The sequence below is a fragment of the Capra hircus genome, chromosome 21 (assembly GCF_001704415.2).
Source record: "Capra hircus breed San Clemente chromosome 21, ASM170441v1, whole genome shotgun sequence".
NCBI lineage: Eukaryota > Metazoa > Chordata > Mammalia > Artiodactyla > Bovidae > Capra > Capra hircus.
The window spans coordinates 4,257,193-4,329,281 of record NC_030828.1 but is presented as its reverse complement, the minus strand read 5'-3'; the positions used below and the strand labels follow the sequence as shown (position 1 = coordinate 4,329,281).

General features: G+C 39.4%; 1 protein-coding gene across 1 annotated transcript; it reads right to left on the bottom strand.

Moving 5' to 3' along the window:
• LOC102178769 (ribonuclease P protein subunit p20) lies at window positions 31,073-66,205 on the bottom strand. The gene is given in 6 exon segments (XM_018065848.1): window positions 31,073-31,121; window positions 31,123-31,399; window positions 31,402-31,486; window positions 45,040-45,119; window positions 50,146-50,283; window positions 66,130-66,205. Coding segments are annotated over 6 exon segments (705 nt in total).

The following is a 72,089-nucleotide window of genomic DNA, read 5'->3' as shown; positions in this document are numbered from 1 at the left end:
TGTATTGGTGTTTTTCTTTCTGACTTCACTCCGTATAATAGGCTCCAGTTTCATCTGCCTCGTTAGAACTGACTCAGATGCATTCTTTTCCATTGTGTATATGTACCACAAATTTCTTATCCATTTGTCTGCTGATGGACATCTAGGTTGCTTCCATGTCCTAGCTATTGTAAACAGTGCTGTGATGAACATTGGGGTACACATATCTCTTTCAATTCTGGTTTCCTTGGTGTGTATTCATAGCAGTGGGATTGCTGGGTCATATGACAGTTCTATTTGCAGTTTTTGAAGGAATCTCCACACTGTTTTCCATAGTGGCTGTACTAAGTTGCATTCCTACCAACAGTGTAAGAGGGTTCCCTTTTGTCCACACCCTCTCCAGCCTTTACTATTTGTAGATGTTTTGATAGCAGCCATCTGACTGGCATGAAATGGTACTTCATTGTGATTTTGACTTGCATTTCTCTGATAATGAGTGATGTTGAGCATCTTTTCATGTGTTTGTTAGCCATCTGTATGTCTTCTTTGGAGAAATGTCTGTTTAGTTCTTTGGCCCATTTTTTGATTGGGTCGTTTATCTTTCTGGTATTGAGCTGCGTGAGCTGCTTGTATTTTTTGAGATTAATTAATTAATTAAAACTAAGAATTAATCTGCTATTAGTTGCTTCATTTGCTATTATTTTCTCCCATTCTGAAGGCTGTCTTTTCACGTTACTTATAGTTTCCTTCATCGTGCAAAAGCTTTTAAGTTTAATTAGGCCACATTTGTTTATTTTTGCTTTTATTTCCATTACTCTGGGAGATGGGTCATAGAGGATATTGCTGTGATTTTTGTCAGAGAGTGTTCTGCATATGTTTTCCTCTAAGAGTTTTATAGTTTCTGATCTTACATTTAGATCTTTAATCCATTTTAAGTTTATTTTTGGGTATGGTGTTAGAAAATGTTCTAGTGTCATTCTTTTACACACGGTTGACCATTTCCCCCAGTACCACTTGTTGAGGAGATTGTTTTCTCCATTGTATATTTTTCCCTCCTTTGTCAAAGATAAGGTGTCCATAGGAATGTGAGTGTTATATCTGAACTTTCTATTTTGTTCCATTGATCTATATTTCTGTAGTATAGTCTGCAGTCAGGCAGATTGATTCCTCCAGTTCCATTCTTCTCTCTCAAGATTTCTTTGGCTATTTGAGGTTTTTTGTGCTTGCATACAAATTGTGAAATTATTTGTTCCAGTTCTGTGAAAAATACCATTGGTAGCTTGATAGGGATTGCACTGAATCTATAGATTGCTTTGGGTAGTATACTCATTTTCACTGTATTGAATTTTCCAATCCATGAACATGGCATATTTCTCCATCTGTTTGTGTCATCTTTGATTTCTTTCATCACTATTTTATAGTTTTCTATATATAGGTCATTTGTTTCTTTAGGTAAATTTATTCTTAAGTACTTTATTCTTTTTGTTGCAGTGGTGAATGGGATTGTTTCCTTAATTTTTCTTTCTGTTTTGTCATTGTTAGTGTGTAGGAATGCAAGAGATTTCTGTGTATTAATTCTATATCCTGCAACTTTACTATATTCATTGATAAACTGTAGTGATTTTCTGGTGGTGTCTCTAAGGTTTTCTGTGTAGAGGATCATGTCTTCTGCAAACAGTGAGAGTTTTACTTTTTCTTTACCAATCTGCATTCCTTTTGTTTCTTTTCCTTCTCTGATTGCTGTGACTAAAATGTCCAAAACTATGTTGAATAGTGGTGAGAGTGGGTACCCTTGTCTTATTCTGACTTTAGAGGAAAATGCTATCAATTTTTCACCATTGAGGATAATGTTTGCTGTGGGTTTATCATATATGGCTTTTATTATGCTGAGGTATGTTCTTTCAAAACCTGCTTTCTGGAGAGTTTTAATCATAAATGGGTATTGAATTTTGTCAAAGGCTTTCTCTGCATCTATTTACATAATCATATAGTTTTTATCTTTCAATTTGTTAATGTGGTATATCACATTGATTGATTCGTGAATACTGAAGAATCCTTGCATCCCTGGAGTAAAGCCCACTTGATCATGATGTACAATCTTTTTACTATGTTGTTGGGTTGTTTGCTAGAATTTTGTTGAAGATTTTTGAATCTATGTCCATATTGTGATATTGGCCTGTAGTTTTGTTTTTATGTGTGTGTGGCATCTTTGATTCTGTAATAGTGGCCTCATAGAATGAGTTTGGGAGTTTGCCTTTCTCTGCAATTTTCTGGAAGAGTTTGAGTAGGATGGGTGTTAGCTCTTCTCTAAATTTTTGGTAGAATTCACCTGTGAATCCATCTGGTCCTGGGCTTTTGTTTGTTGGAAGACTTTTTTATTACAGTTTCAATTTCTGTGCTTGTGATGGGTCTGTTAAGATTTTTTATATTTCTTCCTGGTCCAGATTTGGAAAGTTATACTTTTCTAAGAATTCATCTATTTCTTCCAAGTTATCCATTTTATTAGCATATAGTTGGTGATAGTAGTCTCTATGATCCTTTGTGTTTCTGTGTTCCCTGTTGTGATTTCTCCATTTCTAATTTTGTTGACTTGATTCTTCTGCCTTTTTTTCTTGATGAGTCTGGCTAGTGGTTTGTCTATTTTATTTATCTTCTCAAAGAACCAACTTTTAGTTTTGTTGACTTATGCTATAGTCTCCTTTGTTTGTCATGTATTTCTTCTCAGATTTTTATGATTTCTTTCCTTCTACTAACTTTGGGGCTCTTCACTTCTTCTTTTTCTAGTTGCTTTATGTGTAGAGTTAGGTTATTTATTCGATGTTTCTCTTGTTTCTTGAGGTAGGCTTGTATTGCTATGAACCTTCCCCTTAGCACTGCTTTTACTGAGTCCAATAGGTTTTGGGTTGTTGTGTTTTCATTTTCATTTGTTTCTATGCATATTTTGCTTTCCTTTTTGATTTTTTCCATGATCCGTTGGTTATTCAGAATTGTGTTATTTAGCTTCCATATGTTTGTATTTTTAATAGTTTTTCCCCCCCCCCCCCCCGTAGTTGACAGCTAATCATACCGCATTGTGATCAGAAAAGATGCTTGAAATGATTTCAATTTTTTTTTTTAAATTTACCAAGGCTAGATTTATGGCCTAGGATGTGATCTATCCTGAAGAAGGTTCCGTGTGCACTTGAGAAAAAAGTGAAATTCATTGTTTTGGGGTGAAATGTCCTATAGATATCAATTAGGTCCAACTGGTCTATTGTATCATTTAAAGCTTGGGTTTCCTTGCTAATTATCTGTTTGGTTGATATACATAGACGTGAGTGGGATATTAAAGTCTCCCACTATTATTGTGTTACTGTTAATTTCCCCTTTCATGCTTGTTAGCATTTGCCTTATGTATTGAGGTGCTTCTATGTTGGGTGCATATATATTATTAATTGTTGTACCTTCTTGGATTGATCCTTTGATCATTATATAGTGTCTTTCTTTGTCTCTTTTCATGGTCTTTATTTCAAAGTTTATTTTATCTGATGTGAGTATTTCTACTCCTGCTTTCTTTTGGCCTCCATTTGCATGAAATATCTTTTTCCAGTCCTTCACTTTCAGCCTGTATGTGTCCTTTGGTTTGAGGTGGGTCTGTTGTAGACAGCATATATAGGGGTCTTGCTTTTGTATCCATTCAGCCTTTCTTTGTCTTTTGGTTGGGGCATTCAACCCATTTACCTTTAAGTTAATTATTGATAAGTGTGATCCCATTGCCATTTACTTTGTTGTTTGGAATTTGATTTTTTTTAAATAATTTATTTATTTTAATTTGAGGTTAAATTACTTTACAATGTTGTGGTGGTTTTTGCCATGCATTGACATGAATCAGCCATGGGTGTACATGTGTCCCCCATCCTGAACCCCCTCCCCATCCCATCCCTCAGGGTTGTCCCAGTGCACTGGCTTTGAGTACCCTTTTTCATGCATTGAACTTGGACTGGTGATCTATTTCACATAAGGTAATATACATGTTTCAATGCTATAAACCTTTTTTATGTTTCCTATCTAGAGTTGATCCTTTTGCATTTGTTGAAGAGTTGGTTTGGTGGTGCTGAATTCTCTCAGCTTTTGCTTGTCTATAAAGCTTTTGATTTCTCCCTCATATCTGAATGAGATCCTTGCTGGGTACAGTAATCTTGGTTGTGGGTTTTTCTCTTTCGTCACTTTAAGTATGTCCTACCATTCTCTTCTGGCCTGAAGAGTTTCTATTGAAAGATCAGCTGTTATCCTTATGGGGATCCCCTTGTGTGTTATTTATTGCTTTTCCCTAGCTGCTTTTAATATTTGCTCTTTGTGTTTGATCTTTGATAGTTTGATTAATATGTGCCTTGGGGTGTTTGGCCTTTGGTTTATCCTGTTTGGGACTCTCTGGATTTCTTGGACTTGGGTGGCTATTTCCTTCTCCATTTTAGGGAAGCTTTCAACTATTATCTCCTCAAGTATTTTCTCATGCCCTTTCTTTTTGTCTTCTTCTGGGACACCTATGACTTGAATGTTGGGGCATTTAACATTGTCCTAGAGGTCTCTGAGGTAGTCCTCATTTCTTTTAATTCTTTTTTATTTTTTCCTCTTTGCTTCATTTATTTCCAACATTCTTTCTTCCACCTCCCTTATCGTCTCTTCTGCCTCTTATTCTACTCTTGGTTCCCTCCAGAGTGCTTTTGATCTCAGTTACTGCATTATTCACTATTGATTGATTCTTTTTTATTTCTTCTAGGTCCTTGTTAAACATTTCTTGCATATTCTCAATCCTTCTCTCTAGTCTATTTATCTGCAAATGCATTTTGTTTTCAATTTTTGGATCATCATTACTATCATTATTCTGAATTCTTTTTTAGGAAGACTCCCTATCTCCTCCTCTTTAGTTTGGTTTGGTGGATATTTATCATATTCCTTTACCTGCTGAATATTTCCCTGACTTTTCATTTTGTTTATATTGCTGTGTTTAAGGTGCCCTTTCTGTAGGCTGGAAGTTTGTGTTTTCTCTTTATTATGGAGCCTGCTCCCTGTGGGTGGGATTGGACTAGTGGCTTGTCAAGGTTTCCTGGTTGGGGGTGATTGTGCCTGTGTTCTTGTGGTTGGAGCTGGATCTTTCTCTCTGGTGTGTCCAGTAGTGAGTTTTGGGGTGTCTATGGGTTTGCCATGGCTTTCAGCAGCCTTTCACTTAGTGCTAAGAGTTGTGTTTCTGCTTTTCTGGAGAACTAGTGTGGTATGTCTTGACTGGCATTTGTTGGCTCTTGGGTGGAGCTTGGTTTCAGTGTAGATATGGAGACTTTGGGGTGAGCTCGTGTCTATTAATGTTCCCTGGAGTCAGGAGTTCTCTGGTGTTCTCAAGTTTCAGAGTTAAGTCTCCTGCCTCTGGCTTTCAGTCCTTCTCTTACCGTATCCTCAAGACTTCTCCATCCATACAGCACAGATGATAAAACATCTAGGTTAACGGTGAGACAGTTCTCCACGGCGAGGGACACCCAGAGAGATTCACAGAGTTACATAGAAAAGAGAAGAGGGAGGACGGAGATAGAGGTGACCAGAAGGAGAAGAGGGGGAGTCAAAAGGGGAGAGACCAGTCTAAACAGTAATCAATTCCCTAAGTGCTCCCCAATGCCTGGAACAGCCAGAGAGAGGAGGAGAAGAGGGGAGTCAAAAGGGGAGAGAGCAATCAAGCCAGTAATCACATCCCTAAGTGAAAAGGATACTGAAGATTAGATTCTTGAAGGTACAGAATTGATAACAAATACCAAAAACAGAGATTAAAAATCTAGAATAGAAGTTAGACTATAAAAAATCCAAAACAAAATCAGTCACAAAAATTAAAAAATATATATATATGAAATTTGCTTTAAAAATAGGGTCTTTTTTGCAAGGTAATAGTAGGGTATAAAAATGAAAATTAAAGCAGTAATAATGTAAAAGTTAAAAGAATTAAAAAGTGATAACAGTAATATATATATTCATATATATATATATATATATATATATATATATGAATTTCTCTGGAGCTGTTGTGGGCAGTGTGGGATCAGTTCAATTTCAGATAGTTCCTTATTCCAGCTTGTACTTGTTCTCAAGGTCTATAGGCCCCCTCCAATGCTTAGTCAATATTAACTGCTGGGTTTTTATCTGTTGTACCTGTCACTTTCAGAGCAGTTCCCTCTTCTTTATTTTGGCTTCCTCTTTTTGCAAGTCTAATTTCCTCCCTGACATGGGAGGACAAAGGTGGTCACTAATTTAGGCTCACTTGTTCAGTTGTGCTATGTAGAGGGAGGGACACTGCAAACAAATAAAAGTTAACTAGCATTTGAAACATGGAAATATACTATAGCATTCCTTGCCAGAGCTCTAAATTTCAATAATAACATCATTATTTTTATAGAATATCACACTGCAAACAAATATCACTTTGGCACTGGGGAGTGCTCAAAGTGTATGGACCACACTGGGTTTTCCACAGCCCAAGGTGGCATGTGCTTCCTGGGTCCACACTGTTCAGGCTCCAGGGTGCTCTGCAAGGGCACTATCCCATGTGGGCCCTAGGTTTCATGCACTTCCCAGGTCTAGGCCGCTCAGGTTTTTGGGTGCTCCACACAGGTACAGACCCAGCTGGGCATGTGTTTTGTGCCCTTACCAGGCCCGAGCAGCCCAGGCAACCAGGTGCTTGGCAAGTGCATTGTCCCAGGTGGGCCATGCATCTTATTCATCTCCCTGGTCCTGGCTGCTCAGTTTCCCAGGTGTTCAACAAGAGCACAGTCTTAGGTGTGCCATGGGTCTCCTATGGGGAGCTGATCTCAGGCTGCGACCCTACTGGCAGTGTCAACTGTCCAGGATCCCAGAAAGATGTGATTAGCAACTCAGAGCCTGTTCACAGTTTGGTGGAAGATGCCATCTCTGGGGCTGAGACTGCAGCAGCCTCACTTCATGGGAAATAGATGGGGAAACAGTGGAAACAGTGTCAACTTGAATTTTTTGGGCTCCAAAATCACTGCAGATGGTGACTGCAGCCATGAAATTAAAAGACGCTTACTCCTTGGAAGAGAAGTTATGACTAACCTAGATAGCATATTCAAAAGCAGAGACATTACTTTGCCAACAAAGGTCCGTCTAGTTAAGGTGATGGTTTTTCCAGTGGTCATGTATGGATGTGAGAGTTGGACTGTGAAGAAAGCTGAGCACAGAAGAATTGATGCTTTTGAACTGTGGTGTTGGAGAAGACTCTTGAGAGTCCCTTGGACTGCAAGGAGATCCAACCAGTCCATTCTGAAGGAGATCAGCCCTGGCATTTCTTTGGAAGGAATGATGCTAAAGCTGAAACTCCAGTACTTTGGCCACCTCATGCGAAGAGCTGACTCATTGGAAAAGACTTTGATGCTGGGAGGGATTGGGGGCAGGAGAAGAAGGGGATGACAGAGAATGTGATGGCTGGATGGCATCACTGACTTGATGGACATGAGTCTGTGTGAACTCCAGAGTTGGTGATGGACAGGGAGGCCTGGCATGCTGGAATTCATGGGGTCGCAAAGAGTCGGACATGATTGAGCAACTGAACTGACTGACCGACTGACTTGCCTTCCAGCTCTGGCTGTCACATGCCTGCCTGTCTGCCTCCAGCAGGGAGGGGTCTGTATGCAGCTGGCTCTCCTTTGGTATTCCTCAATCCTTTGTTCTGTGAGTGCACCAGGCTGAATGTTAGAGCCTTTCATGGGAAAGTCCTTTGATTTTTTTCATCCCGTTCCTCTCTCTTTGGAGATCCCAAGGTTTGGGTTACTGTCTCATGTTAGCTCCCTCAGATTGTTCTCAGGGCATTCAAGCCTGGGCCTTACCCTAAGGTCTGATGATGCAGCCTGTGCCTGCCCAGCCCCCACTTGCTGGTAGCAGTTGTGAGCTTCTGGGCTAACTCTCTGCTGGCAGTTGTGATTAGGCATGTATTCGGTTTTTGTTTTTTTTTTTTCCCCTCCCAGTTATGTTGCCCTCTGAGATTCCAAAACTCCCCACAGATCCACCTGTGAGAGGGGTTCCTATTGTGTGGAAACTTCTCCTCCTTCACGACTCCCTCCCCAGAACAGGTCTCCATCCCTAAATCTTTTGTCTCTCTCCTTGTCTTTGGCATTTTGTTCTACTTCCTTTTGAAGAGAAAGGGCTGCCTTTCTGGGTACCTGGTGTATTTTGCCAGCATTCAGAAGTTGTTCTGTGGAAGTTGTTCAACATTCAAATGATTTTTGAGGAATTCTGCCATCTTGGAACTGCACTCGAGCATAACTATTTTAAAAGGTAGATGATATAGTAGTATCAAAGAAGCATATATAACAATAAAAGTTAACTAGCATTTGAAACATGGAAATATACTATAGCATTCCTTGCCAGAGCTCTAAATTTCAATAATAACATAATTATTCTTATAGAATATAATATAGTTTAAAATGATCATACGCTCTTATGCCAGTGTACAAATTTAAGATTTTTCTTCTGATCAAATGATTAAAAGAAATAATGTAACTCCATAGTGGAAAAATAAAGAATATATAATATCATCTGTGCAAGGGAATATACCAAGAAAATGAAACATAACTTAACACTCAATTAGATAAAGTAAAATGTTCTGAAAACTAAAAGTTAGCCACAAAAGTAAATGGAAGAGCCACTGGTCTCACAGTGGGAGGGTCTAAAGTCAGCTGCAGTACATATTGTATATGTTGCTGTGGTTCTTCTGATTGTGTCCATTGTTGGATAATAGAGGTAGTGGCACACGCCCTACCTTCCTTAAAGTGCAAGACGAGGAACAGATGAAAAACTATACTTAACGTAGGATATGTAAAAGTACCACTGTCACCATATACTAAATACTAGAATTTGTTGAGGTCTCATGGAAAGACAGATCTCATGAAAGACAGCAAAACTCTTGACTTTGAAAGAGTTGCTAGTTAAATCTGATATATAATAAAAGAAAGTCAGATGTGATTTGTATCATATGGTTTCAATTTTCTTAGCAGATGAGCAGTTCATTCAACCAAGCAGTGGCTTTTCCACATTTCATCTCTGAATTAGAGGAGGGTGACTTATAATCAGTTTGAAGACTTTTCATTCAATCTTGTAGACAGTGACACTGTCACTATTTTTACAGTTCTGATTCTAAAAGTCAGATGGATTTATTAGTCACATTTCACTTGGACAAATATGACAAAAAGTCAAGAAGAACTCACTTTAAGAGTTTCCTCTTTTGGGGCTATTTTAAATATATACATTTTTGCTTTCAAGATATAAATCTCACAAATTTTACTCTATAGAAGCACATCTCATTGAATAAAATTCTAACAGCCAACTTAATGGATCATTTATTAAATAAAAGCCAATATGTAAATTTCACAGTTCTCCCTCACAAGGAGCATATAAAGGCAATAATAATAGATATTGTATATATATATATATATACACACACATATATATATTTCATTAGCAATTATGTGCTTTATGTGTTCATTCACTTAAATTCACAACAGCCATATAAAGGAAAAGGTAATGTCCTTGATGGGTGGATTACAGAAATTGATCAAGGACAGATAGCAGGTGAGTGGTGCCAAAGCAGTAAGACCTAGATGGTGTGACTCTAGCGCTCTTAATCTCTACTCACTCTTCACCATGAGCACTACCAGAGAAAACACTTTTTAAATCACTTGGAACATGAATAACTTATGAACACAGACCATATACAAAACTTCATATACAGAATACTTTGCTTGCAGTTTAGAGAATTACTTATAGAACTTGCTAAACTTAAAGCTTAAACAAACTTTAAAAGTGTTAGATATTCACATCAAGCTGTGTGGCTTTTGCCATAGTCATGGAAAAACAGCTCTTTCCCATGGTCACTTCAATTATAACAAATTTATTCTCTGAGGGGTTGTTTGGGGCTTTGTAATAAAATAGGTACTGGCTCAAAGTATGGTGGGTCTAAAGTGGGATATGCTGTGTCACTAACACACCTGCTTTCAAAGACTTAGTATAATATGAATAAAAAATGTAAAATATCTGATTAATAATTTTTATGTTCATTGGGTGTTGAAATACTACTTTTTATATGTAAGTGAATTCAGTATCTCATTGAAATTAATTTTATCTCTTTAAAAAATACAAAGAAAATAAAAGAGGCACCAAGTAAAAGCTTCTAGTTAGGTTAATTATGGATCTAGGCTACCAATGATCTCTTCAAGTCAGGAGACTTTTGCTAGAACTGCCTATACTACAGGACCACTTCTAAGTATGCTCTAAGCATACCCTAAGCTTGTCCTAAGTATGTCCATTTCAGAGCATATTTCATGTACTTAGCTCAGTTTCACAAAGCTTGCAATAGATGTCTTCATTCTTAGGATAAAAAAATGCTGTGTGCCTTACCCAAGTAATTTTAGACAAGTGGACCAAGGTTCAAATGGACCGCATGGGTAGCCTTGGTATGGCAAAGAAATAGACTAGCATGCAAATTTTTTAGAGGTTTTATACAAGAGACAGAAGAAACTTGTTACAGTGATCAGAAAATTATCTCTTTTTCTCTTTTCTCAATTTTCTCCATTGTCTTTTGGTTTCTATGATTTCTGGTGAGAGGTCAGATGTCTGTGTTAATTTTGTTTCTATGAAAGCAATGTGTCTTTTTTTCTCAAGATGTTAAAAGACATACTTTCTGCCTTCAGTCTTTAGAAGTTCAAAGGTTTTCTTTGGAGTTCACAAGTATTCTTAAGTGTGTGATTTCATGTTTTCAGTTATCTAGTGTAATTTTAAGACATTATTTATTCAGATATTGCATCTCTATGGTCTGCATTTTGGGGATTTCAATTTCAATTTCAATTTTTTCTTTATCAATTACATTTATATTAGAAATGTATTAGGGGCTTCCATGGTGGCTCAGACGGTAAAGCGTCTGCCTGCAATGTGGAAAACCTGGGTTCGATTCCTGGGTTGGGAAGATCCCCTGGAGAAGGAAATAGCAATCCACTCCAGCACTATAGAGTCCATGGAATTCTCCAGGTCAGAATACTGGAGTGGGTAGCCTTTCTCTTCTCCAGGGGATCTTCTCAACCCAAGGATGGAACCCAGGTCTCCCATATTGCAGGTGTATTCTTTACCAACTGAGTCACAAGGGAAGTCCATAGATGGCCTTACATTTAGGTCTTTAATCTGTTTTGACTATTTTTGTGTATGGTGTTAGAAAGTGTTCTAATTCCATTCTTTTATATGCAGCAGTCTACTTATTGAGGAGACTGGCTTTTCATCATATAATTTTCTGTTTGAGTAATCTGTCCATTGATTAAGTGAAATGTTAGTGTCCCCCACTCTTATTGTGTTGCTGTCAATTTCCCCTTTTGTGGCTGTTAGCATTTGTTTTAATTACTGAGGTGCTCCTTTGTTGCTTGCATAATATTTACAATTGTTATGTCTTTTTCTTGGATTGATCTCTTGATCATTATATGGTGCCCATCCTTGTCTCTCTTAATATTCTTTATTTTAAATTCTATTTGATCTAATAAGGTATTGCTACCTCAGTTTTCTTTTGATTTCAATTTGCATGGGATATGGTCTTCTATCCCTTCACTTTCAGTTTCCATGTCTCCCTACAACAGACTGGTTCCAAATAGGAAAAGGAGTACGTCAAGGCTGTATGTTGTCATCCTGCTTGTATAACTTATATGCAGAGTATATCATGAGAAACGCTGGACTGGAAGAAACACAAGCTGGAATCAAGATTGCCAGGAGAAATATCAATAACCTCAGATATGCAGATGACACCACCCTTATAGCAGAAAGTGAAGAGGAACTAAAAAGCCTCTTGATGAAAGTGAAAGTGGAGAGTGACAAAGTTGGCTTAAATCTCAACATTAAGAAAACAAAGATCATGGCATCCGGTCCCATCATTTCATGGGAAATAGATGGGGAAACAGTGGAAACAGTGTCAGACTTTATTTTTTTGGGCTCCAAAATCACTGCAGATGGTGACTGCAGCCATGAAATTAAAAGACGCTTACTCCTTGGAAGAAAAGTTATGACCAACCTAGATAGCATATTCAAAAGCAGAGACATTTCTTTGCCAACAAAGATCCGTCTAGTCAAGGCTATGGTTTTTCCAGTGGTCATGTATGGATGTGAGAGTTGGACTGTGAAGAAAACTGAGCACCGAAGAATTGATGGTTTTGAACTGTGGTGTTGGAGAAGACCCTTGAGAGTCCCTTGGATTGCAAGGAGATCCAACCAATCCATTCTGAAGGAGATTAACCCTGGGATTTCTTTGGAAGGAATGATGCTAAAGCTGAAACTCCAGCACTTTGGCCACCTCATGCGAAGAGTTGACTCCTTGGAAAAGACTCTGATGCTGGGAGAGATTGGCGGCAGGAAGAGAAGGGGATGACCGAGGATGAGATGGCTGGATGGCATCACTGACTTGATGGATGTGAGTCTGAGTGAACTCTGGGAGTTGGTGACGGACAGGGAGGCTTGGCATGCTGCGATCCATGGAGTCGCAAAGAGTCGGACACCACTGAGTGACTGAACTGAACTGAGGTCTGAAGTGGGTCTATTAGAGACCACATTTAGCCAGTCTTGGACTTTTGGTTGGAGCATATCCATTTACATTTAAGATGATTATAAATATGTATGTTCCTATTATCATTTTCTTAATTGTTTTTGGTTTGTTTTTGTTAGTCTTCTTATTCTCTTGTTTTATCTGCCTAGAGGATTTCCTTTAGGATTTGTTGTATAGCTGGTTTAGTGGTGCTCAATTCCCATAAACTCTCTTGAAACATCTTTAAAGCTCTTGATTTCTCTGTTGAATCTGAAAGGGATCCTTTTTTTGGTAATCTTGGTTGTAGGTTTTTTCCTCTTTCATTACTTTGAATATTTACCATTTTTTTTCTGACATGCAGAGTTTCTGCTAAAAGATCAGCTGTCAGCATCATGCAGATCCTCTTGTATGTTATCTGTTGCTTTTCCCTTGCTGCTTTTAATATTTTTTTTCTTTGTGTTTAATATTTCTCTTGAGTTTCTCCTGTACGAGATTCTGTATTTCCTGAATTTGGTTATTTTCTTTCCCATGTTAGAAAGTCTTTCAACTATAATCTCTTTGAATATTTTCCTCAGACTCTTCTCATTTTCTTCTTCTGGGATCCCTGTAATTCAAATGTTGATGCATTTGATATTGCCCTAGAGGTCTCTGAGACTGGCCCCAATTATTTTCGTTCATTTTTCTCTATTCTGCCCCTTAGCAGTTATTTCCACCATTCTGTCTTCTAGCTCAGTTAACTGTTCTTCTGCCCCAGTGAATTATTCTATTGATTCTTCCTAGAGTAGTTTCAATTTCAGTTATTGTGTGAATCATCATTGTTTGCTTATTCTATAATTCTTCTAGATAATTATTAAATGTTTCTTGCATTTTTTCCATTCTATTTTCAAGATCATGGATAATTTTTATTATCATTACTCTGAATTCATTTTCAGGTATATTGCCTATTTACCCTTTATTTATTTGGTCTTGTAGGTTTTTGTCCTGCTTCTTCATCATAATGGGGGCTTCCCTGGTGGCTCAGATGGTAAAGAATCTGCCTGCAACGCTGGAGACACTTTTTCAGTCCCTGGGTTGAGAAGTTCCCGTGCAGAAGGGAAAGGCAACCTATTCCAGTATTCTTGCCTGAATAATTCCATGGACACAGAAGCCTGGAAGGCTATAGTCCATGGGATTGCAAAGAGTTGGATGTGAATGAGCAACTAACACTTCGTGTCATCCTAATGATATTTCTCTTTTTATTTTGTCTAGCCTTCTGTGTTTGAGGTCTCTCTTTTTCTCAGGCTGCAGAGTTGTTTATCTTGTTTCTAGCCTCTGCCCTCAGTGAGTGAGGTTGGCCTAGTTTCTTGTGAAAGTTTCACGGGGGGAGGAATTGTTCCTGTGTTCTGGTGGGTGGACCTGAATTTTTTCCCCACTGATGGGCAGGGACATGTCAGAGGTGTACTTTGGGGTTTGTATTGGTGTAGTATGACTTTATTAGGCCTGTTTGCTAATGGTAGAGATTGTGTACCTGTCTTGCTTGTGGTTTGGCATAGGAGTCTGGCACTGTGTGCTCCAGGCAGTTGGGCGGAGTCAAGACATTGATTTTGATGGTGTAATATTCCCAGGGGCCAAGATTTATCTGACTGTCCACTGTCCTGGACTTGTTCTCACCCTAGAGTCTCAGGCCTGACCTTTGGTCTGGGAACCAAGACACCACAAATCATTCATCACAGCAATAAAAAGGAATTGTTTTAAAAAAGGAAAACAAAACAACAACAAAAGAAAAAAAGACTTAAAAAGACAAATGATAAAAGTAAAATCAAACAAAGAGAAATAAGAACAAAGGAATACACACACATAAGAAGTCAAAACAGAAGCAAAGAAAGCAAAGTACAAGACAGCAACCAACCAAACAAAAGACATTAAAAAAAGAAATCCACAAATTAAAAACAAAAAAAGAATAATTAAACAGGAAAAAAAAAAAAACCTGAAGCAGAGCGCCAACTGAAAAACAAAGCAAAGAAAATGAAAACATGAAAATGGTAAGAAAAAAAAAAGAACAGAGAATCAAAGTTAAAATTATATTTAAAAGATCTATATACATTTTAGTCATAGTCAACAGAAGAATCCAAAATGTAGTTCTTGGGTGCAATCTCAAAAATGACAGAATGATCTCTGTTTGTTTCCAAGGCAAACAACTCAGTATTACAGTAATCCAAGTCTATGCCCCAATCAGTAATGCTGAAGAAGCTGAAGTTGAATCGTTCTATGAAGACCTACAAGACCTTCTAGAACTAACACCCAAAAAAGATGTCCTTTTCATCATAGGGGACTGGAATGCAAAAGTAGGAAGTCAAGAGATATCTGGAATAACAGGCAAAATTGGCCTTGGAATATAAAGTGAAGCAGGGCAGAGTTTTGCCAAGAGAATGCACTGGTGATAGCGAACACCCTATTCCAATGACACAAGAGAAGACTCTACATCTGGACATTACCAGATGTTCAATACCAAAATCAGATTGATCACACTCTTTGCAGTCAAAGATGGAGAAGCTCTGACACTCAGTTCAGTTCAGCTCAGTTCAGTCACTCAGTCATGTCCAACACTTTGTGACCCCATGGACTGCAGCATGCCAGGCCTCCCTGTCCATCACCAACGTCCAGAGTTTACCCAAACTCATGTCCATCGAGTCGGTGATGTCATCCAACCATCTCATCCTCTGTCGTTCCCTTTTCCTCCTGCCTTTAATCTTTCCCAGCATCAGGGTCTTTTCCAATGAGTCAGTTCTTTGCACCACGTGGCCAAAGTACTGGAGTTTCAGCTTTGACATCAGTTCTTCCAGTGAACACTCCTTTACGATGGACTGATTGGATCTCCTTGCAGTCAAAGGGACTTTCAAAAGTCTGACAGTGGGCAAAAACAAGAACAGAAACTGACTGTGGCTCAGATCATGAACTTCTCATGAACTTCTTGTTGCCAAATTCAGACTTAAATTGAAGAAAGTAGGGAAAACCACCAGAACATTTAGGTATGACCTAAATCAAATCCCTTATGATTATACAGTGGAAGTGACAGATTCAAGGGATTCGATGTGATAGACAGAGTGCCTGAAGAACTATGGACAGAGGTGAGGAACATTGTATAGGAGGCAATGGTCAAGACCATCCCCAAGAAAAAGAAATGCAAAAGTGCAAAATGGTTGCTTGAGGAGGCCTTACAAACAGCTGAGAAAAGAAGAGAAGTGAAAGGCAAAGGAGAAAAGGGAAGATATACTCATTTGAATGCTGAGTTTCAAAGAATAGCAAGGAGAGATAAGGAAGCCTTCCTCGGTGATGAATGCAAAGAAATAGAGGAAAGCAATAGAATGGAAAAAACTAGAGATTGCTTCAAGAAAATTAGACACACCAAGGGAACATTTCATGCAAAGATGGGCACAATAAAGGACAGAAATGGTATGGAACTAACAGAAGCAGAAGATATTAAGAAGAGGTGGCAAACCAAGAGTGCCAGGCTGGGATGGTGCAGGAGAGGTCGAAAGGAGCTACCCCATGTTTGAAGTTGGGGCGGTGGCTGGGAGGAGCTACCCTACATCCGAGGCCAGGGGCAGCAGCCGAAAGGAGCAACCCCATGTCCAAGGAGCAGTGGCTGTGCTGTCACAGGAGGGCCAAGAGGTGCTACTCCACGTTCAAGGTCAGGAGGGGCAGCGGTGAGGAGCTATCCCTCGTTCAAGGTAAGGAGCAGTGGCTGCGCTTTGCTGGAGCAGCCATGAAGAGATACCCCACGTCCAAGGTAAGAAAAACCCAAGTAAGATGGTAGGTGTAGAGAGAGGGTATCAGAGGGCAGACACACTGAAACCATAATCACACAAAACTAGTCAGTCTAATCACACAGACCACAGCCTTGTCTAACTCAATGAAACTAAGCCATGCCATGTGGGGTCACCCAAGATGGACAGGTCATGGTGGAGAGGTCTGACAGAATGTGGTCCACTGGAGAAGGGAATGGCAAGCCACTTTATTGTTCTTGCCTTGAGAACCCCATGAACAGTATGGAAAGGCAAAATGATAGGATACTGAAAGAGGAACTCCCCAGGTCAGTAGGTGCCCAATATGTTACTGGAGATCAGTGGAGAAATAACTCCAGAAAGAATGAAAGGATGGAGCCAAAGCAAAACCAATACCAAGTTGTGGATGTGACTGGTGATAGAAGCAAGGTCCGATGCTGTAAAGAGCAATATTTCATAGGAACCTGGAATGTCAGGTCCATGAATCAAGGCAAATTGGAAGTGGTCAAACAGGAGATGGCAAGAGTGAACATCGACATTCTAGGAATCAGCAAACCAAAATGGACTGGAATGGGTGAATTTAACTCAGATGACCATTATATCTACTACTGCGGGCAGGAATCCCTTAGAAGAAATGGAGTGGCCATCATGGTCAACAAGAGTCCGAAATGCAGTACTTGGATGCAATCTCAAAAATGACAGAATGATCTCTGTTCATTTCCAAGGCAAACCATTCAATATCACAGTAATCCAAGCCTATGCCCCAACCAGTAACACTGAAGAAGCTGAAGTTGAACGGTTCTATGAAGACTTACAAGACCTTTTAGAACTAACACCCAAAAATACACAGAAGTGCTATATTAAAAAAAAAAAAAAAAAGGTTTTCATGACCCAGATAACCACTCTGGTGTGATCACTCACCTAGAGCCAGACATCCTGGAATGTGAAATCAAGTGGGCCTTAGGAAGCATTATGATGAACAAAGCTAGTGGTGGTGATGGAATTCCAGTGGAGCTATTTCACATCCTAAACGATGATTCTATTAAAGTGTTGCACTCACTATGCTGGCAAATTTGGAAAACTCAGTGTCCACAGGACTGTAAAAGGCATACAGTCCACAGGACTGTAAAAAGAAAAGCAGTGTCCTCAGGACTGTAAAAGATCAGTTTTCATTCCGATCTCAAAGAAAGGCAATGGTAAGAAATGTTCAAACTACTGCACAATTGCATTCATCTCACATGCTAGCAAAGTAATGCTCAAAATTCTCCAAGCCAGGGTTCAACAGTATGTGCTCTGTGAACATGCAAATGTCCAAGCTGGATTTAGAAAATATAGAGGAACCAAAGGTCAAATTGCCAACATCTGTTGATCATCGAAAAAAGCAAGAGAGTTCCAGAAAGACACCTATTTCTGTTTTGTTGACTATGCCAAAGCCTTTGAGTATATGGGTCACAACAAATTGTGGAAAATTCTTCAAGAGATGAGAACACCAGATCACCTTCCCTGCCTCCTTAGATGTCTGTATCTTAGTCAAGAAGCAACAGTTAGAACTGGACATGAAAGAACAGACTGGTTCCAAATTGGGAAGGTAGTACATCAAGGTTGTGTATTGTCACCCTGCTTATTTAATCTATATGCAGAGTACATCCTGTGAAATTCTGGGCTAGATGAAGGGCAAGCTGGAGTCAAGATTGCCAGAAGAAATACCAATAACCTCAGATATGCAGATGACACCACCCTTATAGCAGAAAGTGGTGAAGAACTAAAGAGCCTTTTACTGAAAGTGAAAGAAGAGAGTGAAAAAGTTGGGTTAAAACTCAACATTCAGAAAAGTAGACCATGGCATCCGGTCCCATCACTTCATGGAAAACAGATGGGGGAACAATGGAAATAGTGACAGACTTTATTTTGGGGGCTCCAAAATCACTGCAGATGGTGACTGTAGCCATGAAATTAAAAGACTCTTCCTCCTTGGAAGAAAAGCTATGACCAACCCAGAGAGTATATTAAAAAGCCAAGACATTACTTTACCAACAATTGTCCTTCTAGTCAAAGACACAGTTTTTCCAGTAGTCAATTATGGATGTGAGAGTTGAATTATAAAGAAAGTTGAGCACCGAAAAATTGATGCTTTTGAACTGTAATGGTGCTGGAGAATACTTCTGAGAGTCCCTTGGACTGCAAGGAGATCAAACCAGTCAATCTGAAAGGAAATCAGTCCTGAATATTCATTGGAAGGACTGATGCTGAAGCTGAAACTCCAATAATTTGGCCACCTGATGCAAAGAACTGACTCATTGGAAAAGACTCTGATGCTGGGAAAGACTGAAGGCAGGAGGAAAAGGGGACGACAGAGAATGAGATGGTTGGATGGCATGACTGACTCTATGAACATGAGACTGAGCAAGCTCCAGAAGTTGGTGATGAATAGGGATGCCTGACGTGCTGCAGTACATAGGGTCGCAAAGAGTCAGACACGACTGTGAGACTGAACTGAACTGATATATATTTTAAAAGCAAAGAAAAAAGTGAAAAAGGAATGAAAGAAAACAAAAAACAAAAAAAATGCCCAGAACAACAGAAAACCCATTAAAAGCAGAAGTATATGAAAAATAGGACCTGTGACTAAAAGTATCCCAAAAGATTAAATAATAATAACAAAACAACAACCATAACAACAGAGAATAAAGAAATAAGAAAACCAAAAAAGAAAACAGAACCAAAAGCATAATGAGTCAAAGCATAAGAAGAATAATAAATGTTTTCCCAGGGTCTCAGGTCTCAGTGTCCTTGTTCCCACCATAAGCCACAGTCTACCTATGCCTGCTTGGAGGCCGTTCAGTGCTGGGTGGGGGCTGGGTTCTGGACCTGTTGTAGGCTCTGTGAGGGCATCTGGTCCTCCTTCCTCATTTGCTTACCCTCAATGTCCATAGGTATCAGAAGTAGAGAGTTTTATTTTGTGGGGACACTCATTGTATTTTTTGTGTGTTGTGGAACCTTGGGCAGTTTTTATTTTCTGTCAATGTATCTAGGTTACAAAGCACTAACAGGTAAAGTCATAATCATAGCCAGGCTACAGCTGGTTAAAGTGTGCATTTGTGTATCTAACAATGTGTGCACATTAAAATTATAAAAAGCCAGTTACTTACATTTACAGTTATTACCTGTTTCACATGAAAACCAGTTCACCTCTGCATGTGGGCTACTCACAAGAGTCTGCTCCTGAGGCTGCCCTGGAGGACTTGGATCTGCTCCAGTGGGGACAGGGTGTAGAGATGGCATAACTGCTTAAATCTGGGGAACATCTATGGGGCCAGGTGAGCAGGGACGTCAATGGCCATGGGTGCAAGAGATATTGCCCTACTGGGATCCTTTTCTTGTTTCCAGTGACAGGCACTCAATGTGCAGTGCTGACCAGTCCTTCCAATGGCAGCTGATGGCATGTCAGGAGAGAGAGGCTACAGGGTGGTTCCACTCCCTGCATGTGACTCAACAGTAGTGCCCTGGTTCCATGGCAGTCTAGTTTTCCTCCAAAGGCATTCCATCTTGCATATTTCCTCCCTCCTCTTCCCTAAGGCTGTCTTCCCACAGCTGGTAGCAGTGCTCATTTGGGGATTGTTTTCCAGTTCATAGACTTCATCTCCCAGGCCCATGCACAACAATGAGCATGCATCCCAGTCCAGGGTACGTTGGGCATGTACATGGATTGTGTGATTCTCACTTTATCCAGACTCACAGATCAGCTGCTTCATTATCTTTTGACAGCCTCAAGTGCTTCCCTTCCTCACCCTAGGGTGCAGATCAGGTGCTGCTTTCTCTCCTTCCTACTCAGTTACATGTGGATCTATATGGTCCTTTCTGGTGACCAGGTCTCCTGGTAGTGTTCAGCAGTGTTCTGTGAGTACTGTTGCAAGTAGAGATGCATTTCTGATGCAGCCATGGAGCCACATTCACCGACTCCTAAACCTTATTGGAACTCCCCTATCTTTTGTATTTGTAATTTAAATTCCTGAAGATGGTATGGTGGGGGTGGTAATGTAGTTGCTAAGTTGTGTCTGACTCTTGCGACCCCATGGCCAGGGTTCTCTGTCCTTGGGATTCTCCAGGTGAGAATACTGGAGTGGGTTGCCATTACCTTCTCCAGGGTATCTTCCCAATCAAGGAATTGAACCTGGGTCTTCTGCGTTAGCCGTCATGGTCAACAAAAGAGTCCAAAATGCAGTACTTGGATGCAATTTCAAAAACGACAGAATGATCTCTGTTCGTCTCCAAGACAAACCATTCAGTATCACAGTTATCCAAGTCTATGCCCCAACCAGTAACACTGAAGAAGCTGAAGTTGAATGGTTTTATGAAGACCTACAAGACCTTTTAGAACTAACACCCAAATAGATGTCCTTTACATTATAGGGGACTGGAATGCAAAAGTAGGAAGTCAAGAAACACCTGGAGTAACAGACAAATTTGGCCTTGGAATGCGGAATGAAGCAGGGCAAAGACTAATAGTGTTTTGCCAAGAAAATGCATTGGTCATAGCAAACACCCTCTTCTGACAACACAAGAGAAGACTCTACACATGGACATCACCAGATGGTCAACACCGAAATCAGATTGATTATATTCTTTGCAGCCAAAGATGGAGAAGCTCCACAGTCAACAAAAACAAGACCGGGAGCTGACTGTGGCTCAGATCATGAACTCCTTATTACCAATTTCAGACTCAAATTGAAGAAAGTAGGGAAAACCGCTAGACCATTCAGCTATGACCTAAATCAAATCCCTTATGATTATACAGTGGAAGTGAGAAATAGATTTAAGGGCCTAGATCTGATAGATAGAGTGCCTAACTAACTATGGACTGAGGTTCGTGACATTGTACAGGAGACAGGGATCAAGACCATCCCCATGGAAAAGAAATGCAAAAGAGCAAAATGGCTGTCTGGGGAGGCCTTAAGAATAGTGTGAAAAGAAGAGAGGTGAAAAGCAAAGGAGAAAAGGAAAGACAGAAGCATCTGAATGCAGAGTTCCAAAGAATAGCAAGAAGAGATAAGAAAGCCTTCTTCAACGATCAATGCAAAAAAATAGAGGAAAAGAATAGAATGGGAAAGACTAGAGATCTCTTCAAGAAAATTAGAGATAACAAGGGAACATTTCATGCAAAGATGGGCTCGATATAGGATAGTAATGGTATGGACCTAAGAGAAGCAGAAGATATTAAGAAGAGGCGGCAAGAATACACAGAAGAACTGTACAAAAAATATCTTCACGACCAAGATAATCACAATGGTGTGATCACTCATCTAGAGCCAGACATCATGGAATGTGAAGTCAAGTGGGCCTTAGAAAGCATCACTACGAGAAAAGCTAGAGGAGGTGATGGCATTCCAGTTGAGCTATTTCAAATCCTGAAAGATGCTGCTGTCAAAGTGCTATTCTCAATGTGCCAGCAAATTTGGAAACCTCAGCAGTGGTCACAGGACTGGAAAAGGTCAGTTTCCATTCCAATCCCAAAGAAAGGCAATGCCAAAGAATGCTCAAACTAACACACAGTTGCACTCATCTTACACACTAGTAAAGTAATGCTCAAAATTCTCCAAGCCAGGCTTCGGCAATACATGAACCATGAACTCCCTGATGTTCAAGCTGGTTTTAAAAAGGCAGAGGAACAAGAGATCAAATTGCCAACATCCACTGGATCATGGAAAAAGCAGGAGAGTTCCAGAAAAACATCTCTTTCTGCTTTATTGACTATGCCAAAGCCTTTGACTCTGTGGATCACAAGAAACTGTGGAAAATTCTGAAAGAGATGGGAATACCAGACCACCTGACCTGCCTCTTGAGAAATCTGTATGCAGGTCAGGAAGCAACAGTTAGAACTAGACATGGAACACAGACTGGTTTCAAACAGGAAAAGGAGTACGTCAAGGCTGTATATTGTCACCCTGCTTATTTAACTTCTATGTAGAGTACATCATGAGAAATGCTGGACTGGAAGAAGTTGGAATCAAGATTGCCAGGCGAAATATCAATAACCTCAGATATGCAGATGACACCCTTATGACAGAAAGTGAAGAGGAGCTAATAAGCCTATTGATGAAAGTGAAAGAGGAGAGCGAAAAAGTTGGCTTAAAGCTCAACATTCAGAAAACGAAGATCATGGCATCCAGTCCCATCACTTCATGGGAAGTAGATGGGGAAACAGTGGAAACAGTGTCAGACTTCATTTTTTCGGGGCTCCAAAATCACTGCAGATGGTGACTGCAGCCATGAGATTAAAAGACGCTTACTCCTTGTAAGAAAAGTTATGACCAACCTTGATAGCATATTCAAAAGCAGAGACATTACTTTGCCAGCAAAGGTCCTTCTAGTCAAGGCTATGGTTTTTCCAGTAGTCATGTATGGATGTGAGAGTTGGACTGTTAAGAAGGCTGAGTGCGGAGGAATTGATGTGTTTGAACTGTGGTGTTGGAGAAGACTCTTGCGAGTCCCTTGGACTGCAAGGAGATCCAATCAGTCCATTCTGAAGATCAGTCCTGGGATTTCTTTGGAAGGAATGATGCTAAAGCTGAAACTCCAGTACTTTGGCCACCTCATGAGAAGAGTCAACTGATCCGCTCTGATGCTGGGAGGGATTGGGCGCAGGAGGAGAAGGGGACAACGGAGGATGAGATGGCTGGATGGCATCAAGGACTCGATGGACGTGAGTCTGAATGAACTCCGGGAGTTGGTGATGTACAGGGAGGCCTGGCATGCTGCGGTTCATGGGGTCGCAAAGAGTAGGGCAGGACTGAGCGTCTGAATGGTACTCAATACATATATACGGAACCTAGAAGAATGGTACTGAAGTACTTATTGACAGGGCAGCAACGGAGAAACAGACACAGAGAATAGACTTATGGACAAGGGAAAGGGAGGGGAGATGGTGAGCTTGTGGAAAGAGTAACGTGGAAATTTGTGTTACCATATGTAAAATAGATAGCCGACAGGAATATTCTATATGGCTCAGGAAACTCAAACAGGGTCTCTGTATCAACCTAAAAGGTGGGATGGGGAGGGAGATGGGAAAGAGTTTCAAACAGGAGGGGATATATGTATACCTATGGCTGATTCATGTTGAGGTTTGACTAAAAAGAGCAAAATCTGTAAAGCAATGATCCTTCAATAAAAAATAAACGCAAAACAAAGATAATAAATATGAGGTGTTTCAAGCAAAAAATTTTGTTTTGATGTTAAAAAAATCCTTTGGAATGTTTTTTTCAAGTTGTTTTCTGGTAACATTATCTATATTTTCATTTATTATTTTTCTCTTCTCTTAAAAATATTAGTTATTTCCATACTAAAGTCTTTGATGGTTAACTCCAGTGTCTTAATGACCTGTGGAACTGTGTCTATACCCTATTATTTTTCCTATGGGTTTTGCTTATTTGACAATGGCACATACTTTGTAATGAAAATAGTGTTTTTTAAAAATCATATTTCAAAGATAATTCATTCTTTTTCGTTTTGATCAGCAAGTTTGGGGTTAATCACTTCAATATGATCATGGATTAGTGTAACTCAAGGCTGAGTTGTAATTTGACAAGCTTGTTTCTTGGCTATTTCACATTTGTTCTAGAGATAACTCTTTAGGAATTCTGAGACCTTGGGGTGTTCACTATTCCCTTCTTCTGGTATCTCTCAATGATAATTTTTTTTTCCCCAAACTGAAGGATGTTAATGCTCTATTCTGCTCCTCAGATACTTTTTCCCTTGCTTTCTTAAACCCTTTTTCAGTATAAAGATTAAAAAATTTAATGTAGTGTAGAGTTGATTTCTCTTTACTTCCTCTGACCATCAGTTCAGTTCAGTTGCTCAGTTGTATCTGACTCTTTGTGACCCAAAGGACTGGAGCACACCAGTATTCCCTGGTTATCACAAAATCCTGGAGCTTATTCAAACTCATGTCCATAGAGTCAGTGAGGCCATCCAACCATTTCATCCTCTGTCGTCCCCGTCTCCTCCTGCTTTCAATCTATCCCAGCATCAGGGTCTTTTCTAATGAGTCAGTTCTTCACATCATGTGGCCAAAGTATTGGAACTTCAGCTTCAGAATCAGTCCTTCCAATGAATATTCAGGACTGATTTCCTTTAGGATTGACTGGTTTGATCTCCTTGCAGTCCAAGGAACTCTCAACTGTCTTCTCCAGCACCACCATAGTTCAAAAGCATAAATTCTTTGGTGTTCAGCTTTCTTTATAGTCCAACTCTCACATCCATACATGACTACTGGAAAAACCATAGCTTTGACTAGATGGACCTTTGTTGGCAAAGTAATGTCTTGGCTTTTTGATATGCTGTCTATGTTGGTCATAGCTTTTCTTCCAAGTAGCAAGCGTCTTTAAATTTCATGGCTGCAGTCACCATCTTTAGTGATTTTGGAGCCCCCCAAATAAAGTCTGTCACTTCTTCCCCATTGATTTGTATGAAGTAATGGGACCAGATGCCATGATCTTTGTTTTCTAAATGTTGAGTTTTAACCCAACTTTTTCACTGTCTTCCTTCACTTTCATCAAGCTATTCTCTAGTTCTTCACTTTCTGCCATAAGGGTGGTGTCACCTTCATACCTGAGGTTATTGATATTTCTTCTAGAAATTTTGATTCCAGCTAGTGCTTCATCCAGCCTGGCATTTTGCAGTATTCTGCATATAAATTAAATAAGCAGAGTAACAATATACAGCCTTGCTGTACTCCTTTCCCAATTTGCAACCAGTCTGTTTTTCCATATCTGGTTCTAACTGTTTCTTCTTGACCTGCATACAGATTTCCCAGAATGCAGGTAAGGTGGTCTGGTATTCCCATCTCTTGAAGAATTTTCCATAGTTTGTTGTGATCCACACAGTGAAAGGCTTTGGCATAGTCAATAAAGCAGAAATAGATGTTTTTCTGGAAACTCTCTTGCTTTTTCGATGATCCAACGGATGTTGGTAATTTGATCTCTGGTTCCTCTGCCTTATCTAAATCCAGCTTAAACATCCGGAAGTTCTCAGGTCATGTACTGTTGAAACCTGGCTTGGAGAATTTTGGGCACTGCTTTCCTAACATATGAGATGAGTGCAGTTGTAAGGTAGTTTGAACATTCTTTGCCATTGCCTTTCTGTTGGGTTGGAATGAAAACTGAACATTTGCAGTCCTGTGGCCACTGCTGAGTTTTCTGAATTTGCTGGCATAGTGAGTGCAGCACTTTCACAGCAACATATTTTAGAATTTGAAATAGCTCAACTGGAATTCCATCACCTCCACTAATTTTTTTTTCATAGTGATGCTTCCTAAGGCCCACTTGACTTCGCATTCCAGGATGTCTGGCTCTAGGTTGGTGATCACACCATTGTGGTTATCTGGGTCATGAAGATCTTTTTTGTATAGTTCTTCTGTGTATTCGTGCCACCTCTTCTTAATATCTTCTGCTTCTGTAGGTCCATATCATTTCTGTCCTTTATTTTGCCCATCTTTGCATGAAATGTTCCCTTGGTATCTCTAATTTTCTTTATGATATCTCTAATTTTCCCACTCTATTGTTTTCCTATTTCTTTGCATTCATCGCTAAGGAAGGCTTCCTTATCTCTCCTTGATATTCTTTGAAACTCTGCATTCAGATGGGTATATTTTTCCTTTTCTTCTTTGCCTTTCACTTCTCTCCTTTTCTTGGCTATTTGTAAGTCCTCCTCAGACAACCATTTTGCCCTTTTGCATTTCTTTTTCTTGAAAAAGAAATGGGATGATCTTGATCACTGCCTCCTGTATACTGTCACTCACCTCTGTCCATAGTTCTTCAGGCACTCTGTCTATCATATCTAGTTCCTTCAATTTATTTGTCACTTTCACTGGATAATCATAAGGGATTTGATTTAGTTCGTACCTGAATGGTCCATTCTGAAGGAGATCAACCCTGGGATTTCTTTGGAAGCAATGATGCTAAAGCTGAAGCTCCAGTACTTTGGCCATCTCATGTGAAGAGTTGACTCATTGGAAAAGACTGTGATGCTGGGAGGGATTGTGGGCAGGAGGAAAAGGGGATGACAGAGGAATAGATGGCTGGATGACACCACGGACTCGATGGACGTGAGTCTGAGTGAACTCCGGGAGATGGTGAGGGACAGGAAGGCCTAGCGGGCTGCGATTCATGGGGTTACAAAGAGTCGGACACGACTGAGCGACTGAACTGAAATGAACTGAATGGTCTAGTGGTTTTCCCTACTTTCTTCAATTTAAGTCTGAATTTGGCAATAAAGAGTTCATGATCTGAGCCATAGTTAGCTCCTGGTCTTGTTTTTGCTGACTATATAGTGCTTCTTCATCTTTGGCTGCAAATGATATAATCAATCTGATTTTGATATTGACCATCTGGTGATGTCTATGTGTAGAGTCTTCTCTTGTGTTGTTGGAAGTGAGTGTTTACTATGACCAGTGCATTCTCTTGGCAAAACTCTGTTAGCCTTTGCCTTGCTTCATTTTGTACTCCAAGAACAAATTTGCCTGTTACTCCAGGTATCTCTTGACTTCCTACATTTGCATTCCAGTCTCCTATAATGAAAAGGTCATCTTTTTTGGGTGTTAGTTGTAGAAGATATGGTAGGTATTCATAGGTCAGTTTAGTCACTCAGTCGTGTCCAACTCATGGCAACCCCATGAGTCACAGAACGCCCGGCCTCCCTGTCCATCACCAACTCCTGGAGTTCACTCAGACTCATGTCCATCGAGTCAGTATTGCCATCCAGCTATCTCATCCTCTGTCATCCCATTCTCCTCCTGCTCCCAATCCCTCCCAGCATAAAAGTCTTTTCCAATGAGTCAACTCTTCCCATGAGGTGGCCAAAGTACTGGAGTTTCAGCTTTAGCATCATTTCTTCCAAAGAAATCCCAGAACTGATCTTCTTTGGAATGGATTGGTTGGAGCTCCTTGCAGTCCAAGGGACTCTCAAGAGTCTTCTCCAACACCACAGCTCAAATGCATCAATTCTTTGGTGCTCAGCCTTCTTCACAGTCCAACTCTCACATCCATACATGACTACTGGAAAAACTATAGCCTTGACTAGACGGATCTTAGTTGGCAAAGTAATGTCTCTGCTTTTGAATATACTATATAGGTTGGTCATAACTTTTCTTCCAAGGAGTAAGCGTCTTTTAACTTCATGGCTGCAGTCACCATCTGCAGTGATTTTGGAGCCCCCAGAAATAAAGTCTGACACTGTTTCCACTGTTTCCCCATCTACTTCCCATGAAGTGATGGGACCGGATGCCATGTTCTTCTTTTTCTTAATGTTGAGCTTTAAGCCAACTTTTTCACTCTCCTCTTTCACTTTCATCAAGGGGCTTTTTAGTTCCTCTTCACTTTCTGCCATAAGGGTGGTGTCATCTGCATATCTGAGGTTACTGAGATTTCTCCGGGCAATCTTGATTCCAGCTTGTGTTTCTTCCATGCCAGCGTTTCTCATGATGTACTCTGCATAGAAGTTAAATAAGCAGGGTGACAATATACAGCCTTGACGGACTCCTTTTCCTATTTGGAACCAGTCTGTTGTTCCATGTCTAGTTCTAACTGTTGCTTCCTGACCTGCATACAGATTTCTCAAGAGGCAGGTCAGGTGGTCTGGTATTCCCATCTCTTTCAGAATTTTCCAGTTTATTGTGATCCACACAGTCAAAGGCTTTGGCATAGTCAATAAAGCAGAAAGAGATGTTTTTGTGGAACTCTCTTGCTTTTTCCATGATCCAGCAGATGTTGATCTCTGGTTCCCTTGCCTTTTCTAAAACCAGCTTGAACATCAAGAAGTTCATGGTTCACGTATTGCCGAAGCCTGGCTTGGAGAATTTTGAGCATTACTTTACTAGTGTGTGAGATGAGTGCAACTGTGCAGTAGCTTGAGCATTCTTTGGCATTGCCTTTCTTTGGGATTGGAATGCAAACTGACCTTTTCCAGTCCTGTGGCCACTGTTGAGTTCTCCAAATTTGCTGGCATATTGAGTGCAGCACTTTCACAGCATCATCTTTCAGGATTTGAAATAGTTCAACTGGAATGCCATCACCTCCTCTAGCTTTTTTCGTAGTGATGCTTTCTAAGGCCCACTGGACTTCACATTCCATGATGTCTGGCTCTAGATGAGTGATCACACCATTGTGATTATCTTGGTCGTGAAGATATTTTTTATACAGTTCTTCTGTGTATTCTTGCCGCCTCTTCTTAATATCTTCTGCTTCTCTTAGGTCCATACCATTCCTGTCCTTTATCGAGCCTATCTTTGCATGAAATGTTCCCTTGTTATCTCTAATTTTCTCGAAGAGATCTCTAGTCTTTCCCATTCTGTTCTTTTCCTCTAGTTTTTTGCATTGATCGTTGAAGAAGGCTTTCTTTTCTCTTCTTGCTACTCTTTGGAATTCTGCATTCAGATGCTTATATCTCTCCTTTTCTCCTTTGCTTTTCGCTTCTCTTCTTTTCACAGCTATTTGTAAGGCCTCCCCAGACAGCCATTTTGCTTTTTTGCATTTCTTTTCCATGGGGATGGTCTTGATCCCTGTCTCCTGTACAATGTCACGAACCTCATTCCATAGTTCATCAGGCACTCTATCTATCAGATCTAGACCCTTAAATCTATTTCTCACTTCCACTGTATAATCATAAGGGATTTGATTTAGGTCATACCTGAATGGTCTAGCAGTTTTCCCTACTTTCTTCACTTAAAGTCAGAACCATTCAACTTCAGCTTCTTCACCTTTACTGATTGGGCCATAGACTTGGATTACTGTGTTACTGAATGGTTTGCCTAAGAAATGAACAGAGATCATTTGCTCCCAAGTACTGCATTTCAGCCTCTTTTGTTGACTATGATGGCTACTCCATTTCTTCTAAGGAATTCTTGCTGACAGTAGTAGATATAATGGTCATCTGAATTAAATTCACGCATCCCAGTCCTCTTTAGTTCAGTGATCACTAAAATGTTGATATTCACTCTTGCCATTTCCTGTTTGACCTCTTTGAGACATTACTTTGCCAACAAAGGTCCGTCTAGTCAAGGTGATGGTTTTTCCAGTGGTCATGTATGGATGCGCGTGTTGGACTGTGAAGAAAGCTGAATGCCAAAGAATTGATTCTTTTGAACTGTGGTGTTGGAGAAGACTCCTGAGAGTCCCTTGGACTGCAAGGAGATCCAACCAGTCCATTCAAAAGGAGATCAGCCCTGGGTGTTCTTTGGAAGGAATGATGCTAAAGCTGAAACTCCAGTACTTTGGCCACCTCATGTGAAGAGTTGAGTCACTGGAAAAGACTCTGATGCTGGGAAGGATTGTGGGCAGGAGGAAAAGGGGATGACAGAGGAATAGATGGCTGGATGGCATCACTGACTCTATGGATGTGAGTCTGAGTGGACTCCGGGAGTTGGTGATGGACAGGGAGGCCTGGCATGCTGTGATTCATGGGGTCGCAAAGAGTCAGACACGACTGAGCGACTGAACTGAACTGAACTGAACTGAATACACTTTGATTCACAGACTTAACATTCCAGGTTCCTATGCAGTATTGTCTTTACCGTATCGGACTTTACTTCCATCCTGTCACATCCTAAACTGGGCATTGTTTTTGCTTTGGTCCCATCTCTTCATTCTTTCTGCAATCATTTCTCCACTGTTCTCTGGTAGCATTTTTGGCACTTACCGACCTGGGGAGTTCATCTGTCAGTGTCATATCTTTTTGCTTTTTCATACTATTCATGTGGTTTTCAAGGCAAGAATGCTGAAGTGGCTTGCCTTTCCCTTCTCCAGTGGACCACATTTTGTCAGCCTTACATATTTCAATAATTTCTTTTTAAAAAACAGTCTTACTTTTTTGAAAGAATGGTGAAAATAAATTGTAATTATATGTTTAATCTCCCTGTAATTAGCAAAATAACTGATGTATCACTTCCCAAAGTTACTTTGCTATTTCTATGGAATATTAAATGTCAAAGATTAGAAACCACCGCATTAATTTACCACTTTCCTTGGCACCAGCTGCTGCCAATGGACGAGAAAAGTGAAGTTTAGAGACATTCATCAACTTGTGCAAGGTCGCAAAAATACCAAGTGCACAGATGGGAATCAAACCTAAGTCTGTTTCAAACCCATGCTCTCTCCCTCATAAGTGTACAAATACATTATAATTACAATAGTGAATTAAAACCCTGGTTCCCAACTGCAATTTAGTTTCCCTGATGTAGGCTCTCCCACTCCCATTCACTCACAGCACTTGTCATAGTACATCACTTCATATTTTTTGGGGTGATATTCTGTTTAATGTCTAACATCCCTCCTCCTCCCGCACTAGACCAAAAGGACCATGTCCACTATAGGCAGGGATTCTATCTGTTTTTCTACCTCTGTACATTCAACACCCAGCACAGTTAACATACCACAATAGAGACTATGGGTTCTGACAGCAGACAGAAACAAGTGTGTTCCTGGTTCTTTTTTTTTTTTTTTTTTTTTTTTTGCAGTGAGGTGGCCAGGCATCAACACAACTTGAAAGTTTTTGTTGTATAGGACAATGGTTACAGACCCCAGAGATTCAGGAAGACCCACTGGTTGGACCCAACAAAAGACACTATTTCAGAGTTCTCTGGGCTGTGAGGGGACAGGCTTTTTCTGGTAGAATGTCCGTGGCAGTAATCAGTACAAGAAGAGCCACATATGAACCTAGTTTTTGGTGGGTGGGTGGTTAAGGAGGGCCAGCCTCATTTCAATTACTTGAGTGTGACCCTGAAGACACGGATGTGGATTACTGAGTTTGTGGATCTGGGTCAGTGGCTCTGCTGTATCTCTCCCTGGTTCCCACTCACCCACAAGCTCCATGGTGGAGGTACTGGCTACCATGTACAAAGACTTGAAGCTGCCAGCCTGCAGCTGTAGGGCAATGTGGATGGCACAGTTGATAGGTAGGCCCAAGTGGTGGATGTAGATCTCAGTGCAGGCATTCTGATCCTTTGCCCCTCGACCCAGCAGTTTCTGGCAGCAGGCCAGCTGGACCACAAAGCCGGTCTTCTTGTAGATATAAATGTCTCTGGGCCTCCAGGTCTGCCATGGGGAAGCCACTTCTGCAGGGTGTATTCCACTGGGTCGGGCTCAGCCTCGACCACACCAACTGATTCAGTTTTTGGCTATGCTGTGTGCCTCTCTCCAGTCCACAGGGCCCTCCACGTGCTCCTGGCCCCCTCCCCTGCCAGGCCACTCAAGCAACCAACTATAATACAAGACACTGCCCACAACACCCAGTCTGTAAGAAATGAAGACAAGGAACAGGGTCTACCGCAGGAATGACAGAATGCTAGCAATCCTAGCTTTTAAGAACAAGTTATTTTTCTCAGGTTCAATTTCCTTATCTAAAAAGATAGTATTACCTAACCCACTGGACTAAATTTATGGGGAAAATGATTTAATACAAATAAATTCCATAGCATGATGCCTTACAGTTAGCCAAAATTTAAACATGACTTATAAACAAAATGCTAGCTCATTATTATTCTTATAATCTTAACATTGAATAAATAGTTGTTGAATGGATGAATCTAAGCTCATTCAATTCAAAGTATGTGTGTGTGCTCAGTCACTCAGTCATGTCCAACTCTTCGCAACCCTATAGGCTGTAGCCCAGCAGTCTCCTCTGTCCGTGGAATTTTCCAGGCAAGAATACTGGCGTGTGTTGCTATTTTCTCCTCCAGGGGATCTTCCCGACTCAGGGACTGAAGCCACATCTCTGTGGTCTCCTGCTCTGGCAGGTGGAGTGTTTTACCACTGAATCACTTGAACATTGTCAGGTTCTTCTTTAATTTCATCCAGAAGGGCTTGCTGTGGTGCCACTGCTTTATCACATCGCCATCCAAAGTTTCTTTCATCTTAATTTTCTATGTAAAGGGATTCCTCAGTCTAACTGTCTGACCATAGGGCCTCTAATTACTGAATCTTATTGATACTCCAACACACGGTGCTAGTAGTTCATAGCACTTCCCATCCCCTTCTCCAGGCTCTACCTATATTGTTTGATTCATATTCTATTTCTAGATGCTCAGAAAATATTCCAAAATATAAAACAATAATAGAATGTGGGTTCACCTCTCTGTGTGATGTCCACTTCTCCAGGATTTTGTCCCCTGAAGTTATGGTTCTTTCAACACCTGTCTCAAAACAGATTTTAATATTACCCTATCCATTTTTTCGTTTTAACTCAGGGAAAGATTTGGTGTGCTGCAAGCTGCTCAATAACCATTGGAAGCAGAACTTCACTTTTTAAATTTACCATTAAAAAAGATAAACTTTCAATTTAGAACAGTATTAGATTTATAGAAAAACTGTGAAGATATTTCATAAGTTCCTATATTCCCTAAATCTAGTATCCCTTAGAAACATATTACATTAATATGGTCCATTTGTTACAGAATACTGAAATAAAGACCATATTTTATTCACATTTCCACAGTTTTTTCATAATATTCTTTCCTGTTTCAGGATTCCAATCAGGATACTACATTGAGATGGCTGGATGGCATCACCAACTCGATGCACATGAGTTTGGGTGAACTCTGGGAGTTGGTGATGAACAGGGAGGCCTCAGTTCAGTTCAGTTCAGTCACTCAGTCGTGTTCGACTTTTTGAGACTCCATGAATCACAGCATGCCAGGCCTCCCTGTCCATCAACAACTCCCGGAGTTCACTCAGACTCCCGTCCATCAAGTCAGTGATGCCATCCAGCCATCTATTCCTCTGTCGTCCCATTTTGCTCCTGCCCCCAATCCCTCCCAGCATCAATCTTTTCCAATGAGTCAACTCTTCGCATGAGGTGGCCAAAGTACTGGAGTTTCAGCCTTAGCACCATTCCTTCCAAAGAAATCCCAGAACTGATCTCCTTCAGAATGGACTGGTTGGATCTCTTTGCAGTCCAAGGGACTCTCAAGAGTCTTCTCCAACACCACAGTTCAAAAGAATCAATTCTTCGGTGCTCAGATTTCTTCACAGTCCAACTCTCACATCCATACATGACCAATGGAAAAAACCTAGCCTTGACTAGATGTATCTTAGTCGGCAAAGTAATGTCTCTGCTTTTGAATATACTATCTAGGTTGGTCATAACTTTTCTTCCAAAGAGTAAGTGCCATTTAATTTCATGGCTGCAATCACCACCTGCAGTGATTTTGGAGTCCAAAAAAATCAAGTCTGACACTGTTTTCACTGTTTCCCCATCTACTTCCCATGAAGTGATGGGACCAGATGCCATGATCTTCATTTTCTGAATGCTGAGCTTTAAGCCAACTTTTTCACTCTCCATTTTTACTTTCATCAAGAGGCTTTTTAGTTCCTCTTCACTTTCTGCCATAAGGGAGGTGTCATCTGCATATCTGAGGTTATTGAGAATTCTCATGGCAATCTTGATTCCAGCTTGTGGTTCTTCCAGTCCAGCTTTTCTCATGATGTACTGTGCATAGAAGTTAAATAAGCAGGGTGACAATATACAGCCTTGACGTACTCCATTTCCTATTTGGAACCAGTCTGTTGTTTCATGTCCAGTTCTAACTGTTGCTTCCTGACCTGCATATAGGTTTCTCAAGAGGCAGGTCAGGTGGTCTGATATTCCCATTTCTTTCAGAATCTTCCACAGTTTATTGTGATCCACACAGTCAAAGGCTTTGGCATAGTTAATAAAGCAGAAATAGATGTTTTTCTGGAACTCTCTTGCTTTTTCCATGATCCAGTGGATGTTGGCAATTTGATCTCTGGTTCCCTTGCCTTTTCAAAAACCAGCTTGAACATCAGGAAGTTCATGGTTCACGTATTGCTGAAGCCTGGCTTGGAGAATTTTGAGCATTACTTTACTAGCGTGTGAGATGAGTGCAATTGTGCAGTAGTTTGAGCATTCTTTGGCATTGCCTTTCTTTGGGATTGGAATGAAAACTGACCTTTTCCAGTCCTGTGGCCACTGCTGGGGTTTCCAAATTTGCTGGCATATTGAGTGCAGCACTTTCACAGCATCATCTTTCAGGATTTGAAATAACTCAACTGGAATTCCATCACCTCCACTAGCTTTGTTCATAGTGATTCTTTCTAAGGCCCACTTCACTTCACATTCCAGGATGTCTGGCTCTAGGTGAGTGATCAGACCATCATGATTATCTTGGTCATGAAGATCTTTTTTGTACAGTTCTTCTGTGTATTCTTGCCACCTCTTCTTAATATCTTAATATCTTCTGCTTCTTTTAGGTCCATACCATTCCTGTCCTTTATCGAGCCCATCTTTTCATGAAATGTTCCCTTGGTATCTCTAATTTTCTTGAAGAGATCTCTAGTCTTTCCCATTCTGTTATTTTCCTCTATTTCTTTGCATTGATTGCTGAGGAAGGCTTTCTTATCTCTTCTTGCTATTCTTTGGAACTCTTGCTATTGATGGGAACCTGGAATGCCAGGTCTATGAATCAAGGCAAATTGGAAGTGGTCAAACAGGAGATGGCAAGAGTGATTCTTTCTAGAGGTCAACATTCTAGGGATCACCGAACTAAAAGGGACTGGAATGGGTGAATTTAACTCAGATGACCATTATATCTACTACTGCAGGCAGGAATCCCTTAGAAGAAATGGAGTAGCCATTATGGTCAACAAGAGTCCTAAATGCAGTACTTGGATGCAGTCTCAAAAACGACAGAATGATCTCTGTTCGTTTCCAAGGCAAGCCATTCAATATCATGGTAATCCAAGTTTATGCCCCAATCAGTAATGCTGAAGAAGCTGAAGTTGAACGGTGCTATGAAGACCTATAAGACCTTTTAGAACTAACACCCAAAAGAGATGTCCTTTTCATTATAGGGGACTGGAATGCTAAAGTAGGAAGTCAGGAAACACCTGGAGTAACAGGCAAATTTGGCCTTGGTATACGGAATGAAGCAGGGCAAAGGCTAATAGAATTTTGCCAAGAAAATGCACTGGTCATAGCAAACACCCTCTTCCAACAACACAAGAGAAGACTCTACACATGGACATCACCAGATGGAGGAGCCTGATAGGCTGCCGTCTATGGGGTTGCACAGTCATATAGACTGCAGCGACTTAGCAGCAGCAGCAGATTAAGTTAAGAAATTGAAAACAAGGAATAACACTTATTTATAAAAAGAAAGTTATTTAACAAGGATCATCTTAAATGCCATTAGAACACTGTGGGTGCTTTCACATTGTGAAATGCCATAAAGCACAGTTGTGTTTTATGAATACTTATCAAGTAGTCTTAAATGTTGACACCTAATTCATGCTGCTGCTTCTGTTGCTGCTAAGTCTCTCCAGTTGTGTCCGACTCTGTGCGACCCCATAGGTGGCAGCCCACCAGCCTCCGCCGTCGCTGGGATTCTCCAGACAAGAACACTAGAGTGGGTTGCCATTGCCTTCTCCAAATTCATGCTGGATATGACCAAAAAAAAACCCACCAAAAAACAAAAAAACAAAAAGATACCACATATAGAATAACATACAGCCATGTGTGTAGGCATGTTATGACTTTGAGCTCTTTGTGTGTTCCAGTCCCACTCTCACATTTCACTCTATCTTGAGTCCACAGTAATGGACTCAATTTCTATATATTAGAAATAATCTCATTCATTCCTGATGCACCTTCCTGAAAGCCTTAATTGTCACTAGAGGCTAAGTTTTCTCTGTAAAATTGGTTTTGGCTAAATGAATGGCTATAATAAAAATGCTTTGTTTACTTAAAAAGAATTATGAAGAAGCTCATCAACAAGGAAAAGTTGAACATTTGCCATGATGTTACTTTAGTATTTTAAGGGGATTATAGAACCTCTTTTTCAGATCCATTAGTTCTGGACATGAATCCTATTAACTTTGAGTTTCTACAGAAAGAAGCATATGATAACTTGGAATTCCCTAAGTGGGCTATAAGATCAGATCTCCCAAAACTGAAATGATATTTGAGGCCACTCTAAAGATTTTACATAGATAGAGGCTAAGAATTATGTGAGGAAACATATTGAACGATGTGTAACCCATTTGAATTATGTTGATCTTAAAGAGTATAAAGGCCAAATACTTTTTTATCAGTAGATGAACTCATGTAAGAATAGGGACTTGTTTTGTTTTCGTACTTGGAGATATTAAAACATAAAAAGTGACCACCAAATAAAGAAATCTCAAAAAGAGTTTATTTTTATGTTATTTATTTTGTAGAAACACATTCTACTAATAAAACCATTCCTTGATTAACATAATCCAGATTATGTCTATAATCAACAACTACCTGCTTGTGAGAATTGTGTTGTAGTTAATGCCCATCAATGGCTGACAGTGAATGTAACAACTATTAATTTGTAAGCATATAAATTGGACTTTTTATTCATCCAAAAGGATATTTTCTTTACAAATGCAGTAATACAAAGATTGACTATGGTTGTAAAGCTTTTAAAAATCATTGTTGTTGTTGTTCAGTCACTAAGTCATGTCCAACTCTTCATGACCCTATAGACTGCAGCATTCCAGCCTTCCCTGTCCTTCACTATAACCTGGAGTTTGCTCAAATTCATGTCCATTGTGTCAGTGATGCCATCCCACCATCTTTTCCTCTGTCACCACCTTCTCTTCCTGCCTTCAATCCTTCCCAGCATCAGGGTCTTTTCCAATGAGTCGTATCTTCAAATCAGGTGGCCAAAGAACTGGAGCTACAGCTTCAGCATCAGTCTTTCTAATGAATATTCAGGGTGATTTTCTTCAGGATTGACTGGTTTGCTCTCCTTGTGTCCCAAGGGACTCTCAAGACTCTTCCAGCACCAGAGTTCAAAAGCATCAATTCTTTGGTGCTCAGCCTTCTTTATGGTCCAACTCTCACATCCGTACATGACTACTGGAAAAAACATAGCTTTGATTATATGGACCTTTGTTGGCAAAGTGATTTCTCTGCCTTTTAATATATTGTTTAGGTTTGTCATGGCTTTTTTCCCAAGTAACAAGAGTCTTTTAATTTTTAATTTTTTATGGGCCATAGTATTGGTAAAAATAAATCAACTCATTTGAAAAAAATATTTTGCATAATGAAATGTATTATGAGAAATAAATCTGAAAAATTCTCTGTGGCAGAATGGAATTCTTTTCCTCTATAAGGATACATGTGGGATTTATGTGTAAATATTCTACTTAAATCAAATATAGACTTAATTATTGACTAGTATGCTAATTTTGTGAGGCTATTTTTTTTTGCATTTTATCCTCAGCTATGACTGAAATACTCAATATGTCTTCTCAATCCATAAAACAGTATTATTATTCATAAATGAAATGCTCAGAGTGATGTTTTATAGACTAATAATGCCATTGTTGACATTCCATGAAATAAGTATTTTCTGGTAAAAGGAATTTGAGGAGTGCTGCTTTAAACACAGCTTTATTCAACACAATTCTTCCTTGTGTTTAGGGACACTGCACATCTTCAGAAATGTGCAATATGCATGTTTTCTACTGATTGCTGTGATTAGGAGACAGTTCTGCTAACACCAACATTGGTACCTCATTAGGATACTGTGACCTGCAGAAGTAGAGAGATGCCAAGAATCCTGATCATTGTGATTTCTTCCATAGGGTGCCAGAATTGAGCCCTCCTCCTTTCTGTGCTTCTGCAGCAATTGTTGGGACACATTTATATTGACATATCTCTCAATAAATTCTAATTGCTTGTCTTCTGTGTTGTAGGCTGGAAGCTCTCCAGGGTCAAGAAGTGTCCAACACATTCTAACTTTTCCATGAAACATTTTTTGCAACTAAATGAATTAATAGATAAGTGAATCTAAGAATCAGTTCAGTTCAGTCACTCAGTCGTGTCTGACTCTTTGCGACCCCAAGGACTGCAGCACGCCAGGCCTCCCTGTCCATCACCAACTAACTCCCAGAGTTTACTCCAACTCATGTCCTGAAAGATTCCAGGAATCTCTCTGGAAATGCAGGTGCAGTCTATTACCTGTATTTCCTTAAGGCAAAAAATATTCACAGGCTTGGAACAATGAATGGAGGGATCCAGTTTCGGGCAGGCATTATTCTAAAACCTGCTTTATCTAGGTCTGTTCTGACAGGTCTCATTCTCTTGGTGTGTGTGGCTTTAAGGACCCTGTTAGCATGATTCTATCACAGACTAATGATGTCAACTTGTTCAGCCCCATTTTGGAGATGGTTGATGAACCTACCAATTGTTGTTCAGTTGTTCAGTCATGTCCAGCTTTTTGCGACCTCATGGACTGCAGCATGCCACGTTTCCCTGTCCTTCACCATCTCCTGGAGCTTGCTCAAACTCATGTCCATCAAGTCAGTGATGCCATCAAACACTCTCATCTTCTGTCATCCCCTTCTCCTCCTGCCTTTAATCTTTCCCAGCATCAGGGTCTTTTCTAATGAGTCAGCTCTTTGCATCAGGTGGCTAAAGTATTGGAGCTTCAGCTTCAGCATCAGTCTTTTCAATGATTATTCAGGATTGATTTCCTTTAGATTGACTGGTTTGATCTCTTTGCAGCCAAGGGACTCTCAAGAGTCTTCTCCAAAACCACAGTTCAAAAACATCAATTCTTTGGTGCTTAGCCTTCTTTTTGGACCAACTCTCACATTCATACATGACTAATGGAAAAACCACAGCTTTGACTATATGGACCTTTGTTGGCAAAGTAATATCTCTGCTTTTTAACATGCCATCTAGGTTTGCCATAGTTCTTTTTCCAAGGAGCAAGCATCTTTTAATTTCATGACTGCAGTCACCATCTGCAGTGATTTTGGAGGCCAAGAGAATAAAATCTGTCACTGTTTCCATTGCTTCCCTATCTATTGGCCATGAAGTGATGGGACTGGATGCCATGATCTTAGTTTTTTTAATGTTAAATTTTAAGCCACCTTTTAAACTTTCCTCTTTCACCTTCATCAGGAGGCTCTTTAATTGCTCTTCACTTTCTGCCATAAGGGTGGTGTGGTGTCATCTGCATATCTGAGGTTGTTGATATTTGTCCTAACAATCTTGATTCCAGCTTGTGCTTCATCCAGCCCAGCATTTCGCATGAGGTATTCTGCATATAAGTTAAAAGAGCAGGACAAGAACCTACTAGACTTGTAGTCATATTTACCGTTTTGCAACCTTTTCATGAGTCAGAGCCTTGCTGTGATGAATAGGTTGCATAACTAAATGAAACGATGAGCCATGACATGCAAGATCACCTAAGAAGAACGGGTCATAGTAAAGATTACTGACAAAATATGGTGCACTGGAGGAGGAAATGGCAACCAACTCCAGTCTTCTTGTTTGGAGAGCCTATGTACAGTATGAAAAGGCAAAAATATATGACATTGGAAGATGAGCCTCCCAGGTTGGAAGGTGTCCAATATGCTACTGGGAAAGAGAGAGGGCTGCTGCTGCTGCTAAGTTGCTTCAGTCGTGTCTGACTCTGTGCGACCTCATAGATGGCAGCCCACCAGGCTCTGCCATCCCTGGGATTCTCCAGGCAAGAACACTGGAGTGGGTTGCCATTTCCTTCTCCAGTGCATGAAAGTGAAAGTGAAGTCACTCAGTCGGGTCTGACTCTTCACGACCTCATGGACTATAGCCTACCAGGCTCCTCCATCCATGGGATTTTCCAGGCAAGAGTACCGGAGTGGGTTGCCAGTGCCTTCTCCTGAGTAGAAGGCAATTACTATTAATAATAGCACCAAAAAGAATGAAGTGTCTGGGCCAAAGTGAAAACGACACTCAATTTGGATATATCTGGTGGTGAAATTAATGTCCAATGATGAAAGAACAGTATTGTATAGGAACCTGAAATGATAGTTTCATGAATCAAAGTAAATTCGATGTGGTCAAGCAGAACATGATAGGACTGAACATTGACATCTTAGGAATCAGCGAACTTAAACGGATAGGCCTGGGTGAATTTAACTCAGATGACTGTTGTACCTACTACAGCAGGCAAGAAACCCTTAGTAGAAATGGAGTAGCCCTCATAATCAACAAAAGAGTCTGAAATGCAACACTTGGGGGCAACCTCAAAAATGATAGTATGATCTTAATCATTTCCAAGGTAAACCATTCCATATCACAGTAATCTATGATAAGTCTATGCCCAAAACACTGATGCAGAAGAAGCTGAAGTTGATCAGTTCTATGTAGACCTACAACACCTTATATGCTGCTAAGTCGCTTCAGTCATGTCTGACTCTGTGCGACTCCATAGATGGCAACCCCTGTCCCTGGGATTCTCCAGGCAAGAACACTGGAGTGGGTTTCCATTTCCTTCTCCAATGCATGAAAGCGAAAAGTGAAAGAGAACTCGCTCAGTTGTGTCGGACCCTCAGAGACCCTATGGAGCAGCCTACCAGGCTCCTCCATCCATGGGATTTTCCAGGCAAAAGTACTGGAGTGGGGTGCCATTGCCTTCTCTGACACCTTATATAAGTAACAACAAAAAAGATGTCCTTTTCATCATAGAGGATTGGGATGTGAAAGTAGGAAGTCAAAAGATACCTGGAATAACAGGCAAGTTTGTCCTTGGAGTACAAAATGAAGCAGGGCAAAAGTGAACAGCAAGTCAACACACTGGTCATAGCAAACATCCTTTTCCAACAACCTAAGAGATGAATCTACACATGGGTATCTCCAGATGTTCAATGTATCAAAATCAGGCTGATTATGTTCTTTGCAGCCAAAGATGGAGAAGCTTTATACAGTCAGTAACATCAAGATGTGGAGCTGACAGTGGCTTAGATCACTAGCTCCTTATTGTAAAATTCAGGCTTAAGTTGAATAAACTATGGAAAACCATTAGGCCATACAGGTATGACCTAAATCAAAACCCTCATAACTATACAGTGGAGATGATGAACAGACTCAAGATTAGATCTGATAGACAGAGTGCCTAAAGAACTATAAACTGAGTTTCATAACAATATAGAGGAGCCAGTGGCCAAAACCATTCCAAAGAAGAAGAAATACAAGAAGGCAAAGTGGTCATCCGATGAGGCTTTACAAATAGCTGAGGAAAGAAGACAAGTGAAAGGCAAAGGAGAAAGGGAAAGATATACTCAACTGAATGCAGACTTCCAGAGAATAGTAAGGAGAAATAAGAAGGCCTTCTTAAATAAACAATGCACAGAAATAGAGGAAAACAATAGAATGGGAAGACTAGAGACCTTTTCAAAGAAACTGGAGATATCAAGGGAATATTTTACACAAGCTTGGGCATGATAAAGGACAGAAACAGTAGGGAACTAACTGAAGCAGAAGAGATTAAGAAGAGGTGGCAAGAATACACAGATCTATGCAAGAAAGGTCTTAATGACCCAGATAACCATGACTGTATAATCACTCACCTAGAGCTGGATATCCTGGAGTGCAAAGTCACATGGGCCTTAGGAAACATTACAATGAACAAAACTAGTTGAGGTGATGGAATTCCAGCTAAGTTATTTAAAATCCTAAAATGATGTTGTTAAGTGGGACACTCATTGTGTTAGCAAATTTCGAAAACTCAGCAGTGGCCACAGGATTGGAAAATGTCAGTTTTCATTCCAATCTCAAAGAAGGGCAATGTCAAAGAATACTCAAACTACTGTACAATTGTGCTCATTACACATGCTAGCAAGATCATGCTCAAAATCCTTCAAGCTAGACTTCAGTAGTACATGAACTGAGAACTCTCAGAAGTACAAACTGGGTTTGGAAGAGAAAGAAAAACCAGAGATCAAATTGCCAAAATTCACTGCATCATGAAGAAAGCAAGGGAGTCCCCCCAGAAAACATCTACTTTGGCTTCATTGACTATGCTAAAGAGTAGGATTATTTTGATCCCAACAAACTGGAAAATTCTTAAAAAGATGGGAATAGCAGACCACCTTACCTGTCTCCTAAGAAATCTATATCTGTGCCAAGAACCAGAAGTTAGAACCTGACATGGAACAATTGACTGATGCAAAATTGGGAAAAGAGTACAACAAGGCTGTATATTGTCACTCTGCTTATCTACCTTATATGCAGAGTATGTCATGTGAAATGCCAGGCTGGATGAATCACAAGCTGGAATCAAGATTGCAAAGGAGAAATATCAAAAGACTCAGATGTGCCACTTTAATGGCCAAAACTGAAGAGGAACTAAAGAGCCTATTAATGATGGTAAAAGAGGAGAGTAGAAAAACTGACTTAAAACTCAGCATTCAAAAACTAAGATCATGGTATCTAGTCCTCTCACTTCATGGCAAATAGAAAGGGAAAAAGCATAAGCAGTGACATATTCTTTTCTTGGGCTCCAAAATAACTGGGAATAGTACTGCAGCCATGAAATTAAAAGATGCTTGCTCCTTGGAAGGAAAGTTATGACCAACCTAGACACCATATTAAAAAGCAGAGACATTACTTTGTAGACAAAGGTCCATATAGTCAAAGCTATGGTTTTTCCCACAGGGTTCCCTGGTGGCTCCAGTTGTAAAGATTCTGCCTGCAATGCCGGAGACCTGAGTTTGATTCCTGGCTCAGAAGATCCCCTGGAGAAGGGAATGGCAACCTACTCCAGTATTCTTGCCTGGATAACCCCATGGAAAGAGAAGGCTGGCAGACTACAGTCCATAGGGTCCCAAAGAGTTGGACATGACTGAGCAACTAACAGACACATGATTTTTTTCAGTAGTTATGTATGGATGTGATAGTTGGACCATAAAGAAGGCTGAGTGCCGAAGAATTGATGCTTTCAAACTGTGGTGCTAGAGAAGACTCTTGAGGCTTCCTTGGACCGCAAGGAGATCAGATAAGTCAGTCCTAAAGGAAATCAACCCTGAATATTCATTAGAAGGGCTGTTTATGAAGTTGAAGTTCCAGTACTTTGGCCACTTGATGAGAAGAGCCAACTCATTGGAAAAGACCCTTACACTGGGAAAGATTGAAAGGGAATTGGCAGAGGAAGAGATGGATAGATAGCATCACCTACTCAATGGATATGAATTTTAGCAAAGTCTGGGAGATAGTGGTGGACAAAGGAGCCTGGTGAGCTGCAAAGAGTCAGACATGACTTAGAGACTGAACAACAACAACCTAGATAAGAATTTTCCTCCAGAATCTGGAACAAATCCTATGATTCTCTCCAACTTGTGCCCAATGTTATATTACTTATCTGCTCACATATTGTTCCAAAGGCCTTAGTTCTTTCTCTTTTTGCTTTAGGAAGCTGTTTAACCCATATACCACACCACTTACAAGACTTGTTCATTTGACTGACAGAAAGTGTTTTAAATATATTACTTTCTTTCTCTTCCCATTGCCTCTTTATGATTCAAATCTCATGATTTCTTGTATCATCCCTCCTAAATGATCTCCTTGATTCAAATACTTTTGTCTCCAGTTCATTTAGGAGTATATCTGTAGGAGTCAAGCCCCATATATGTACTTCATATAAATCAGTTAATGACATGGACAATGTCCCCTACATGGAATAAGATCAAAACATAAATACAATAAACACATACAGTTATATGGTAGATAAGATCAGCTTGTGAATGTTGAGAGTGCTAATAAGGTAGTCAGTATAGGATGCAATGAGACGATATTTCCTGAGACTAGATTTTTTAAAAAGTATGATGCAGTGTGTCAGTCAGAAACCCTGAGGAAGGGTGTCTATTGAATAGACAGAAAATAGCTTGTCCAAAACCATACAGTGAGACCATGATTGGTAAGGTTGAAGCAGAGTCAGAGAGAAGGTGGTGGGTGATATGTGGGGAACCATCATAGGCTAGATCATGTAGAGCTGTATAGTGCATTGTAAAGACTCTGGCATTTGCCCTAAGAAGAAGCAGGGGGAGGGGGTCATGGAAGGTTCTGAGCAGAGAAATGTCAACTTCAGTGATGAAGAATCATCTTTTGATGGACTGTAGGTGGTCAAAGCTAGAACCAAAGGGACAAATTAGGGGATTAATGTTATAATTGAGGTAAGAGATTATGGTGACTCAGATGAGTAAAACTGGGAGAAAATCCTATATATAAAGTACAGTCAACAGCATTTTCTGATACGTTAGTTATGAAATGTAAGAAAAAGAAAAGAGTTGATGATGACCTTGAGGGTTTTGGATTAACTATATCAATGATGGGGGAGCCACCATCTGACAGGGGAAGACTACATGGGAAGTGCTTATTGGCATTGATTTGGGACCTGTAAAGAACAAGCAATTGGATCCACAAGGCTGGAATTTCTGAGATATTTGATCTGGGGCTGCATATGTAATTTTGTAAGTTAACACCGTGGAAGTATGGATGAGACTCAGGGGGGAAGTGAGTACAGATAGAAAACAGAGACCTGGGGCACTTTAAAGGACTAGAATGTGGAGAAAGCAAAGGTACAACATAAAAATGCAGAGAGACTGCAGCGGGAGAATATTCAAGAGAGGAGTCGTAGGAGACAAGAGAAGAGAAAGAAGAGAGAAAGATGAATAACGGTGAGAGAAGCATTGTATAGGTCTCTGGCAGGTGCTGAGAACAGTGCTGGTTAAGAAGTTTAGAATGAAAGCCCACTGAGGTAGAAGCCCTGGAATCAGTGAGACTACACAATTCTTTAGAAGGATTTGCTTCAAAGGGCACAAATAGGACAGTAGCATGTAGAGGAAGCAGAATGGGAATAACATTGCATTGGGCATCTATTGCCCCTTCAACTCTTCCTTCTACTATTTCTACCAGCTTTATGCCTAGCTTGCTGGGCTGCCTGGACCACACTAGATGTTTTTCAAGCTTCAGCTTCTGGTTGAGCTCGACAACTGCAGGGAAGGAACAGATATTGTGAGGAGAGAGAGGTTGTGGCATTTATTCTTAGCTTACCTGCCTCAAGGCTGCAGGCTGGATGGATATTCTGCCAAAGCAACAAATGCTGAAATCCTTTCATGGAAAATTCCAGTAACCACTCTCTGTTCTTGTTTCTTCAGCCCTGAAGTGGTAACTGCTCCTCAGTATCACTAATTCAAGATTACAGCAATATGCCTGTATATTCCTATTGCTGTTGTTTAACAAATAACCACTTAGTGGTTTAAAGCAGCAAAAATTATTGCATTTATAGATCTTTAGAAGTCTGGCATGTAGTTTGCTTGGCTAAAATCAGTAGGGTTTTGTTCCTTTCCAGAAGCTCTAGAATTCATTTTCTTGCTCTTTACATTGTCTAAAGCCACCTACATTACTTGGCTGGTTCCCTGATTACACCAACTTCAAAGCCAGCAGCTTTGTAACTCTATGCTTCTCTTCGGGAGTTGTTTCTCTGTCTGACTCTCTTCTGCCAACCTCGTCACACTGGGCCCTAATCCAGGATGCATCTCCATCTGAAAGTCAGCTGGAAAGCAACTTTATTCCACCTGCAACCTTAATGCCATTTACCATGTAACACGATGTACTCACAGGTTTGTGGGATTAAACATAGACCTCTTTGGAAGCCATTAGTCTGCCTGCCATAATGTCTTATTGAAATATATGCTAAGATCTGCCAGCAGCAAATAGCTCCTTCCTTTTATTAAATTCTTCCTAGTTACCCACTTTGTACGTGTCCTTTGTTGCCTACTGGAGACCCAACCAGAATAAACTTTTTTTTTCTTTCACTTTTTGTGAAACAACAGCTTGTTTTTAAGTTTTAGAGATAATGACACTGTAGAGAGTAAAAATGTGGCAAAAGAGAGAGGGAGATATATTGGAGCAATCCCTTGTATAAGGTAGAAGGAGCAGGACCTAGTGCACATATGGATAAGCAATGGGCGTTCATCTGCAATACTCTGCATGAACAGGTAAGCAAATATGTTGGATGTTCTCTGATTGCTTTAGCATTTTAGGGAGAATTAGTGGCAAGATCACCAGTGGAAAATCAGGAGGAAGGTAGAGATGTCAGAGGTTGAAACCAAGAGCAAAATAGGAACTAGCCATCTAGGAGTGCAGAAGAATAAATAGACTAGCGTTTGCATTTTAATTGAAGTGATATTAACCCTAAAGGAAAATTTTGCTTTTGGTGGGAGATGAAAAATCTTGGATATTACCATATGTAGGAGAAGGCAATGGCAACCCACTCTAGTACTCTTGCATAGAAAATCCCATGGACGGAAGAGCCTGGTAGGCTGCAGTCCATGGGGTCGCGAAGAGTCGGACACGACTGAGCGACTTCACTTTCACTTTTCACTTTCGTGCATTGGAGAAGGAAATGGCAACCCACTCCAGTGTTCTTGCCTGGAGAATCCCAGGGACGGGGGAGCCTGATGGGCTGCCATCTATGGGGTCGCACAGAGTCAGACACAACTGAAGCAACTTAGCAGTAGTAGCAGCAGCTGCCCTCCAAAAGGCCATGGAACACGAAAAGCTAAGTCAGAATATCTGTAGTATTAATAGTCCAAGGGATATAATAATGAAAAAATATTTTAAAATATACAATGAATAAAGTATAACGAGTAAAGTTTGAAAAACTTTGGACTAGCAAAATACAATATGATTACCTTAAGGCTCACTTGAAATTCATGGCCAAGGACTTAAATTGAGATAAATCATGGAAGTGGTGTGTTTCTATGTATTCATTTTTTGTCCTATAATGCTGTTTGGGCCCAAGTGTAGAGTGGGCAGAGGGCTGGATTTAACTAGGGTTGTGTTTCATGCAAGAGAAAGGGGAAAGAGAACTGAAGGACTGTGCAAAAAAGGGACCATAAATGACTGATCAAGGACCTTCCAGCAGGAAATAAGACTTAGGACATTCTGAGCTATTGCAGACAGGCATGGGAGAAAGTGGTGCCTCTCTGGAGCCCACTCACTCTTATCTTCAAACAGCTTCTGATTTGTTGAAGAAATGTGAGTTTGATTTTTTAATGCAAATTTACTTATTTATAATACACTTTTTGCTTATTTTCTAAAGGATACACAGTGAAAATATTTAACATGACATGAAGCTTCATATATAAACAGGGATGATAACTAAGAAGAACGGATGGAGAACTTTCTTCTATCACGCCAGTACATTCATTGACTTTATGGGAAGACTCTGTTTGCCATGAGTGAGTAAAAGAATTTTGGGGAGATACTAATTTTCTATTCATAAAAAAGTACTAATTTCTTCTGTCTTCCAAGCAATTGAGTTCAATATAATGTCTATTTGTAATGTTGATACATAAATTCCTAATTTACACAATAACCTGTCATGTCTAGCATGTTTTTCTAGTAAAACTGAAAGCTCCTATCTGTCATGAATGTTTTTCATACTTTTTTTTTTTTTTTACCCACAGTTCAGTACAGTTCAGTTCAGTTCACTCGCTCAGTCATGTCCGACTTTTTGCGACCCCAGGAATTGCAGCACGCCAGGCCTCCCTGTTGATCGCTAACTCCTGGAGTTCACTCAAACTCACGTCCATCAAGTCAGTGATGCCATCCAGCCATCTCATCCTCTGTCGTCCTCTTCTCCTCCTGCCCCTAATCCCTCCCAGCATCAAGAGTCTTTTCCAATGAGTCAACTCTTCGCATGAGGTGGCCAAACTACTGCAGTTTTAGCTTTAGCATCATTCCTTCCAAAGAACACCCAGGGCTGATCTTCTTTAGAAAGGACTGGTTGGATCTCCTTGCAGTCAAGGGACTCTCAAGAGTCTTCTCCAACACTACAGTTCAAAAGCATCAATTCTTTGGCACTCAGCTTTTTTCACAGTCCAACTCTCACATCCATAAGTGTTGCAAGAAGGCATTAGAGGGCAGACACACTGAAACAATAATCACAGAAAACTAGCCAATCTGATCACATTGACCACAGCCTTGTCTAACTCAATTAAACTAAGCCATGCCATGTGGGGCCACCCAAGACGGACGGGTCATGGTGGAGAGGACTGACAGAATGTGGTCCATGGGAGAAGGGAATGGCAAACCACTTCAGTATTCTTGCTTTGAGAACCCCATGAGCAGTAGGAACAGGAAAAATGTTAGGATACTGAAAGAGGAACTCCCCAGCTTGGAAGGTGCCCAATTTGCTACTGGAGATCAGTGGAGAAATAACTCCAGAAAGAATGAAGGGATGGAGCCAAAGCAAAAACAATGCCCAGTTGTGGATGTGACTGGTGATAGAAGCAAGGTCCGATGCTATAAAGAGCAACATTGCATAGGAACCTGGAATTTTAGGTCCATGAATCAAGGCAAATCGGAAGTGGTCAAACAGGAGATGGCAAGAGTGAACGTCGACATTCTAGGAATCGGCGAACTAAAATGGACTGGAATGGGTGAATTTAACTCAGATGACCATTATATCTACTACTGCACGCAGGAATCCCTCAGAAGAAATGGAGTGGCCATCATGGTCAACAAAAGAGTCCGAAATGCAGTACTTGGATGCAATCTCAAAAACAACAGAATGATCTCTGTTCATTTCCAAGGCAAACCATTCAATATCACGGTAATCCAAGCCTATGCCCCAACCAGTAACGCTGAAGAAGCTGAAGTTGAACAGTTCTATGAAGACCTACAAGACCTTTTAGAACTAACACCCCAAAAGATGTTCTTTTCATTATAGGGGACTGGAATGCAAAAGTAGGAAGTCAAGAAACACCTGGAGTAACAGGCAAATTTGGCCTTGGAATACAAAATGAAGTAGGGCAAAGGCCAATAGAGTTTTGCCAAGAGAACACAATGGTCATAGCAAACATCCTCTTCCAACAACACAAGAGAAGACTCTACACATGGACATCACCGAAAGATGATGGTCAACACCGAAATCAGATTGATTATATTCTTTGCAGCCAAAGACGGAGAAGCTCTGTACAGTCAGCAAAAATAAGACCAGGAGCTGACTGTGGCTCAGATCATGAACTCCTTATTGCCAAATTCAGACTTAAATTGAAGAAAGTAGGGAAAACCACTAGACCATTCAGGTATGACCTAACTCAAATCCCTTATGATTATACAGTAGAAGTAAAAAATAGATTTAAAGGACTAGATCTGATAGAGTGCCTGATGAACTAGAGATTTACACCTTAATCTAGTCATATGAAACAAATTATTATGGAGTTTTAAGAGCCAATAAATTATTTATATTAGCAAATAACTAGATCAGAAGAAAAACTGACTTGAAACCAATCTACTCCCCAAATCCTGTTAGAAAAAAATGAATTGCAAAATAGTGAACCATAGATTCTTATTTGGGAATTACCAGAAAACAAACAAAAACATCCATAAAACAAAAAAGTATATTTAAAGACATTAATAGGTGAAGCATCTCTTTCATCTAAATACATGTTATAATATGCATATAATGTTCACTTAAAGCCAAATTGGTGGATAATTGTTGGGCTCAATATATTGAAAAAGAGACATAGTTCAAAGGAAAGGAAGAAGCTAGAAACTGAAACTCAAAGGACATTTCACATCAGCTTTTTATTTTGTGTATTATATATAGTATCTCATGTTTGTCATGTATGTGGAAAGTTGTAGAACTCTTACCATTAGTGAAATTGGCTTATATAAATCTGTTCAGTGATGAGAGGATTTATAGACATAATGCAGTGATGAGAGGATTTATAGACATAAAGCCAACATGGTCTCAATTTAAAAGTGTAAGACAATTCTAATCACCCTTTCCCTATCACAATTAAAGCATTGAACATTTTTGACTTTAGGTCAGCTGTCTTGCCTCAAATATTACTTAGGAATCATGGCTGCCTGAGTATAATTGGCTAAAACACACATAGGAAGGAATTCTACATGAAAGATACGCCTTAGGCATCAAGGAAAAAGTCAGAGGGTTGGTCCTTTTTTTTTTTTTTTTTGAGAATTACACTTTAAGTTATTTCTTACCTGCTGATGTTTGCACAATTTCCGTGGTGTTTCTGAGGCCCATGAAGTCAAACTGATAAAGCCGCCAGGATTTCTGATCAGCTGCCTCAACCGAGTTTTTTCTCCATCTATAAATCATTTCTTCTTTGGGGTAGCCATCTAAAAATGCAAAACAAATATTAACGCTTGAAGACATAGGATTGTAACACATTAAAGTCAAAATTATAATTCTGATCAGTTAATAGGAGTTGACATTTTAGTCCATATTTAATCATTAACTTTTCCTCATATGCATAGAAACTCCAAAAATGAATGGGAAATGGCTACTTAACCCAGAAGATTTTTGCTGCAGATCTTCACAGTCAACAAAAGGTGACCAGCCACAAGCCATGTCTGTGTGAATATAGAATATATCTCTCAATGTGGAGGGCTTGGTTGTAGTTGACATTCAAATTATAGACCTGATCTAACTGCCTGGCTCACTCTCACCAGAACTTCTAAACTTTTCCAGAGCTGAGTCTGTCCAAATCTCAGGAAAGACAAATTTACTTTTTTATTATGAACTTTATTATATATATAGCTTTTATTATTTATTACATATTTATATTTATTGTTATTATTGAAGAGTAGTTGATGTACAATATTCTGTAATTTGTTGCTGTTGTTCAGTGGCCATGTCGTGTCCAAATGTTTGCGACCCCATGGACTGCAGCATGCCAAGCTTCCCTGTCCATCACCAACTCCCAGAGCTTGCTCAAACTCATGTCCATCAAGTCAGTGATGCCATTCAACCATTTCATCCTCTGTCAAACCTTTCTCCTCCTGCTTTCAATCTTTCCCAGCATCAGGGTCTTTTCCAAGGAGTCAGTTCTTCACATCAGGTGGACAAATTATTGGAGTTTCAGCTTCAGCATCAGTCCTTCCAATGAATATTCAGGACTGATTTCCTTTAGGATTGACTGGTTTGATCTCCTTGCAGTCCAAGGGACTCTCAAGAGTCTTCTCCAACACCACAGTTCAAAAGCATCAATTCTTCAGCACTCAGCTATCTTTAGAGTCCAACTCTCACATTGATACATGACTACTGGAAAAACCATAGCTTTGACCAGATAGACCTTTATTGGCTAAGTAATGTCTCTGCTTTTTAATATGCTGTCTCAGTTGGTCATAGCTTTTCTTCCAAGGAGCAAGCGTCTTTTAATTTCGTGGCTGCAGTGACCTTGCTTTTGCTCCTCTTGCACCAAACACATTAATTTTCTCACTGTTGAGAATAATGCTTGCCATGGATTTGTTGTATATGGCCTTTATTATGTTGAGGTATGTTCCTTCTATGCCTACTTTCTGGAGAGTCTTTATCATTAACCAGTGTTGAATTTTGTTAAAAGCTTTCTCTGCATCTGTTGAGAAGATCATACTTTTTTTTTTTCTGTCTTTCAACTTGTTAATATGGCCTGTCACATTGGTTGATTTCCAGATACTGAAGAGTTCTTGCATCACTGGGATAACACCCATGTGATCTTGATGTATGATCCTTTTAATGTATTGTTGGATTCTGTTTGGTAGAATTTTGTTGAGTATGTTTGCATCTATGTTTATGAGTGATATTGGCCTGTAATTTTCTTTATTTTGATACCTTTATCTGGTTTTGGTATCAGGGTAATGGTAACCTCATACGATGGGATTGAGAGTTTCCCATCTTCTGCAATTTTCTGGAAGAGTTTGAGCAGGATAGGTGTTAACTCATCTCTAACTTTTGGAAGAATTCGCCTGTGATGTTAGCTAGCATTGGCCTTTTGTTTGTTGCAAGATTTTTTTTTTTATTACAGCTCTGATTTCTGTGTTTGTGATTAACTTGCTGAGTTCAGTTGCTCAATTGTGTCTGACTCTTTGCAACCCATGGACTGCAACATGCCAGGCTTCCCTGTCCATCACCAACTCCCAACGCATACTCAAACTTATGTCCATCGAGTTGGTGATGCCATCTAAGCATCTCATTCTCTGTCATCCCCTTCTCCTCCTTCCTTCAATCTTCCCCAGCATCAGGGTCTTTTCCAATAAGTCAGTTATTTACATGAGGTCGCAAAAGTATTGGAGCTCCAGCTTCAGCATCGGTCCTTCCAATGAATATTCAAAACTGATTTCCTTTAGGATTGACAAGTTTGATCTCCTTGCAGTCCAAGGAACACTGAAGAGTCTTCTCCAACACCACCACAGTTCAAAAGCATCAGTTCTTCAGTGCTCAGCTTTCTTTACGGTTCAACTCTCACATCCATACATGACTACTGGAAAAACCATGGCTTTGACTAGATAGACATTTGTCACAAAGTACTGTCTCTGCTTTTTATTATCCTGTCTAGACTGGTCATAGCTCTTATTCCAAGGAGCATGCATCTTTTAATTTAGTGGCTACAGTCCCCATCTGCCATGATTTTGGATCCCAAGAGAATAGTCTGTCACTGTTTCCATTGGTTCCCCATCTATTTGCCATGAAATGATGGGAATGAATGCCATGATCTTAGTTTTTTTAAATGTTGAGTTTTAAGCCACCTTTTTCACTCTCCTCTTTCACTTTAATCAGGAGGCTCTTAAGTTTCTGTTCACTTTCTGCCATAAGGGTGGTGTCGCCTGCATATCTGAGGTTATTGATATTTCTCCCAGCAATCTTGATTCCAGCTTGTGCTTCATCCAGCCCAGCATTTTGCATAATGTACTCTGCATATAAGTTAAATAAGCAGGATAATAATGTACAGACTTCAGTCACTCAGTTGTGTCTGACTCTTTGCGACCCCATGGACTGCAAAAAAAAAAAAAAAACGAAAAACTTTTTTGTATTCTTCTGTTTACTCTTGCCAGCTTTTCTTAATATCTTCTGCTTCTGTTAGGTCCATACCATTTCTGTCCTTTTTTATGCCTGTCTTTGCATGAAACGTTCCCTTCGTATCTCTAATTTTCTTGAAGAGATCTCTAGCCTTTCCCATTCTACTGTTTTCCTCTGTTTCTTTGTGTTGATCACTGAGGAAGGCTTTCTTATCTCTCCTTGCTATTCTTTGGAACTCTGCATTCAAATAAGTATACCTTTCCTTTTCTCTTTTGCTTTTCACTCCTGTTATCTCAGTTATTTGTAAGGCCTCCTCAGGCAACCATTTTGCCCTTTTGCATTTTTTCCTTGCGGATAGTCTTAATCACTGCCTTCTGTACAATGTCACACATCTCTGTCCATAGCTCTTCAGGCACTATATTAGATCTAATCCCTGGAATCTATTTGTCACTTCCAGTGTATAATCATAAGGGATTTGACTTAGCTCATACCTGAATGGTCTAGTGGTTTTCCCTACTTTCTTCAATGTAAGTCTGAATTTGGTAATAAGGAGTTTGTGATCTGAGCCACAGTCAGTTCCTGTTTTTCTTTTTTTGCTGACTGTATAGAACTTCTCCATCTTCAGCTGCAAATAATCTAATCAATCTGATTTTGGTATTCTCCATCTGGTGATGCCATATGTAGAGTCATCTTTTGTGTTGTTGGAAGAGGGTGTTTGCTATGACCAGAGTGTTTTCTTGGCAAAACACTGCTGGCCTTTTCCCTGCTTCATTTTGTACTCTAAGGCCAAACTTGCCTATTACTCCAGATATCTCTTGACTTCCTACTTTTGCATTCCTCTCCCCTACGATGAAAAAGACATCTTTTTGGGGTATTAGTTCTAAAAGGTCTTGTAGGTTTTCATGGAACCATTCAACTTCAGCTTCTTTGGCATTATTGTTTGATGCATAGACTTGGATAACTCTGATAATGAATGGTTTGTCTTGGAAATTAACAGAGATCATTCTGTCACTTTGGTCAATGCACCCAAGTACTGCATTTTGGACTCTTGTTGACTGTGAAGGTTATTCCATTTCTTCTAAGGGATTCTTGTCTACAGTAGTAGATATAATGGTCATCTGAATTAAATTTGCCTGTTCCAGTACTTTTTAGTTCACTGATTCCTAAATAGTCAGTGTTCACTCTTGTCATCCTCTGTTTTACCACTTCCAATTTACCTTGATTCATGGACCTAAAATTCCTGGTTTCTATGCAATATTGTTCTTTACAGCATCAGACTGTACTTCCATCACCAGTCACATCCACAGCTAGGCTCTGTTTTGGCTTTGAATCCATTTCTTCATTCCTTTTGAAGTTATTTCTCCACTCATCTCCAGTAACGTATTGGGCACCTACCAACCTAGTGAGTTCATCTTTCAGTTTCATACTTTTTTGCCTTTTCACACTGTTCATGGTGCTCTGAGAGCAAGAATGCTGAAGTGGTTTGCCATTCTCTTTTCCAGTGGACCACGTTTTGTCAAAACCCTCCACTTTGACCCATCCATCTTGAGTGGCCCTACGTGGCATGGCTTATAGTTTCTTTGAGTTAGACAAGGCTGTGGTCCATGTGATCAGTTTGATTAGTTTTCTGTGATTGTGGTTTTCATTTTGTCTGCCCTCTGATGGATAAGGATAAGAGGCTTATGGAAGCTTCAAGTGATGGGAGAGACTGATTTTGGGACAAACTGGGTCTGGTTTTGATGGGTGTGGCCATGATCAGTAAATCTTTAATCCAATTTTGTGTTCCCTCCCTGTATTTTTGGCCTGAAGCCAAACTATGGTAGGGATATCGAAGCTAATGGCGACCTCCTTCATAGGACTTGTTCAGGCACCCTTGTATTCAGTGCCTTTGACCCTGCAGCAGGCCACTCTCTATCCATGCCTCCACCGGAGACTCCTGGACACTCATTGGCAAGTCTGGCTCAGTCTCTGTGGAGACACTGTTCCTTTCTTCTGGCTCCCAGTGCACACAAGGTTTTGGTTGTGCCCTCCAAGAGTCTGTTTCACCAGTTCTGTGGAAGTTCTGTAATCAGATCCCCCTGGCCAAAGGAGTTTTCAGTCCTGTTTGAGTACCACCTACAAAATTTAAGTTTCACATGCTCATGTAAAATGTGAAAGTAATCTGTATCTTATGTTAGAGCTGTAAAAAGAAATTTGGAAAATACGACAGTTGTTACTATGCTAAACTGCTTCATTTTCAACAGTTCAGAGAACAACGTATGAACAAATGTACTCATTTTACAAACTAGTCACTCTAATGTGGGCCTGGAGAACAGAAAGAGACATGAATGAACTCACTGAGATGGGGAAAATACAGATTCTCTATCTTGTTTTTGGTGATGGTTACATGTATGTTACAAATGTGAAAATGTTTGCATTTTATAGCACCTAAATTATGATCTCAAAAGAAATTCAACTGTATTTTTAGGTCATGGACAGGGAAACATGGCCCACTAACTTTTATCTTACCAGATATTTCTCAATATAGCTCTCATTTCATCTTTTATCATCTAGAATCAATGTCTTATACTAAACTGATGTTGACCAAAATGCAAAAACAAAACAAAACAAACAACAAAAAAAAAACCTCCGATTTTAACTACATTTAATAATTAAGAGGCTATTTTTGCTGTTATTTATAAAGGTTATAGTTTAATATGAAATGAAATTTTTGTTTAAGAGTTTTAAAAATCTTTCAGAAGAATATTTTATTGATTTCTTTTGGAATTTCAAATCCATCATATATAAACTGTCAGTTTGGAAAAGAAGATATAATCTAAAAGACAATTCCAAGATATAGGCTTGGTTTGTGGCAAAGTTAACTTTGTTAGCTTACTCTACACTCTTTAGCATTGTGTGACTTTGACTACATATAGCTACTATCTTTATCATGCCAAATTTCAAAATATTCAGTGAACTTATACAAACTTTAGGAAAGAATTTTGTAACATGAGCTTGTGAAATGTCAAACTAATTATAAAAAGAGCATATCCCCAAATCTGAATAGGTATGTCTAGAACTTTACACTCTACATGCCTGCCATATTGATACCTCTGAAATATTCATTTCTCTCTACTCTAAAAGTTTGGTTGAGTAATTTTGTATTTGAGCCTTACTATCCCAGAAATGTTCATGGCCATATACATATATATATATATGTATATATTTAGAGCTTTCCTAACAGCTTTTAAAATATTTTCCAAAATCAGGGTTGAATACTGAATCAATTCTGTAAAATACTGCTGAAAATCCTCTTATGAAAATGCATACCAAGGGGTACAAGGCTGTTTTTTGTCACCCTGTTTATTTAACTTATACACAGAGGGCATCTTGAGAAATGCCAGGCTGAATGAGTTACAAACTGGAATCAAGTTTGCCTGGGGAAATATCAACAACCTCAGATATGCAGATGATACAATGGCAGAACATGAAGAGGAACTAAAGAACCTCATGATGAGGGTAAAGGAGAAGAGTTAATAAGCCGGCTTAAAACTTGATATTAAAAAAAACTAAGATTATGGCATCCAGTCCCATCACTTCAGCAAGTAAATGGGGGAAAATGTGGAAACATTGACTGATTTCCTCTTCTTGGGTTCTAAAATCAATGTGGATGGTGACAGCAGCCTTGAAATTAGATGATTGCTTCTTGGCTGGAAAGCTATGACAAACATAGACAGTGTGTTAAAAAGCTAAGACATCACTTTGCCAACAAAGTTGCATATTGTCAAGGCTATGATCTTTCCAGTAGTCATGTACAAATGTGAGAGCTGGACCATAAAGAAGGCAGAGTACCAAAGAACTGATGCCTTCAAACTCTGGTGCTGGAGAAGACTCTTGAGATTCCCTTGGACAGCAAGAAGATCAAACCAGACACTCTTAAAGGAAATCAACCTTGAATATTCATTGGAAGTACTGATGTCAAAGCTGAAACTCCGGTAATTTGGCTACCTGATGCAAACACCCAACTCATTGCAAAAGACCTTTATGCTGGGAAAGATTGAAGGCAGAAGGAAAAAAGGGAAAAAGAGGATGAGATGATTGGATAGCATCACTGATCCAATGGGCATTAATTTGGGCAAACTCTGGGAGATGGTGTGGGACAGGGAAGACTGACGTGCTGAAGTCCAGGGGTCACAAATAGTCAGACACAAGTTGGTGACTGAACAACAACAAATATTTTCTATAAACATTTTTAATTACTTATATTGAAATTAACCATACTTTTCTGAAGATGCATGCATTAACTTGAAAGAACAAAAGTAGTCGGAGTTCCAGAGGGCATGTGAATTTGGGAGGAAAATTTCAGTAATTTTCTTAGCCATTGAGTCCTCTTCCTATGCCTCTTCTTCCTGTTGATTACAACTACCACCACTTTCACTATCTTCTTCTTCTTTACCACAGTAATAATCACTATCACTATCACCACCACCATTAATATCATCACCACCACCACCATCATCATCATCATATTGCTATCTGTAATGAGGCACCAGACAATATTTCAAGACTTTCAATGTGGTAAGTCTCACAACAATCCTAGTGGCATAGGTATTGCTGTCTCTGTCTTATAGGTAAGAAAGTTGAAGCACAGAGATTCTGAGTCATGTACCTATGACAAAGCCAGAATAAAAACTTAGATTTTCTGACTTTAGGCTCCCTATCTGCTCACTTATTGCACTACACTGTAGTTGGTATCATGGAGAACTACACATAGAGGTTCTTCTAAAATCCTTGAAGGGCACTGTAACTGTTTTTGAGTAATACTGAATGACTAGAGAAAGCCTCCCATTCCCAATTGTTTCCTCTCTGTTGGCATTTTTCTTATATATTTGACATACTGAAATTGAAAATTTTATAGTATTAATCCCATTAGTCACTTCCATATTTATTTTGTATTTACATTTAATCATTCCTTAAAGCATACCCAGATAAATACTTTCCAATTTTAAATGTAATTATTTTATAGTTTTATTATATATTTCAATTAATAGTCATTTTGAAATTATTTTGGTCAAGGGTTTTCTACTTGATTGTCACGTTTCTATGCAATCAGTGTGTGTGTGTGTGTGTGTGTGTGTGTGTGTGCATGAGTGTGTTATGTTAATGTATACTGCTGCTGCTGCTGCTGCTAAGTTGCTTCAGTCGTGTTCAACTCTGTGTGACCCCATAGACGGCAGCCCACCAGGCTCCCCCGTCCCTGGAATTCTCCAGGCAAGAACACTGGAGTGGGTTGCCATTTCCTTCTCCAATGCATGAAAGGGAAAAGTGAAAGTGCAGTCGTTCAGTTGTGCCCGACTTCGCGACCCCATGGACTGCAGCCTACCAGGCTTCTCCATCCATGGGATTTTCCAGGCAAGAGTACTGGAGTGGGTTGCCATTGCCTTCTCCGATTAATGTATACTACATGATGTCAACCTTTTTTTCCCTTTTTCCTTTTCTTTTTATTGATTTTTTGTTGAGCTAGAATTAATGTAAAATAACTTATCTTCTTTCCACAGCTGCTTCATCTTTTCAAATTTTAAAATACGTGTTTCACATAATTTTCAGGAGTTTTGTATTTAGTAGGAGAAATAAGGTAAAGATATCAACTCTATCTTCCCAGAAACAAAAGTCTCCAATTCAAAAGTGCTTTTAAAAGTGTATTATTTCATTTGAAAATATTTGAAAACTTTCCAGAGGTATTTATGTTATTAAATTTTCCCTTCACTTATTTTTTATTGAGTTATAGTTGACTTACAATATTGTATTAATTTCAGGTGTACAACATTGTGACTCAAAATTTTTATAGATTATACTTAAAGTTATTGTATAATAATGGGTGTGTTCTCTGTGCAGTACAATATAGCCTAGAACCTTATTTATTTTATATATAATAGTCAGTTTCTCTTAATCCCATATACCTATCTTGTCCCTCCTTCCCCCCTCCCCATTGGTAACTACTACTTAGTTCTCAATATCTATGAGTCTAATTTTTGTTTGTTTTCTAAGTTCATATGCTTTATTTTTTAGATTCTACATGTAACTTATAACATACCATGTTTGTGTTTCTCTGACATATTTCACTAAGCATCATATTGTTGCAACTTGCAAAATTTCATTCTTCTGTATGACTAAAATTCCATTGTGAGTGTGTATGTATACATATATGTGTCTGTGTACATATATGTGTGTGTGTGTATATATATATATATAAAATATATATATAATTCTCCTTCTCCATTCATTTGTTCATGAAAACTTAGTTTACTTTCATATTTTGGCTATTGTGAATAAAGCTGTCACAAATATTAGGGTTCATGTGTATTTTTGAATTAGGGTTTTCATTATCTTTGAATATAGGCCCAGGAGTGGAAGAGCTGGATCATAGGAAACAATTTTTTAGCTTTTGAGTAAAGGTCATAATCTTCTTTAAGTGGGTATACCAATTAATATTCTCACAAACAGTGTACAAGGGATTTCCTCCCCACACTAGCCAACATTTGATATGTCTTCTATTTAATGATAGTCATTCTGATGTGTATGAGGTTTCTTACTGCAGTTTTGATTTGCATGTCTCTGATGATTAACTATGTTGAACATCTTCTCATGAGACTCTTGCCATCTCTATATAGCTTCTTTAGCATCTCTATATAGCATCTGTATAGCTTCTTTGGAAACATGCTTATTTATGTCTACTGCCCTTTTAAAAAATCACACTGTATGTTTTTTACATTGTACGAGCTATTTATATTTATGGATATTAATCCCTTATCTCCCAAGTCATATCACTTAAAACTAAGTTCTCCCACTCTAGACTGTCTTTTCATTTTGTTAATAGTTTCCTTTGCTGTAAAAATCTTTATAGTTTTATTAGTTCCAACTTGTTTATTTTTTGCTTTTGCTTTATTTGTCTTAGGGGATAGATTTTAAAAATATTGCTGCAATTTTTGTCAAAAAGTATCCTGCCTGTGTTTTCTCCTAGGAGTTTTATGATTTCCCATCTTGCATTTGCATCTTTATTCCAGTTTGAGTTTATTTTTGTATGCGGTATGAGATAATATTCTAACTTCATTTTTTCCATGTAGCTTTCCTGGTCTCCCAGCACTATTTATTGAAGAGACTGTCTTTTCCAAAATATACTATTGCTTCTTTTGTCATTGATTAATTGATCGTAAGTGCATGCATGTATTTCTGGGCTCTCTATTGTCTTCTATTAATCTCTGTGTCAGTTTTTGTGCCAATACCATGCTGGTTTGATTACTGCAGCTTCATAATATAGTCTGAAGTCAGGGTCCATGATACTTCCAGCTCAATTCTAATTTCTCAAGAACGCTTTGGCTATCCAAGATCTTTTGCATTTTCATACAATTTTCAAAATGATTTGTTCCAGTTCTGTGAAAAATGCCATTGGTATTTTGATAGGGATTGCATTTAATCTGTAGATTACCTTGGATAGTATGGTCATATCAAATATTAATTCTTTTATTCATCAACAGAGTTCATTTTCCATCTTTTTATGTTATCTTCATTTTTTTTTTTTTACTAATGTCTCATAATTTTTGGAGTGTGTGTGTGTGCTCAGTCACTTCAGTCATGTCCAGCTTTTTGTGACCCACTGGACCATAGTCTGCCAGGCTCCTCTGTCCATGGGATTCTCCAGGTAAGAATACTGGAGTGGGTTGCCATTCCCTACTCCAGAGGATCTTCCCTATACAGAGATCAAACCCATGTCTCCTGCATTGCAGACAGATTCTTTATCCACTGAGCCACCTGGGAAGCCAAATTTTTAGAATGCGGATCATTTACTTCTTTAGTTAGGTCAATTCCTAGGTATTTTAATCTTTCTGGTGCAACTGTCAATGGGATTTCTTTTCAAACTTCTCTTTCTGAGAGTTCATTGTTAATGTATAGAAATACAACAGATTTCTGCATATTAATTTTTTATGCTGCACCTTAACCAAACTCAGTGATAGTAGTAGTGCTTTGGGGCTGTATTTAGTGTTTCTATGTATAATATCATGTTTCTTCAAACAGTGATAGTTTCTGCAAGTGATAGTTTTACTTCTTTCTTTTGCATTTTTGTGCCTTTTATTTCTTTTGCTTGTCTGATTGCTATGGCTAGAACTTCCAACCACATATTGTATACAAGTGGTGAGAGTAAGACTCTTTATCTTCTTCCTGATCTTAGAGAAAATGCTTTCAGCTTTTCACTGTTGAATATCATATTTTAGCTGTGGGGCTATCATATATGGTTTTTATATGTTGAGGTACATTTCCTCCATACCTTTTAAATCATAAATTATGTTGAATTTTGTCAAAAGTTTTCCTGCATTTATTGGCATGATCACTTGTTAATGTGGTGTATCACATTAATTGATTTGTTGATAATGAACCATCATTTCATCCCTGGGATAAATCTCATTTGATCATAGTGTAGGGTCCTTTAAATGTATTGCTGGATTTAGTTTGCTATTATTTTATTGAGGATTTTCACATCTACGTTCATCAGTGATAATGACCTATAATCTTTTTTGTTTGTTTGTTTGTTTTATTTATTTTTTTTTTTTGGTATCATTGTCTGTTTTGGATTTCAGGGTGACACTGGCCTCATACGTTAAGTTTGTGAGCTGTCCTTCCTCTGCAAATTCTTGTAAGTTTCAGAAGGATATGTGTTAATTCTTCTCTAAATATTTGATAATATTGACCTGGAAATCCATGTGGTCCTGGACTTTTGTTTGTTGGGAGTTTTTAAATTACTGATTCAATCTCATTGACTGGTCTGTTCACACTTTTTATTTCTTGTTGGTTCTTTCTTCAGAGATTGTAGATTGCTAAGAATTCGTTAATTTCTTCTAGGTTAGAGCATAGTTGTTTGGAATAGTCTCTTATGATCTTTGGTACTTCTTTGATTTTGGTTGTAACTTCTTTTTCATTTACGATTTTATTGATCTTGGCCCTTTTTTCTCTTGATGAGTCTGACTAAACATTTTTTTTTTCCTCAGTCTTTTCAAAGAGCCAACATGTAGTTTCATTAATCTTTTCTATTTTTGTAGTTTCTATTTTTTAATTTTTATGATTTCATACTTTTACTGACTTGGGTTTTGCTTGTTCTTCTTTTTCTAGTTCCTTTACATGTTAGCTTAGGTTGTTTATTTGAAATTTTTCTCCCCACCATCCCTCCCCCCAACCCAGGTAAGCTTGTATCACTATAAAATCCCCTCTGAGAATTGCTTTTGCTGCATCCCATAAGTTTTTGGTAGCTGTGGTTTTTTTTTGTTTGTTTGTTTGCTTTGGTGTTTTTTAAAATATATTCCATGATCCACTGGTTGCTTGGTACCATACTGTTCAGACTCCACATCTTTGTACATCTTTGTGTTTGTTTCAGGTTTTGTTCCTTATAGTTGATTTCTAGTATCATAGTAGCTTGAAAATATATGTATATATACATATATATATATATAAACTCATTATAACAGGTATCATAACATTCAGAGTGAAAAAAGTGGTGAAAAATAGACACTTTTACACTATCAATTCATATCAAATTATGGCATAAAATGTGGCACTATTTGTTGAAGTAATAAGTGTTCATAAATTTTGACTTATGAATTTATTTGACAGAAATATAGTACAAGCAAAAAATAATAATGATACTAATAGAATAAAATCAAAATGGACACAAACATTTATTGTCATGCTATTTTTAAACAACTTGAATGGTGGAAGCTATTATGTTCCAATCAAATTCTTGATTACTTCAGAGTCATTAAAAAGAAGTAGCATAAAATGTATTCCATTGGAAGAACGCCTGCAGCACTTTATAAAATGCAAGATCCAGGATGGTATGTTGAGTATGGATTTGTCTGAGCAAAAAAAACTCACAACCTGTGCATGTGCATATGTATGTATTTATGTTTTCCTGAGCAAACATAAATGTGTGGGACAAGTACAATGTGTACTTCCCACAGCTCAGCGTTAAGCAAGGTTCTGGATGGCATGAGGAATGTTGTAATGCTTTTCCTTTACTCAAGACAGTTTAAAAATTATTGAGGCATGCAACTTATCACCAAAAAGTGGCCCCCAAATACTGTTTTTGTTTGTGTTTGCTAATATGGAAAAGTAGAAACTAAAAATAAGTCAAATGAAACAGTGCATTTGAGGAAATTGTGGGCAAATTATTATCAATGGCAATTTTTTTTAATTTTTAAAGTTATGATAACATTATAATACCCAAATTTATCCAATAGTATTAATAGTATTCAAATACTCACACTTATTCAATACTATTATAATACCTAAATTTGCCCAAATGTTAGCTCAGTTAGTAAGTTCAAATATTCTTGGATATAGCTGCAACTCCAGAGGTATGGTAACTGGGTAATCATAATAATAGCACATGGTCTAATTCCACAGAATGGACCTACATTCAGTGATTTTCGACTTTCTGTGATTCAGCCAGTCATAATTACATTTCTCTCACTCCCCATAAATTAGAAACAGCCGATTAGAAAAACTCTGGGGGAAAAAACTCAAAAATAACCATGAAATTGCAAAGGACTTTCCATGCAAATTATCACCATGACTTTTCAAACTTTACTATCCTAACTGTAATTTGTTTTCTAGTTTCCTTTTGGAGGATGACATCTTTCATTTGACAATACTTTTTGAAGGGGTTTTACCTTCCTTTTGGAAAGCTCCCACGTTGTCACCTGTGTCACATGACATAATCTGTCCTTGTCTCACAGCTCACATGTGCTCACATTGATGTTCCAGTGACTCACAGCAGATACAAGGATGTGAGACTGGGTCAAAAGAAGAGCAGCCACTACTGTATGGTGGCTGGCTCTGAAAGCATCTTTGTCTCACTGGGAGAATGGCATTTTCTGAAAGAAAATAGTCCCCTTTCATATTTTTATATTGATACATTTCCACTGGTCATCCCATATTACACCTAAAAATTCTTGAGACACAGAGTAAGGAACAAGAGCTTTTGAGATTCATGGATGTGTGCTGGGGGGAGGGGTATGATTGACCAGAAGGAAAAAGGTCTTATAAGAGAAGACATGATGGAGAGAGTGTGAGGAGGATGTGTGGGCACTGGGACCAGAAGGGAGGGGCAGAAATATTGTAGAGATAGGAGAGTCAAAGAGAACTGAGGTCCTGGGGATGCAACACTTGCTGCTCCCTCCTTTTGATTCACTCTCCAATGCCTGAGAGCCACATGAATCAAGAGATCCTCTAAAAGAATATGTGCACTCTAAATGCTCATCAAGGCATCCTCTGCTGTAGTTTTCATGTAACAATTTGCAACAATTTAGCTCACATAGAAATAATCTCTGAAAAAAACAAGTACCCTATGATCACTCTTATATGTTGAACCTGAAAAACAATACAAAACAAAGCAAGGTCATAGATACAAAGAAAAGATTGGTGGCTGCCAGAGGCAGAGGACAAGGGGTGAGAGAAATGGGTGAAGGGAGTCAAAAGGCAAATAATAATAATAACAACTTCCAATAGATAAGCTTGGATTATTTTTCTTTTGATGATTTGGGGGGGGGCAGCGGGTAAGAGGCATAAGAGAGTGAGTCCTGTTCAGTTCATGCTGACTCCCACGAGAGGCACATTACATTGCCACAGAATCTCTGATGTTGATTGCTTCTCAGCAAGATAATGAGATGGAGTTTGCATTTTCTCGAGTCAAGAGACAACTGTGGAACATTGCTCAAAAGAATAAGCACGTGAATGGGGATACAATCTCAGAGGGAAAGGATTGCATTCCCAACAACCAATGCTGTATTAAATTAAACTATTTCCATTTCAATCACAGAGAGAATTGGTTAGAAAAATGCATGTGACTGTCAAAAATACTATTATTAAATGGTCCTGTGGTGCTTTCCTACAAATTGTAGTAAAGACAAATAGCATGAATGTCAATGTGATTCAGAAACATGAGGCATGATCAAATTATGAGCCATTTAGTTGCACTTGAAGAATAAGAGAGATGTTTCTCCTAAAAATTGCCTTCCAGTGGATGGGTCACAATCTGCATTTGTTTGCCCTGAGAATGACACCTGGGTTGGGCAGACACTTTGAGTGCCTCAGGCCAGTGTCCAACATGTATCAGCAAAGAACTGTGATAAAATACCCATGCTCTTGGAATTCATTGGTCTTCCAATGTTCCATTGGCTTGATGGATGGTGGAAATGACTTTTTGAAAACTCAGGTGCAGTGCCAGGTAGGTGGCAATACTTTTCAGGATAAATGCAAGGTTCTCCAGGAGGTTGCACATAGTTTGAATCATCATCCAGTAGACGGTGGTATTTCTCTGATGGTAAGAGTTTACAGCTTCAGAAATCAAGAGATGGAGATGGGAATGGTACTATCATTATTATCCTTAGTGATCCACTAGTGAAATTTTTGCTTCTAGTTCTCATGACTTATATTCTGCAGATCTAGAGATCTTATCTTCCACAGGAGAGACCCATGATTCCATTGAATTGGGGGTTTAGATGGCCTTCCAGCCACTTTGGGTTTCCATACTTCTGAATCATCAGGCAAGGAAGGAAATTACTGGCTGGCGTAATTGATTCTGACTGCTGAGGGGAAACTGTATGACATCACTCCACAGTGGAGTTAAGGAAGTATGCTGGATCCCCTGGGACGTCTCAGTATTACCATGCTGTTTGGTTGAGGTTGATGAAAAACAATCCAACCTTAGCAGGGCTACTAATGGCTCAGTACTTTGTGAGAGAAGCTTTGGGTCACTCCTCCAACTGAAGAATGATAACTATCTTAGATATTTGCTAAAGTCAAAGGGAATATGTAATAGAAGAAGGTCATTATAAATATCAGCAATGAATACTATTATAGTAAAGAGGGCTGTAATTGTTTGAGTATTCTTCCTTATTTTGTTATGAGTATGTTTCTGTAGCAAATATTTTTCCTTCTCTTATTCTCTCAAAGATAACATGAGATATATTAACTTTATATCACAGTATTAAAGTATTAGTAACTTTACAGTATTTCAGTTGCTGTTCAGTGGCTCATTCATGTACTGCTCTTTGAGACTGCATGGACTATAGCTTCCCAGGCTTCCCTGTCCTTCAGTATCTCCCAGAGTTTGCCCAAACTCATGTCCATTGATTGATGATGCCATCCAACCATCTTACCCTCCTGTTGCCGCTTGTCCTCCTGCTCACAACCTAAGCTGTTCTTGTTCAGTTGTAGCCAGCTCTGAGACTGCATGGACTGCAGCACACCAGGCTTCACTGTCATTCACTATCTCCTGGAGTTTGCTCAAACTCATGTCCATTGAGTTAATGATGCCGTCCAACTATCTCATTCTCTGTTGCCCCCTTCTCCTCCTGCCCTTAATCTTTCCCAGTATCAAGGGCTTTACCAATGAGTCAGCTCTTCGCATCAGGTGGCCAAAGTATTGAAGCTTCAGCTTCAGCATCAGTCCTTCCAATGAATATCCAGGGTTGATTTCCTTTAGGATTGATTAGTTTGATCTCCTGGCAGCCCAAGGGACTCTCAGAGTCTTCTCTAGCACCACAATCTGAAAGCATCAATTCTTTAGTGCTCAGTCTTCTTTAGGTTACAATTCCCACATCCATACATGATTACTGGAAAAATTGACTATTGGACATTTGTTGGCAAACTGATGACTCTGCTTTTTAAAACATGGTCTATTTGTCATACCTTTCCTTACAAGGAGTAAGCATCTTTTCATTTCATGGCTGCAGTCATGGTCTGCAGTGATTTTTTTGAGCCCAAGAAAATAAAAATCCCTCACTTCTTCCACTTTATTCCCATCTATTTGCCATGAAGTGACGGGGCCTGTTGCCATGATCTTAGTTTGTTGAATGTTGGGTTTTACATCAGCTTTCTCTCTTTCATCTTCATCAAGAGGCTTTTTTGTTCCTCTTCTCTTTCTGCCATTAGAATGGTATAATCTGCATATCTCACATTGTTGATATTTCTCCTGGCAATCTTGATTCCAGCTTGTGATTCATCCAACCTGACATTTCACTTCATGTACTCTGCATATGCAAAGTAAATGTATATATATTGATGTACTTTGACAACCTAATGTGAGGAACTGACTCATTGGGAAGACTCTGACGCTGGGAAAGATTGAAGGCAGGAGGAGAAGGGGATGACAGAGGATGAGATGGTTGGATGTTATCACTGACTCAATGCACATGAGTTTGAGCAAACTCCAGGAGTTAGTCAGTTCAGTTCAGTCACTCAGTCATGTCCGAGTCTTTGTGACTCCATGAATTGCAGCACGCCAGGCCTCCCTGTCCATCACCAACTACCATAGTTCATTCAAACTCATGTCCATTGAGTTGGTGATGCCATCCAACCATCTCATCCTCTGCCATCCCCTTCTCCTCCCAGCATCAGACTCTTTTCCAAGGAGTCAACTCTTCACATGAGGTGGCCAAAGTATTGGAGTTTCAGCTTTAGCATCAGTCTTTCCAATGAACACCCAGGACTGATCTCCTTTAGAATGGACTGGTTGGATCTCCTTGCAGTCCAAGGGACTCTCAAGAGTCTTCTCCAACACCACACTTCAAAAGCATCAATTCTTCAGCACTCAGCCTTCTTCACAGTCCAACTCTCACATCCATACATGACCATCCAACTCTCACTGGAAAAACAAAAGCCTTGACTAGATGGAAGTTTGTTGGCAAAGTAATGTCTCTGCTTTTCAATATGCTATCTAGGTTGGTCATAACTTTTCTTCCAAGGAGTAAGTACCTTTTAATTTCATGGCTGCAGTCACCATCTGTAGTGATTTTGGAGCCCAGAAAAATAAAGTCAACCACTGTTTCTGTTTCCCCATCTATTTCCCGTGAAATGATGGGACCAGAGGCCATGATCTTAGTTTTCTGAATGGTGAGCTTTAAGCCAACTTTTTCACTCTCGTCTAGAGGCTTTTTAGTTCCTCTTCACTTTCTGTGATAAGGGTAGTGTCATCTGCATGTCTGAGGTTATTGATATTTCTCCCGGCAAGCTTGATTCCAGCTTGTGCTTCTTCCAGCCCAGCATTTCTCATGATATATATAAGTTAAATAAGCAGGGTGACAATATACAGCCTTGACGTACTCCTCTTCCTATTTGGAACCAGTCTGTTGTTCCATATCCAGTTCTAACTGTTGCTTCCTGACCTGCATATAGGTTTCTCAAGAGGCAGGTCAGGTAGTCTGGTATTCCCATTTCTTTCAGAATCTTCCACAGTTTATTGTGATCCACACAGTCAAAGGCTTTGGCATAGTCAATAAAGCAGAAATAGATTTTTTTTCTGGAACTCTCTTGCTTTTTTTGATGATCCAGCAGATGTTGGCAATTTGATCTCTGGTTCCTCTGCCTTTCCTAAAACCAGCTTGAACATCTGGAAGTTCACGGCTCACGTGTTGCTGAAGTCTGGCTTGGAGAATTTTGAGCATTACTTTACTAGTGTGTGAGATGAGTGCAATTGTGCGGTAGTTTGAGCATTCTTTGGCATTGCCTTTCTTTGGGATTGGAATGAAAACTGACCTTTTTTCAGTCCTGTGGCCACTGCTCAGTATTCCAAATTTGCTGGCACATTGAGTGTAACACTTTCACAGCATCATCTTTCAGGATTTTAGTAGTTATGGGCAAAGAAGCCTGGTGTGCTGCAGTCCATGGTATCACAATGAGTTGAACATGACTGAGTGACTGAAGTATACTGAACTGAACTCTGCATGTAAGTTAAATAAGCAGGTTGACTTATACAACCTTGACATACTCCCTTCACAATTTTGAACCAGTACATTGTTTCATGTCTGATTCTAACTTTTGCTTCTTCACCCACAGAGAGGTTTCTTAGGAGGCAGGTAAGGTGGTCTTGTATTCACATCTCTTAAGGAATTTTCCACAGTTTGTTATAATCCAACTGTCAACAGCTTTAGCATAGTCAAAGAAGCACAGGTAGATGTTTTCCTGAAATTCCCTTGATTTTTCTAAGATCCAACAAATGTTGGCAATTTGAAATCTGGTTTCTCTGCTTTTCTGTAAATCCAGCTTGTACATCTGGAAGTTTGAGTTCAATAGTGCTGAAGCCTAGCTTGAAGGATTTTGAGCATAAACTTGCAAGCATGTGAAATGAGTGCAACTGTGTGGTAGTGTGAACATTCTTTGGCATTCCCTTTCTTTGGGATTGGAATGAAAACTGACCTTTTCCATTTCCGTGGCCACCGCTGTGTTTTCCAAATTTGTTGACTATTGAGTGCAGCACGTTAACAGCATCATCTTTTAGGATTTGAAATAGCTTAACTGGAATTTCATCACCTCCACTAACTTTGTTTGTAGTAATGCTTCCAAAGGCCCACATGATTTCACACTCCAGGATGTCTGACTCCAAGTGGGTGGCCACACCATCTTGGTGAAAGAAAGAAAGAAAGCAAAGTTGTTCAATTGTGCCTGACTCTTTGTGACCCCATGGACTGTAGCCTACCAGGGTTATCCATCCATGGGATTTTCTAGGCAAGAGTACTGGAGTGGGTTGCCATTTTCTTCTCCAGGGGGATCTTCCCAACCCAGGGATTGAACCCAGGTCTCATGCATTGTAGGCAGACGCTTCATCATCTGAGCCACCAGGGAAATCTCTTCTTGGTTATCTGGGTCATTAAGACCTGTTTTTTTTTTTCCCCCAATTCTTCTGTGTATTCTTGCCACCTCTTCTTAATTTCATCTGCTTCTGTTAGTTCCTTGCTGTTTCTGTTCTTTATTGTGCCTATCTTCCATGAAATATTGCCTTGGTATCTACAGTTTTCTTGAAGAGATCTCTAGTCTTTCCCATTCTATTGTTTTCCTCTGTTTTTCTGCATTGTCCACTTATCTCTCCTTGCTTTTCTCTAGAACTCTGCATTCAGCTGAGTATATCATTCTTTTTCTTCTTTGCCTTTTGCTGGTTTTCTGAGGATCCTTACAAATAGCTGAGAAAAGAAGATAAGTGAACCCACTACCAGGCATATACTCCAAAAAAATACACATATCACAATGTTCATAGCAGCACTATTATCAACAGGTACAACATGGAAGCAACCTGTTCATAGATGCCCATCAATAGATGAATGGATAAAGAAGTCGTGGTGCATATAAACAACAGAATATTACTTAGCCATGAAAAGGAATGCTTTGAATCAGTTCTAATGAGGTGGGTGATCCTAGAGCTTGTTATTCAGAGTGAAGTAAGTTAAGTGAGAAAGAGACAAATAAATATAGTATATTTACACACACACATATATATATGGCATATATGTGTGTGTACATATATGTATGTGTATCTGTGTATTTACATATATACATATACATACATATATATATATATATATATAGCTTCTCTGGTCGCTCAGATGGTAAGGGATCTGCCTGAAATGTGGGAGACCCAGGCTTTATCCCTGGGTCAGGAAGAGTACATCATACAAAATGTCAGGCTGGATGAATCTCAAGCTGGAATCAAGACTGCCAAGAGAAATATTGTTAACCTCTGATATGCAGATGACACTACCCTAATGGCAGAGAGTGAAGAGGAACTAAAGAGTCTGTTGATGAAGGTGAAAGAGGGGCATGAAAAAGGTGGCTTAAAACTCAACATTCAAAAAACTAAGATCATGGCATCCAGTCCCATCACTTCATGACAAATAGATGGGGAAACAACGGAAACAGTGACAAATTTTATTTTCTTGGGCTCCTAAATCACTCCAGACAGTGATTGCAGCCATGAAATAAAAGATACTTGCTCCTTGGAAGGAAAGGGTGGGATGAACCAAGACAGTAGCCAGGACATATATACACTACCAAGTGTAAAATAGCCAGTGGGAAGTTGCTGTACACAGGGAGCCCAGCCTGGTACTCTGAGATGAAGTAGATGGGTGGGATGGGAAGAGGGGAGGAATGCTCAAGAGAGTGGTGATATATGTATAACTATGTCTGATTTGTGTTTTGTATGGCAGAAACCAACATAACATTGTAAAGCAATTTTCCTCTAGTTAAAAAATAAATTTAAAACAAAATTAAAGAAGTGTCATGCATATATACAGTAGAATATTACTCAGCCATAAAATGGAATGAATGTAAATCAGTTGAACTGAGGTGGGTGAACCTAGAATCTGTTACACAGACTGAAGTAAGTCAGAAATGCAAAACAAATATTGTATATTAACAAACACACACACTCATATATATATATATAGAATCTAGAAATATGGTGCTGATGAACCTATTTGTATGTACCAATAGAGACATATGTGTAGAAAATGGACTTGTGAACACAGTGTAGTAAGGAGAGGATTGGACAAATTGAGAGAGTATCTACAGTCCATAGGGCCGCAACAACTGACATGACTGAACGACTAACACATATATACACTATCATGTGTAAAACAGATGGCTAGGGGGATTTTGCTGTAAAACACAGGGAACTCAGCCCTGTGCTCTGTGATGACCTAGAGGATGAGATGGGGAGGGTGGGCTCAAGAGGGAGGGCATATAGGTATAATTATAGATGAACCATGTTGTTAGTGCAAAAACTAGCACAACACTGTAAAGCAAATATCCGCCAATTAAACTTAAATTAAAAAAATAAAGTGATATGGGAGAGGAGGTCAAAAAATACTTAGATACATGAAAATGAAACTATGGTGATCCAAATCTATGGGATGCAGCAAAGGCAGCTGTAAGATGGAAGTTTATAGCAATCAATCTTACCTCAGTAAACAAGAAAAATCCCAAATAAACGACCTAAACTTATACCTAAAGCAACTAGAGAAAGAAGAATAAATGAAAACCAAAGTTAGCAGAAATAAGGAATTCATAGTGATCAAAGCAGAAATAAATGAAATAGAGACAAAGCAAACAGTAGAAGGCCGCAAAAGACATTGCCTTTGTTTGGTATGAGGTTTCAGCCATCACCATGAATGGCGTTTGGAAGAACTTTTTCCCATTCATGATTTTCATGGATCTGAGAAGGTAGAAGAGGAGTCCAAAGAGGTCATCAGCAACTTAGTGACTCAGCGAGAGGTTGGATCTGTCCATTGGATTATCCAGGCAAGAATACTGGAGTGGGTTGCCATTTCTTCCCCCAGGGGATTTTCCA